Source organism: Moschus berezovskii, chromosome Y, assembly GCF_049115385.1.
Source record: "Moschus berezovskii isolate FMDL1 chromosome Y, NW_MosBer_1.0, whole genome shotgun sequence".
NCBI classification, from domain to species: domain Eukaryota; kingdom Metazoa; phylum Chordata; class Mammalia; order Artiodactyla; family Moschidae; genus Moschus; species Moschus berezovskii.
In genome coordinates, this window is record NC_142489.1 from 72,998,661 (window position 1) to 73,070,749 (window position 72,089).

Genomic DNA, 72,089 nt, shown 5'->3' on the forward strand with positions numbered 1-72,089 from the left:
GCTCTAAATCCAACACTTTATTTCCTTTCATGTTCTAATCAGTCCCTTCTTAAGATTGAAAAGTATGAAAACCGAGAGAGAGAAATAGGAGATTCTAGACTTCCTCGTGTTCCAAGAGTAATATTTATCAGAGAAAATAGAAAAGACAGAAACAAAGGAAAATAATCAAACGATATAGAATAATAATGTTTTAGCCATTAAGCAAAGTCAAGGATCTTTAGTTCATCCTCAAGGGCCGTAAATAACATTCTGAGCAATATCCTGTGAACAGTTTTACAGATACTAAAAATCCCTGCAGATGCTGATTGCAGCCATGAAATTAAAAGACGCTTACTCTTTGGAAGGAAAGTTATGAACAAACTTGATAGTACATTAAAAAGCAGAGACATTACTTTGCTAACCAAGATCTGTTTAGTCAAGGCTATGGTTTTTCCCGTGGTAATGTACAGATGTGAGAGTTGGACTGTGAAGAAAGCTGATCGCCAAAGAATTGATGCTTTTGAAATTTCGTGTTGGAGAAGACTCTTGAGAGTCCCTTGTACTGCAAGGAGATCCAACCAGTCCATTCTAAAGGAGATCAACCCTGGTTGTTCATTAGAAGGACTGATGCTAAAGCTGAAACTGCAATACTTGGCCACCTCATGCGACAAGTTGACTCACTGGAAAAGTCTCTGATACTGGGAAATGTTAGGGGCTGGAGGAGAAGGGGACGACCGAGAATGAGATGGCTGGATTGCATCACCAACTCTGTGGACATGAATTTGAGTGTACTCCGGGGGTTGGTGATGGGCAGGGAGGCCTGGCGTGCTGTGATTCATGGGGTCGCGGAGAGTCGGACACGACTGAGCGCCTGAACTGAACTGAACTGAAATATATATATATATATATATATCTACTATATATATATATATGTATGTATGTATGTATATGTATAAACTGTATCAGTTCAGTTCAGGCGCTCAGTCATGTCTGACTCTTTGCGACACCATGAACCACAGCACACCAGGCCTCCTTGTCCATCACCAGCTCCCGGAGTTCACCCAAACCCATGTGCATTGAGTTAGTGATACGATCCAACCATCTTATACTCTGTCATCCCCTTCTCCTACTCTCAATCTTTCCCAGCATCAGAGTCTTTTCAAATCAGCTAGCTCTTCATATCATGTGGTCAATGTATTGGAGTTTCAGCTTCATCATCAGTCCTTCCAATGAACACCCAGGACTGATCTCCTTTAGGAAGGACTGGTTGGATCTCCTTGCAGTCCAAGGGACTCTCAAGTGTTTTCTCCAACACCACAGTTCAAAAGCATCAGTTCTTCTGCACTCAACTTTCCTTATAATCCAACTCTCACATCCATACATGATCACTGGAAAACCATAGCCTTGACTAATGGACTTTTTTTTTTAGCAAAGTAATGTCTCTGCTTTTTAATATGCTGTGTAGTTTAGTCATAACATCCTTCCAAGGAGTAAGTGTCTTTTAATTTCACAGCTGCAATCACCATCCGCAGTGATTTTGGAGCCTAGAAAATTAAAATCAGCCACTATTTCCACTGTTTTCCCATCTATTTGCCTTGAAGTGATGGAACTGGATTCCTTGATCTTAGTTTTCTGAATGTTGAGCTTTAAACTTTAAGTTGGCTTAAAAAGTGGATGACCATTATATCTACTACTGTGGGCAGGAATCCCTTAGATGAAATGGAGTAGCCATCATGGTCAACAAAAGAGTCCGAAATGCAGTACTTGAATGCAATCTTAAAAACGACAGAATGATTTCTGTATGTTTCCAAGGCAAACCATTCAGTATTACAGTAATCCAGGCCTATGTCCCAACCAGTAATGCTGAAGAAGCCGAAGTTAATTGGTTCTATGAAGAACTACAACACCTTTTAGAACTAACACTCAAAAAAGATGTCCTTTTCTTTATAGGGGATTGGAATGCAAAAGTAGGAAGTCAAGAAACACCTGGAGTAACAGGCAAATTTGGCCTTGGAGCACGGAATGAAGCAGGGCAAAGGCTAATAAAGTTTTGTCAAGAGAGTGCACTGGTCACAGCAAACAACCTCTTCCAACAACACAACACAAGACTCTACACATGGACATCACCAGATGGTCAACACCGAAATCAGATTGATTATATTATTTTCAATCAAAGATGGAGAAGATGTATACAGTTAGTGAAAACAAGACCAGGAGCTGACTGTGGCTCAGATCATGAACTCCGTATTGCCAAATTCAGACTTAAAATGAAGAAAGTAGGGAAAACCACTAGACCATTCAGATATGACCTCAATCAAATCCCTTATGATAATACAGTGGAAGTGAGAAATAGATTTAAGGGACTAGATCTGATTGATAGACTGCCTGATGAACTCTGGACGGAGGTTCGTGACATTGTACAGGAGACAGGGACCAAGACCATCCCCATGGAAAAGAAATGCAAAAGAGCGAATTGGCTGTCTGAGGAGGCCTTACAAATAGCTGTGAAAAGAAGAGAGGGGAAAAGCAAAGGAGAAAAGGAAGGATATAAGCATCTGAATGCAGAGTTCCAAAGAAGAGCAAGGAGAGATAAGAAAGACTTCCTCAGTGATCAATGCAAAGAAATAGAGAAAAACAACAGAATAGGAAAAACAAGAGACCTCTTCAAGAAAATTAGAAATTCCAAGGGAACATTTCATGCAAAGATGGGCTCGATAATGGACAGAAATGTTATGGACATAACGGAAGCAGAAGTTATTAAGAAGAGGTGGCAGGAATACACAGAAGAACTGTACAAAAAAGATCTTCATGACCAAGATAGTCACGATAACGTGATCACTGACCTAGAGCCAGACATCTTGGAATGTGAAGTCAAGTGGGCCTTAGAAAGCATCACTACGAACAAAGCTAGTGGAGGTGATGGAATTCTAGTTGAGCTATTTTAAGTCTTGAAAGATGATGCTGTTAAAGTGCTACACTCAATATGCCAGCAGATATGGAAAACTCAGCAGTGGCCACGGGACTGGAAGAGGTCAGTCTTCATTCCAATCCCCAAGAAAGAGAATGCCAAAGAATGGTCAAACTACCACACAATTGCACTCATCTCACACGCTAGTAAAGTCATGCTCAAAATTCTCCAAGCCAGGCTTCAGCAATATATGATCCGTGAACTCCCAGATGTTCAAGTAGGTTTTAGAAATGGCAGAGGCACCAGAGATCATATTGCCAACATCCGCTGGATCATGGAGAAAGCAAGAGAGTTCCAGAAAAACATCTATTTCTGCTTCATTGACTATGCCAAATCCTTTGACTGTGTGGATCACAATAAACTGTGGAACATTCTGAAAGAGATGGGAATCCCAGACCACCTGACCTGCCTCTTGAGAAACTTGTATGCAGGTCAGGAAGCAACAGTTAGAAATGGACATGGAACAACAGACTGGTTCCAAATAGGAAAAGGTGTACGTCAAGGTTGTATATAGTCACCTTGCTTATTTAACTTATATGCAGAGTACATCATGAGGAACGCTGGCCTGGAAGAAGCACAAGCTGGAATCAAGATTGCCGGGAGAAATATCGATAACCTCAGATATGCAGATGACACTACCCTTATGGCAGAAAGTGAAGAGGAACTCAAAAGCCTCTTGATGAAAGTGAAAGGGGAGAGTGAAAAGGTTGGCTTGAAGCTCCACATTCAGAAAACAAAGATCATGGCAACCGGTCCTAACATTTCATGGGAAATAGATGGAAAAACAGTGGAAACACTGTCAGACTTTATTTTTTTGGGCTCCAAAATCACTGCAGATGCTGATTGCAGCCATGAAATTAAAAGACGCTTGCTCCTTGGAAGGAAAGTTATGACCAACCTTGATAGTATCTTAAAAAGCAGAGACATTACTTTGCCAACCAAGGTCCGTCTAGTCAAGGCAATGGTTTTTCCCGTGGTCATGTATGGATGTGAGAGTTGGACTGTGTAGAAAGCTGATCGCCGAAGATTCGATGCCTTTGAACTGTGGTGTTGGAGAAGACTCTTGAGAGTCCCTTATACTGCAAGGAGATCCAACGAGTCCATTCTGAAGGAGATCAATCCTGGATGTTCATTGGAGGGACTGATACTAAAGCTGAAACTGCAATACTTTGGCCACCTCATGCGACGAGTTGACTCACTGCAAAAGACTCTGATGCTGGGCAAGTTTGGGGGCGGGAGGAGAAGGATGTGATGGACAGGGAGGCCTGGCGTGCTGTGATTCATGGGGTCGCGGAGAGTCGGACACAACTGAGCGACTGAACTTAACTGAACTGATACTGATTTTTTACTGAGCATATCATTCGTTGTAAATGAAAGAAGCAGGTGTACAATACATGTACACACACATATATATTATATTATACTATTATATCATATATAATATATATTAATGATATATAATATGTACATTATTAGCATAATTTTTTACATATATTATAGTGCATATTGTATTGTAATGTGTGTACATATATATATATATATTTAAGCAACCCTTATTTAGTGATATTTCATGTGTTAAGTCACTACACTCCTGTCTGACACTCTGCATCACACAGACTGTTTCCCATCATGTATTCTCAATCCACTGAATTCTCAAGGTGAGGAAATAGGACATGGTTTTCACGCTTAGTTCCAGGATATCTTCCCAACACTTTGATCGAACCTGCATCTCTTATGACTTCTGCGTTAGAAGGCAGGATACTTACTACTAGTGCAACCTTGACAGCCATATATATATATAGCTAAACATATACATGCATATGTATATGTGGAAAGTTTACGTATATTATCTTGCTGTATATAGGTAGCAGTATATATTCTAAAGGAGATCAATCCTGGGTGTTCATTGGAAGGACTGATGCTAAAACTGAAACTCCAATACTTTGGCCACCTCATGCGATGAGCTGACTCACTGGAAAAGAGTCTGATGTTAGGAGGGATTGGGAGTGGGAGGAGACGGGGACGACAGAGAATGAGATGGCAGGATGGCATCACTGACTCGATGGACATGAGTTTGAGGGAACTCCGGCAGTTGGAGATGGACAAAGAGACCTGGCATGCTGTGATTCATGGGATCGAAAAGAGTCAGACACAACTGAGTGAATGAACAGAACTAAACTGATGGGTTTTGCAGGAGGTATACAATGTCCTTGCAATTGAGGACTTGCATCAAGAGAGTTGGATTGTGAAGAATGCTGATCGCCGAAGAATTGATGCTTTTGAATTGTGGTGTTGGAGAAGACACTTGAGAGCCCCTTGGACTGCTAGGAGATCCAACCAGTCCATTCTAAAGGAGATCAATCTGGGTATTCATAGGAAGGACTGATGCTAAAGCTGAAACTCTAATATTTTGGTCACCTCATGCAACGAGTTGACTCACTGGAAAAGACTCTGATGCTGGGAGAGATTGGGGGCAGGAGGAAACGAGGGCGACAGAGAATGAGATGGCTGGATGGCCTCACCAACTCGATGGACATGAGTTTGAGTGAACTCCGGGAGTTGGTGATGAACACGGAGGCCTGGCATGCTGTGATTCATGTTGTCGCAAAGAGTTGGACATGAGTGAGCGACTGAATTGAACTGAAATGTATTGAAATGATCAAGTCCTTAGTTACTGCAGCTGCCACCAGTGTTGCCTGAAGGACTGATTCCAGACTGAAAGAATAGATACTAGCCCTAGTTAAGGTGTTTATCAAAGGAATTATTTCAAGGAGACCAGATTTTTGCATATTTGCATAAGTAAAAAATATCTCAATCCATCCACTTGTGGTGTCCAGTGTTTCTTCATTAACCATAATATTTGGACATTCTCCATACCTGATCATTGTACCAAAACTTTGGTAAAACCTGGCTCCATCTATCCTTGTTCAGAGCAGTCTTTTTGCAATACTTGAGAAGTTATTCCTCATGATGAAATCCTTCTTAGGATGAAAGTCCTGCTGAAGAAAGCATAATTCTCCACTTTTAGGCTATGCATTTTTCCCAGTCAGTAGCACAAAATCTCGGAGCACACACAAGCCACTCCAGCATTCTTGCCTAGAAGATCCCATGGATGGAGAAGCCTGGTAGGCCGCAGCCCATGGGGTCGCTAAGGGTCAGATACGACTGAACAACTTCCCTTTCACTTTTCACTTTCACACATTGGTGAAGGAAATGACAACCCACTCCAGTGTTCTTGCCTGGAGAATCCCAGGGACAGGGGAGCCTGGTCGGCTTCTGTCTATGGGGTCACACAGAGTCGGACACGACTGAAGTGACTTAGCAGCAGCAGAAGCACACATTCTAGTATTGCTATATAAGGGATTCTTGTGCAGCACCTCAGTTTTAACCTATGCTTACTAATTCCTACTTACCATAGTTCTGAAACTCAAAGGTCTGCTATTACTTATTAAAACTTAAGGGGATTCATGGATTCATAAAATGGTGACATCATATTATGAAAACATATCACATTTGTTTGCTTTATTTTAGGAACCCCTTCTTTACGTTTATGACAAATTAGTGAAGTGAAGGGACACTTAAGTGTAGAGTCTGAACTTATTCTGGCTAACTTCAGTTCAGTTCAGTTCAGTTCAGTCGCTCAGTTGTGTCCGACTCTCCGCGACCCCATGAATCACAGCACGCCAGGCCTCCCTGTCCATCACCAACTCCCGGAGTACACTCAAACTCATGTCCACAGAGTTGGTGATGCCATCCAGCCATCTCATTCTCTGTCGTCCCCTTCTCCTCCAGCCCCCAACCTTTCCCAGCATCAGAGTCTTTTCCAGTGAGTCAACTCGTCCCATGAGGTGGCCAAATATTGCAGTTTCAGCTTTAGCATCAGTCCCTCCAATGAACATCCAGGATTGATCTCCTTTAGAATGGACTGGTTGGATCTACTTGCAGTATAAGGGACTCTCAAGAGTCTTCTCCAACACCACAGTTCAAAAGCATCGATTCTTCGGCAATCAGCCTTCTTCACAGTCCAAATTTCACATCCATACATGACCACGGGAAAAACCATTGCCTTGACTAGACAGACCTTGGTTAACTTAGTTCTGCATTTTAAGTTTGTTTGTTTGTTTTTGCTAAGTCTATATATACTAAAGCAGTCTTGGATACATATTTTACTTGACATGCCCTGGATACTTTATTTGTCACTTTCAAAAGTTGGTCAAGGACTGATTTTCTTTCTTCAATTGAAACAAACTGATTAAAATTTGGAGCATAATTAACTTACAATGTTGTGTAAATTTCTGCGGCCCAGTGAAATAAATCAGTTATTAGTAAATATAGTTGAGCCTCCCTTTTGAGCGGTCCTCCCATCTCCCTCTTTTACCTCCTCTCCTACCCCACAACCCACTCCACTAGAACTCTCCATAGCACTAGTTATCTACTATGTACTTGGTATTTTACATAGGTCTGTGCAATTTGTCAATGCATTCCATTCTCTCCTTCCCACACTGTGTCCACAAGTCTGTTTTCTAGGACTGCATCTCTTCCTACCCTTCAAATGGGTTCTTCAGTACCTGTTTTCTAAATTCCACTTATATATATATTAATATGCAATATTGGTCTTTCTGTTTTTTAATTCCTTCACTGTGTAATAGGCTCTTGATTCATCTGCAACCCTTCAAATAATCCAACTTTCTCCCTTTTTATGGGTGAGTAATTTTCCATCCTATATATGGACTATAGCTTTTTTATCCATTCTTCGTTTGATGGACACTGAGGTTGCTTCCCTTTATTGGCTACTCTAAATGGTTTTACAATGGTTACTGGCATACACATGTATTTTTTGGTTTAAGGTTTCCTTTTAGTGTATGGAAAACAGTGTGATTATTGGGTTATAGGCAGGGGGTTTCTCCTTTCTCCACACCTTCTCCTTCATATATTCGTATACAATCATATAAATATATATATACACGTATATATTTACTTCTTTATTTCGTTGCAACAAATTTCAATCGCTGCATGTGGAGTCTAATTCCAGGACCAAGGCTTAAACCTGGGACCTCTGCATTGGGATCATGGTGTCTTAGCCCCTGGACTAGCAGGGCTGTTACAAATTTTTTTTTTTTTAATGGTGGCCATTTGGAATGATGCAAGGTGATATATCGTTGTAGTTTTGATTTGTGTGGTTTTGTTATTTGCGGTAGTTTTTACTATGTTCAATTGTTGGAGAGTTTCTATCACAAATGATTGTTGGAATATATGAAAGATTTTTCAGCATCTATTGAGGTGATCATATGGTTTCAATCCTTCAATAGGGGATTGGAATGCAAAAGTAGGAAGTCAAGATACATTTGGAGTAACAGATATATTTGGCTTTGGAATAAAGAATGAAACAGGGCAATGGCCAATAGAGTTTGGCCAAGAGAATGCATTGGTCATAGCAAACAGGCAAACAGCTTCTTCCAACATCACAAGAGAAGACTCTACACATGGACATCACCAGACAGTCAGCACTGAAATCAGATTGATTATATTCTTTGCAGCCAATGATGGAGAAGGTCTATACAGTCAGCATAAACAAGACCAGGAGCTGACTGTGGCACAGATCTTGAAATACTTATTGACAAATTCAGACTTAAATTGAAGAAAGTAGGGAAAACCTCTCGGCCATTCAGGTATGACCTAAATCACCTCCGTTATGTTTATACAGTGGAATTGAGAAATAGATTTAAGGGACTAGATCTGATAGAATGTCGGATGAACTATCCTCATGGAAAAGAAATGCAAAGAAAGCAAAATGGTTGTCTGATGAGGCCTTACAAATAGCTGTGAAAAGAAGAGAAGCAAAAAGCAAAACAGAAAATGAAAGATATAAGCATCTGAATACACAGTTCCAGACAATAGCAAGGAGAGATAAGAAAGCCTTCCTCAGCGACCAATGTAAAGAAAGAGAGGAAAACAATAGAATGGGAAAGACTAGAAATCTTTTCAAGCAAATTAGATAACCCATGGGAAGATTTCATGCAAAGATGGGGTCAATAATGGACAGAAATTGTATGGTCCTAACAGAAGCAGATGATATTATGAAGAGGTGGCAAGAATACACAAAACTGTATGAAAAAAGTCTTTATGACCCCGATAATTACGATGGTGTGATCACTCACCTAGAGCCAGACATCCTGGAATGTGAAGTCAAGTGGGTCTTAGAAAGGATCACTATGAACAAAGCTAGCTGAGGTGATGAATTCCAGTTAAGCTATTGCAAATAATGCAATTTGATGTTTTAAAAGTGCTGCACTCCATATGCCAGGAAACTTGGAAAACTCAACAGTGGCCACAGGACTGGAAAAAGTCAGTTTTCATCCCAATCCCAAAGAAAGGCAATGCCAAAGAATGCTCAAACAACCTCACAATTGTACGAAACTCCCACGCTAGTAAAGTAATCCTCAAAATTCTCCAAGCCAGGCTTCAGCAAAATGTAAACTGTGAACTTCCAGATGAGCAAGCTGCTTATAAAAGGGCAGAGGAACCAGAGATCAAATTTCCAACATCAGCTGGATCATCAAAGGAGCAAGGGAGTTCCAGAAAAATATCTGTTTCTGATTTATTGACTATGCCAAAGCCTTTGACTGTGTGGATCACAATATACTGTGGAACATTCTGAAAGAAATTGGAATACCAGACCTGTCTCTTGAAAAATCTATATGCAAGTCAAGAAGAAACAGTCAGAACTGGACATGGAAGAATAGACTGGTTCCAAATAAGAAAAGGAGTATGTCAAGGCTGTATATTGTCACCCTGCTTATTTAACTTATATGATGAACACGTATGAGAAATGCCGGGCTGTAAGAAGCACAAGCTGGAATCAAGATTGCCAGGAGAAATATCAATAATCTCAAATATGCAGATGACAGCACCCTTATGGCAGAATGTGAAGAAGAACTAAAAAGCCTCTTGATGCAAGTGAAAGAGGAGAATGAGAATGTTGGCTTAAAGCTCAACATTCAGAAAGAAAATATCACAGTATCTGGTCCCATCACTCCGTGGGAAATAGATGGGGAAATAGTGGAAACTGTGTCAGGCTTTATTTTTTGGGGCTCCATAATCACTGAAGATTGTGATTGCAGTCATGAAATTAAAAGACGCTTACTTCTTGGAAGGAAAATTTTAACCAACGTAGATATCATATTAAAAAGCAGAGACATTACTTTGCCAGCCAAGGTCCGTCTAGTCAAGGCTATGCTTTTTCCTGTGGTCATGTATGGATGTGAGAGTTGGACTGTGAAGAAAACTGATCGCCGGAGAATTGATGATTTTGAACTGTGGTGTTGGAGACACCTCCTGAGAGTCCCTTGGAGTGCAAGGAGATCCATCCAGTCCATTCTAAAGATCAGTACTGGATGTTCATTGGAAGGACTGATGCTGAAGCTGAAACTCCAATACTTTGGCCACCTGCTGGGAAGAGTTGACTCTTAGAAAAATACCCTGATACTGTGAGGGATTGGGGTCCAGGGGATAAGGGGAGACAGAGAATGAGATGGCTGGATGGCATCATCAACTCCATGGACATGAGTTGGTTGAACTCCGAGCATTGTGACGAACAGGGTAGCCTAGTGGGCTCTCATTCATAGCGTCGCAAGGAGTCGGATATGACTGAGAGACTGAAGTGAACTGAACTGACCCATTGATATGAAGCTTCTGAAGATGTTTCTGTATCTGTATATACCCTCACTTAGTAATTCTGTTCAGTCTTTTTAAGGTATTGGTGGATTTTTTTGCTTGTATTTTGCTAAGGATATTTGCCTCTGTTCATCTATGTGATATAGGTCTAACTTTCCTTTTCTCTGTTATGTTGGTGTTGGCGTTGGAGTGATGGTGACCTTGTAGGAGAGTTTGTGGGGGTTTCTTCCACTCTAGAATTTTAGAAGTGTTTCAGAAGTCCATGTGTTGGCAGTTTTCTGACTGGTTTGTAAAATTTCCATGTGAAGCCATCTGCCTTAATTTTATCAATTGGAAAATTTTTATCACAGTTTCAATATTAGTGCTTACCATTGTTTGGTTAATATTCTCTGTTTCTTCTTCGTTGAATTTCTGAGCATTTATCCATGGATTCAAGACCCTGAATTTTATTGACTTACAGGTGTTTGCTGTAGTCTCTTACGATTCTTTGTTATTTCTGTGGTATCTGTTATAATATCATCCTTTGTCATGTCAAATTTGATTGATTTAAGTGTTTGTCTCTTTTTTTCTTGATGAGTCTGGACCATGATTTATCTATTTTGTCTATCCTCTCCAAGAGACCCCTTTTAAAGATATTGATTTTGGCTTTTTTTTTTTTTTTCATCATGTATTTTCTTTAATTTCTGCTCTGATTTTTTTTTTTTTTTTTTATCATTTTTGTCCCTTGTATTCACTTTGGGAAATTTTGTCTGCTTTTTCTTCTTTCTCTAAATGCTTTAGATTTAATATTATGTTAATTACTTGAGATGTGTAGTATTTATCAACTTCACTCTCTTACTGCTTAAGCATGCTCCACAACTGTTAGATAATCATGCTTTTAATATTATTTTCTTCTAAATTTTTTTTTAAATTTTCTCTCTGATTTCATCAGTGATCTCTTGGCCATGTAGAGGTGTATTTGTTACATGGATTCGTGATTTTTACAGTGTCTGTCCCCATATCTGGTATGTAAAACATAGCATTGTGGGTTTAAAAAAAAATGATACAATTACCATTACCTTCAAATTACTGAGGCTTGATTTGAGAGTCAGTTTGTGATATATCCTGGAGATATTTCATTTTCACTTTAGAAAAATGCATATTTTTCTCTGTTTGGTTGAAATGTCCGATATGTATCATTTAACTTTGTCAGGTCTCTTGCCATTGAACGGTTGTGTTTCTTTTTAAATTTCATTTTTTTAATTGGAGGATAATTACTTCCTAAAGTTGTGTTGACTTCAACAGTACAACAGTGTGTATTAGCCTATAGGAGACCAATGTCCATTTTTATTAATGTCCGTTGTTAATTATTTTTTGTTACTTATTCGTTTTTCTAGGCCCTTCAAAAATGTTTCTCATCTTTTCTCCATTCTATCTCAGGAATGCTTTTCTCACCTTTACTATCGTTACTTCCAAGTATTTTGTAGGGAGCCTGCCCATTTTTTCTTTCATTGTGTTTTGAATTTTTGCCACATTCCTTTGCCCACAACATATTTATCTGTCTTCATATTTCCCTACTTTCTGTGTTAATGGTCATTTCTTCTCAGACTGCTGGGTTATAGTTATTGCTCCTCGTCTTCACTCCAAGTCGATAAAGTTGGTTGAGTGCCTATTTTGGACTTTGCAGTGGGAGAGATTGGAAACTATGTTCTTGAGTCTGCAGCTGAGATTTCTTTCACTAATGGTGTGACCATGTCTGTTCATGTCATTTGCAGGTGTCTATGGGATTAGTGTTCATTGGAAGGACTGATGCTAAAGCTGAAACTGCAATACTTTGGCCACCTCATGCGACGAGTTGACACACTGGAAAAGACTCTGATGCTAGGAAAGGTTGGGGGCGGGAGGAGAAGGGGACGACAGAGAATGAGATGGCTGGATGGCATCACCGACTCTGTGGACATGAGTTTGAGTGAACTCCGGGAGTTGGTGATGGACAGGGAGGCCTGCCTTGCTGTGATTCATGGGGTCGCGGAGAGTCGGACACGACTGAGCGACTGAATGGAACTGTACTGATGGGATTAGTCTGACATTAGCCAGTGTATCTGCTAATGATTTGGTTTGTATTTCTGTCTTGCTTGTTTTGTGGTGTGAGGCATCAGCCCTGGGTTGCACAGGTCGTTGGTTGGAGTGCATCTTAGATCAAGAAAGAGGCCTTCATGGAGACTGTCACCAGTTAATTTTCACTGTAGACAGGAATTCCCTGGTATACCATGATCCTGTTTTCCATGATGACACCTGAGAAGATCAGACCCATCTTATGCTCAGAGAAACACTATATCATAGGAAGAGATTGAGGAGATTTAAAAAAGTAACACAGGTAAATGGCAAAAAGAAAAAAAAATAAATAAAAGGAGCACAAGCAATAAACACAACAGAAAAAACAACAGATTCATAAAGGGAACCAATCGAAAAAATCTCAAGCCAAAAAAACAACACCAGAGCAGAATGTCAACTGAAGAATAAAGAAAGCAAATCTGACAAGATCAGATAAAGCCCCCACAGAATAACAGAAAATCACAGTTAATGTAGAAATGCATACCTTTTAAAAAGGAAGAGATGCAACAGCAACTAAAGGCATAGAAAATAGGTAGCCAAAGTAAAAGTTGAAACAGCTATACAAGAAATAAAAAATATGGTTGAAATAATCTTAAAAGGCCAAAGCAATGTGTAATAACAAAGAAGGCTACAACTGGGCAAAATAGTGCACCAACAACTCAACAATGCAATGCATCAAAAGAATAATGCATATTTCCTAGTGTCTCATCTGTCAGTGTCCTAGTCCCCAAGATGAGTCAGAGGACAACTATACCTCTTTAGGAAGCTGTCCAACGATGGAGGAAACTGGACTCTGGATCTCTCCAAGGAGTGCTCATACTTAAAACTGCTATAATTCCTGTGCGTTCTTACAGCTGCCTGAGCCTGGTCATTTTCTTTTGCTTGAGCTCTTATCATCTTTTGATCTATTCTGTAGATACAGGGTCTATGTGATTAATAGTGTGTATTTAATCTGTGGCATGCTCAACCGGTTGGAAGATTTTCAGTCCTCTTCCTTAATGTCTCTGTCCCTGGGTCTCAGATGTAATTTTCATCTTTCCTTCACCTATGGTCACCAAAGAAGTCTTCCCCGAGACACTTGTGGAGCACTGGGGTCTGCCTTGGTGAGCACAGGAGTGGTACAGCTGTTTGGAATGCTGGAACCCTGGTGGTGCCAATTATGAATAGGAGTCAGCAGCCATGGGCATAAGAGATTTGGAATGAGTGATACTTCTGGCTGGTCTTTCTCTATTGCCTTGCAGTCGGTGTTAACGGGTAGGAAGAGGAGGGGCTACAAAAGTGTCTCTACCTCCGGAGTGTGATCAGCAGTAAGGTCCTGCCTCTTTGGCAGTTTGGGAATACTCAAAATGCATTCCCTGCTACATATCTACTCGTACCTGCTCCATTAGGCCATCTCTACATAGTCAACAGCAGTCCTCTCCCAGGATGGCTCTCTAAATCCAGTGTTCCAGCTGCCAGACCCCATGCACACTGGTTGAGCTGCATTGTAGTTTGGGCCTATAGGGCCATGACACACATTGTCTGTGTGACTCTTGCTCTATACAATTTATATTTCATTAGCTGTTCCTCCTTGCTTCCTTTCAGCCAAAGTAATGTACACTTTAATGAAGCGTCTTGCCTCGTTCTGGAAATCTCTTCCCTGCTTCTCCATCTCCCACCCCAAGGCGCAGGTTTTGTCTTGCTTCCTCTTACCTTCCTTCTTCCATCTTATTTCCTTTCCACCCCGGTATGTCTGAAACTCACAAGGGACACTCTGGTGACCCGGGTCTTCTGCTAGTATTTATCGGATGCACTGGGAGAACTGTTGTCAGTGTAGAAGTAGTATTTGTGATCCATTCTTTGAGAGAGTTGCATTTCACGTCCACCTAAATTTTTATCTTCTTCGAACTTCTGTTTTTCCTGGCAAGCTCTATTTTTTTTTTTTATCCTTGAAAGCAAAACATGAAACATTAGTTAACGTGAATTACTCTGTTTGGTGGGAGTTTGCATGCATACACACATAACTGGTACTACTTTGACTTCCAAATGCAATCAAGTGCATTTCATTGTTGTTACTGCTTTTCTTTCCCCCTTAGAAATTTCTCTTAATGAAGAATTTTCATCAGCATGAAGAAATTCAGAACTTTCCACTTAAAATATAATAGCATAATTGAGCTCAAAAAGTCAGCACTTGAATATATCTAGCTTTTTTTTTTTTTTTTTAACATTTCTGACATTTTCCCACAGCACTGATGTCTAATTTTGGATCTCAAAGCTTAACTCCATTCAGTGGGTGTCAAAGGTCAGAGACTGCCATGACCATAACTTAAATCTTGTAAAATAAGAATGCAAACACAAGAAATTTCCAGTTCCTACTTGAATACTTGCAAAAGAGAGAAAACCACAATAGCAACAATGATCAAAATATAAAATTAAAATACAAAACAAACGAAACAAAATGTGTAGTTAGTGCTTTAATCATAAGAGGTACACATTAATTGATGTTTGGATCATAGAAAAAGAAAGGAGATACCATACAATCATTTATATCTGCTTAATTGTCTCTGTTCATAACTAGGACACTGTGAATCACACTCAAACTAAAACAAAGGGAAAATAATTGTGGAAAATTCCTAGCGATAAGAATACCAGAACTTCTAACCTGTCTCCTGGGAAATGTGCGTGCTAGTAAAGGTGCAACAGTTAGAACTGGACAGGGGACAATAAACTGGCTCAAAATCGGGAAAGGACTATGTCAAAGCTATGGATTGTTAGCCTACTTATTTAACTTCTGTTTCTGATAACATCATAAAAAATAAAATCCTAGATGAAGCTCAAGCTGGAAACAAAATTTATGTGGGAGATACGAATAACCTTAGTTATCCCAGTGACAACACACAAATGACAGAAGAACAATAGGAACCAAGGAGCCTCTTGATGAAGGTATTTTCTGTTTCAAGCATAGACATCTGAAACGAGATAGTCCTACATAAAAGGTGAAATTCTAAGTTTCACATATGAAAATCTAGATGCAGGTTTCAGTAGGTGAAATACAGAATTCTCTATTATTCACATATACAAATCTGGGGACAGTTTTTCCTATTTGAATCATGGAATTCTCTATACATCACACATGAAAGTATGGACACAGAATTTTCTGCATAAAATCTGGAATTTTTCAGGTTAGAGCTGTGAAAATCTGGATGCAGATTCTTTTAAAGGAGATATGAAAATGTACATTCCACATATCAAAGCATGGTCACAGGTTTTCTAACATGAAATATGAGATTATTTTCATATTTCTCATTTGAAAATCTTTGTGTTGTCTTTCCTTCATGAAATACTGAATACTGTCTATTTAATATGTGAAAAACTTGCACTAATTTTCCTACTAGACATATAGAATTTGTCCACAGATTTTCATGCTTGAGCTATGAAATTGTCTGTATTTCCATCAAGAAATTTTGAATGAAGGTCTTCTGATAGGAGATTTGGAATTCTGTATATTTCATATTTGAAAATCTGGGGAGAAAGGTTCTCATATGAAATCTCAATTATTCACGTATGAAAATATTTCCCAGATTTGTAAACTTAAAATAGAGGATTTTCAATGATTCAGAAATTAAGACCTGTGCTAAACAGTCAAACATTGAACAGCTATATTTCATGTATTTCTCTAATACCATAAAGAGTTCTCTGTATTTCTTAGATGAAAGCCTGGGTGAATATTTCCCTACATGAAACAGGGAATTAATATATTTTACACATGTAAAATCAAAGCCCTTATGATTATACAGTGGAAGTTGTAAACAGAATCCGCGGATTATATCTGATCGAGTGCCTGAATACCTATGGGTGGAGATTTGTGGCATTGTACAGGAAGCAGTGATCAAGACCATCCCCATGAAAAAGAAATGCGAAAAGCAAAGTGACGTGGCCTTACAAAGAGCTGAGAAGAGGGGGCAAGCTAAACGAAAAGAAGAAAAGGAAAACTGTATACATTTGAATGCCGAGTCCCAAAGAATAGCAAAGAGAGATAAAACTTTCCTCAGTTATTAATGCCAATAAATAGAGGAAATAAAGAGAATGGGAAAGACTTCAGATCCCTCCTATAAATCAGAGATACCAAGTGAAAATTGCATTCAAAGAGGAGCACATTAAAGGACAGAAATGGTACAGATGTAACAGAAGCAGAAGCTATTTAGAAGAGGTGGCAAGAATACACAGATGAATGATACACAGAAGTTCTTCATGACCCAGTTAAGCACAATGCTGTGATCACTCACCTAGAGTCAGATATCATGGAATGTGAAGTCACGTGGGATTTAGGAAGCATAACTACAAGCAAAGCTCGTGGAAGTGATGGAATTCAGTTTAGATATTTCAAATTCTAAAAGATAATACTAGGAATGTACTGCCATCCATATGCTAGTAAATTTGGAAGACTCAATTGTGGCCAGAGTACTGGAAAAGGTCAGTTGTCATTCCAACTGCAAAAACGGCAATCCAAAGAATGTTCATGCTACGGCTTAGTTGTACATATTTCACACGCTCGCAAAGTACTGCTCAAAATTCCCCAACCAGGCTTCAACAGAATGTGAACCATGAGCTTCCACATGTTCAACCTGGATTTAAAAAGGACAGACGAACCCGAGATCAAACTGCAAACACCTGTTGGGGAAGGGAAAAAGCAAGAAAACACCAGGAAAGCACCTACTCCTATTTGACGATGCCAAAGATTTTGATTGGGTAGATCATAGCAAAATGGGAAATTCGACAAAAGATGGCACTACTAGACCATGTTATATACCTCCTGAGTAAACTGTATGGAGGTCTAGAAGCAACAGTTAGAACAGGACATGGAAGAACAGAATGGTTAGGAGTTGGGAAAGAGCACGTCAAAGCTGTATATTGTCACCCTCTTTATTGAATTTACATGTAGAATTAATCATACAAAAGGCCACGTTGGATGAAACAGTGTTTGCAATCAAGGTTTCTGGAGAAATATCAGTAACCTCAGATATGCAGATGACACGATTGACATGGCAGAACTTCAAAAGAACTAAAGAGTCTCTTGAGGAAAGTGAAAGAGAATGAAAAAGATGACTTAAAACACCACATCCAAAATGAGAATCATGGCATCTGGTCTCATTACTTCATGTCATAAAGATGGGGAAAGAATGGAAACAGTGAGAAACTTTATTCGGGGAGGGGGCTCCAAAATTACTGCAGATGGTGACTCTGGTCAGGAAATCAAAATACACTTTCTCCTTAGAAGAAAGGTTATGACCAGGCTAGAGAGCATATTATAAAGCAGACAAAGGTCGATCTAGTCAAATCTACGTACAGAGTCAAGTAGAAGTGAGAACAGGACTAGAAAGAAATTTGACCTCCGAAGAATCAATGCTATTGAAATGTGGTGTTGGAGAAAACTCTTGAGAGTCCCTTTGACTGCAAGGAGATCAAAGAAGTCAATTCTAAGGGAAATCAGTCCTGAATATCGATTGGAAGGTCTGATTCTGAAACTGGAACTTGAATATGTTGGCCACCTGATGTGAAGGACTGACTCACTGGAAAAGATCCTGATGCTGAGAAAGATTGAAAGCTGGAGGAGAGAGCGAAGACAGAAGATGAAATGCTCGTATGGAATCACTGACTCGATGGCATGGGTTTGAGCAGGCTCTATGAGTTGCTGATGAACGGGGAAGCTTGGCAGGCTACAATCCATGGGGTCAAAAAGAGTCGGACAGGACTGAGTGACTTAACAGAATTCACCGTACTTACTTAGGTTCTCAGGGAAAGGAAAGTGATAAAGAACACTCTTACCCATCAACTGATAATCCTCAAAGATTCCTAATGCTCCCTAAGTGTTTTCACTGTTTCCTCAGAGATTCAGCTGGGATGAACATTCTACTAAATGGGTAAGATCTCCTACGAAACAATGGAAGGGGCATAATTTAGAGAAAGGGATAGAAGAAAGTAAGAACATCAGGAAGGCAGCATGACCTGGTCAACAACATACAGAACTCTCCTTTAATCCTTCCCACTGATTTCCTTCTAAATCCCGAGGATAAGACCTGACCAATCATGAGGACTGGTCGTTGCAAAGGGCAATGACCAAGGCATTGCTGCCTATTGATTTAGTGATGACACAAAGCAAGCACATCATGGTAATCACACCTCCGTTAACCAAGACAATAGGCGGCAGTAGCCTTTGGGGAGATTAGAGGATCACAAGGTCTCCCACGATGTGTTGGAGCCACCTGGGCCTTTCCCACAGAGAGTTTTCCAGGTGTGTTGAAGTCCCTTTTTAAAAGTTCTCATCTATGCCCCCAGTATTACTACCAGTCCTCTGGATTTGTGAGAACCCCAAAAGACCACGATTCTAGTTTGCAAAGTGCGCAACTGATGAAAATAAATAAATAAATAATACCAGTCCAAACTGAAGGGCCTATGAATAATCACATATTCCTCGGCTCTAAGAAGGGCCATTAGAGCAGCAAAACCACAGCTCCAGGCAAGTTCTTTGTTAACACCTGCAGCCCTTCAAGGCACATACCCCAGTTATTGATAAAGAGTGTAGATTGTAAGTCCTCTACCAACTTGAGAAATTGGGTCAACCAGACCTCTGAACCCCCCGTCTTAGCTAAGCCTAAAGGAGAGATTGTGTGCATATCAGGCCAAGGTATGTTCAACTGGGAATATTTGAAGGGAACAGTTCCAGGTATAGGAGACTATAGAGAAGGCTTGCACCCAAATGAAGTCATATAGAAATCCTTTTGTACAGTTTCACAGAGAAAATGTTCATCTCCCAGATGACCCAGTTGATAGGATTCAAGTCACTAATAACATTCAACGTAGCCACATGTCAGTGCAGATTCCCACTATGTAACTTCAGAAGTTTCTGTACTGGCCTGTCTGCAGCCTCTGGTTTCCATTCCTAAATTATGTTCATTCAATCAGCAGAGAGTTTGAAATACAGACAATGGGTAGTCACCCCTGGACGATGAAGAAGACTGTAAGAACAAAGAATCTTTCCTGGGCAAGGGACAAAATACACTACTGGTTGGTGATAAGATGGGGGAAGTTGGAGAGGAGATTTAAGGGCAGATTTCAGAGTTAGCATCTGGCCTTTTGGGCGGTGGCAGCTGCGCCAGACTTGGCTTCAGGCCTTTGGGAGATATTTACAAAGGTAATAAATTAATGTTGTCTCTGTTCTCAAAGAGCTTTTATAATCTTAAACCTCAGCCTATGATACTATACCAAGTACAATGCCATAGCTTAGAAATGAAGGAGATAGTAATTTAGGGGAGGTTCTGGGAGACTTGCAGGGGATGTGTTCTATCAGACATTTTCTAACACTTAGTATAATTAATAAGGCTCGAGCCAGGACTCAATTTTATGCATATAGACTGTTCTCTTAGGCATATTTCAATTTTGAGATCATATACCCTCATATCAGGGATTTCACTTTCTTGGTGAGTACTTCTCGACTCATAAAAATGGAAGATAGCAATAGCTTGGAAGTCACATCTTTGTATTAGAACTTTTCTATCAATTTTCCAACTCTAACAATTGTGCTGGGTAACTTCCTGCCACTTCTAAATATGGCCAACTTTAGAGTACCTCCTCCTCCTGTACCTGAGGCACTGCAATAAGTGTAAAAACAGACAACCTACAAAAGAACATTTACAGCTCATAAGTATTTGCTAATTTTCTCTTCAGTTGAAGTGTCCATAGGTGTGAGTGGGATATAAAAGCCCCCATTATAATTGTGATACTGTTAATTTCCCCTTTTCTACTTGATTGCATTTACCTTACATATTGAGGGTTTGCTAAATAGCACAATGGTCTAGTTACACCTAATTGCTATATATAGGCATTACACTCATTAGTAATGGATACACCTTTCCTCAAGTGCACATGGAACAGCCTCCTGGAAAGATCAAATCCCCGTCCATAAACCTAGCATTGTTAAATTCAAACCAAAAAAAAAAAGAAAGAAAGAAATGAAAAGTGAAAGAATTTCAAGCATCTATTCCAATCACAATGAAGTAAAAATAGGTGTCAAACACAGAAGAAAAATTAAATAAATCTCCAAGCATATGGAGGCTAAATAACAGACATCTGAATAAGCAACAGATCACAGAAAAAATCAAAAAGGAAATCAAATTTAAATTCAATCAAAGGAAAATAAAAACACATGTACACCAAGGGCAGATTAATGTTAAGGTATGGCAAAATCAATACAATAATGTAAACTAATTAACTTCCGTAAAATAAATAAAATTACAAAAAGAAAATTAAAACACCACAACCCAAAACTTTGGGTTTCAGTAACAAGCAATGTTAAGAAGGAGTTTCATAGCATATAAATCTGCCTCAAGGAAGAAGATAAACACCAAAGAAAGAGGCTACCTTTACATCTAAAGCAAACACAAAAAGAAGAACACCAGTAGAATGAATAGAATCATAAAAATCAGAGCAGAAATAAGTGAAAAAGAAACAATAGTGACTATGGCAAAGCTCAATAAAATGAAAATCTGGTTCTTTTAGAATATAAATCAAAGACAAAACATTAGCCACAGTGATCAAGGAAAAAGAAAAAAAAAGAGGGGGTGCTGGGGTGGTGGAGAAGAATCCAAATAATAAAATTGCAGATGAAAATAGAGTAATCACAACAGAAACACAGACATATCAAAGGTCATAAGAGATTATTGTGAGAAATTATATGTCACATAAATGGACAACGTTGAAGAAATGGAAAAAAAAAATCTTAGAAAGAATAACTGTCCATAAATGGACGAGCAAGTAGAAAATCTTATAGATGAAACAGAATCACGGAAATAAAACTTGTAATCAAGAATCTTTCAACGATCAAAAGACCAGGACCAGACGGTTTCACAGGTGAATCCTACTTTTTTTTTTTTTAATTTACCAAAAAATGGTTTATGGAAGAACAAAGCCTTAACCAACTCAAACTCTTCCAGAAAATTGCAGAGGCTGATAAGCTCCCCCAACTCATTCTCCGAGGCCACCATCACCCTAATACCGAAACCAGACAAAGATGCAAAAAAGAAAGAAAACTACAGGCTAATGTCACTAAACATATTGGTAAACATAGGTGCAGAAATTTTCCTGCAACTTCTAGCAAACAGAATCCAAAAACATATCAAAAAGGTCATACATCATTACCTTAGAAGCATGTGGGCATCATCCCAGGGATGCAAGGATTCCTTAATATTTGCAAATCAATCTGATACATCATATTAAATTGAAAGATTAAAAACAATATAATTATCTCAATAGATGCAGAGAAAGTCTTTCACAAAAGTCAACACTTCCTTATGATCAGTTCAGTTCAGTCGCTCAGTCGTGTCCGACTCTCCGCGACCCCATGAATTACAGCACGCCAGGCCACCCTGTCCATCAACAACTCCCGAAGTACACTCAAACTCATGTCCAATAGTCGGTGATGCCATCCAGCCATCCCATTCTCCGTCGTCCCCTTCTCCTCCCGCCCCCAACCTTTGCCAGCATCAGAGTCTTTTCCAGTGAGTCAACTCGCCGCATGAGGTGGCCAAAGTATTGCAGTTTCAGCTTTAGCATCAGTCCCTCCAATGAACATCCAGGATTGATCTCCTTTAGAATGGACTGGTTGGATAACTCTCCACAAAGCAAGTGCAAGAGGAACATATCTCAACACAATAAAAGCTATATATGAGAAACCACGACAAACAGTATCTTCAATGGTGAAAAATTGAAAGGATTTCCTATAAAATCAGGAGCAAGCCAAGGGTGCTCACTCTCACCACAACAATTCAACATTGATTTGGAAGTCCTCTCACCTCAACAATTCAACATTGATTTGGAAGTCCTAGACACAACAGTCAGAGAAGAAAATGAAATAAAAAGTAATCCAGGTTGGTTAAAAAAAAAAAAAAGTAACTCTCACTATTTGCAGACGACATGATCCTCTACATAGAAAGCCCTAAAGACACCACAAGAATATTACTAGAGCTAATTGATGAATATCAAAATGTTGCAGGTTATAAATTATTACCCAGAAGCCCCTTGCACTGCTATACATGAACAATGAGAAAATAGAAAGAGAATAAATCCTCTTCAGCGTTGTAATGAAAAGAATAGCATACTTAGCGGTAAATTTACATAAAGAAACAAAAAAACTTATACGCATATAAAGAAAACTATAAAACAATGATGAAAGAAAGATGAGACAGATAGAGAATTATATAAGGTTGATGGACTTGAAGAAATAATATAGTGAAAATGAATACACAAACCGAAGCAATCTATAGGTTCAATGCAACTCTTATCAAGTAAACAATAGTATTCTTCACAAAACTAGAACAAATATTTTCACAGTATTTACATTTTCACAGTAAATATAGAAACACAGGGAAACCTCTAAAAGCAGAAGCAATCCTGAGAAAGAAGAATGAAATGGAGTAATCAACTTCCCTGACTTCAGACTATACTACAAAATTACAGTTATCAAGACAGTAGCACAAAGACAGAGATCTAGATCAGTGGAAAAAAATAGAAAGCCTAGATATAAGTCCACACATCCATGGGCATCTTAATTTTGACAAAGGAGGAAATAATATACAATTGAGAAATTATAATCTCTTTAACAAGTGGTGCTGAGGGAAAAGGCATCAACCAGTTGTAAAAGAATGAAACCATAACCCTTCCTAACAACATATGCAAAACTAAACTCAAAATGGATTAAAGATCTAAACATAAGACTAGAAACTATAAAACTCTTAGAGGAAAATGTAGGCAGGACACACTTTGACGTAAATCACAGCAAGATGCTCTCTGACCCACCTCCCAGAGAAACGGAAATAAAACTCAAACAAACATATGTGACCTAATTGAAGTTAAAAGCTTTTGTACAATGAAGGAACCTAAAAGAAATGTGAAAAGGCACCCTTTGAAAGGGAGAAAATAACAGTAAATGAAGCCAAGCTCCTGAGAAGTGTTGAAGATAAAGAAAGACCATGGAAAAGTAGACCATTAGATGTCTGATTGATATAATAGTGTGAAAGAAGCTCTGATGAGAAATTGGCAATCCTTGTACATATCTTATTTGTTGTAGATATCAAGAAATCCATTTTTCTCCCACTGAGGTCTCATCAAGTCTCTCCCCTCATCACATACACTGCTTACAGGTGATGAACCAGCTTCCTCTGATATTTAAACTGCAAGTTTCAACTTCTTCCTTACTTGACTGACAGGATTACTTATGACTTCGTTTGATATCCGCTTTTACTATAGTGATCAGTAGGAGACTATAAGCAATGTGAAAAAGCACCCTATGAAACAGAGAAAATAACAGGAAACGAAGTCACTGACAAATAATTAATCCTTACACTACAAAAGCAACTCATGAAGCTCAATGCCTAAATAACAAATGACTGAAAAAAGAAATGGGTCAATAAAGCATAAATACATGTTTTTTTGAAACTATCTTGTTTTATCCATGAAACAGGGGACACTGGCAATTTGATCTCTGGTCCCTCTGCCTTTTCTAAAATCAGCTTAAACATCTGGGACTTCACGGTTCACGTATTGCTGAAGAGTGGCTTGGAGTATTTTGAGCATGATTTTACTAGCATGTGAGATGAGTGCAATTGCGCGGTTGTTTGAGCATTCTTTGCCATTGCCTTTCTTTGGGACTGGAATGAAAACGGACCTTTGCCAGTCCTGTGGCCACTGTTGAGTTTTCCAAATTTGCTGGCATATTGAGGGCAGCACTGTCACAGCATCATTTTTCAGGATTTGAAACAGCTTAACTGGAATTCCATCACCTCCACTAGCTTTGTTCCTAGTGGTGCTTTCTAAGGCCCATTTGACTTCACAGTACAAGATGTCTGGCTCTAGATGAGTGATCACACCATCATGATTATCTTTGTCGGGAAGATCTTTTTTTTGGACAGTTCTGTGTTCTTGCCACTTCTCCATTTCTCCTGCTTCTATTAAGAACCCATACCATACCATTTCTGTCCTTTATCGAGTCCATCTTTGCATGAAATGTTCCATTGGTATCTCTAATTTTCTTGAAGATATCTCTAGTCTCTCCTATTCTGTTGTTTTTCTCTATTTCTTTGCATTGGTCGCTGAGCAAGGCTTTCTTATCTCTCCTTGCTATTCTTTGGAAATCTGCATTCAGATGCTTATATGTTTCCTTTTCTCCTTTGCTCTTCACTTCTCCTCTTTTCACAGCTATTTGTAAGGCCTCACCAGACAGTGATTTAGCTTTTCTGCATTTCTTTTCAGCGGAGATGATCTTGATCCCTCTCTTCTGTACAATGTCACGAACTTCCATCTATAGTTCGTCAGGCTCTCTATCAATCAGATCTAGTCCCTTAAATCTATTTTTCACTTCATCTGTATAATCATAAGGGATTTGACTTAGGTCATATCTGAATGGTCTAGTGGTTTTCCCTATTTTCTTCAATTTAAGTCTGAATTTGTCAATAAGGCATTCATGATCTGAGCCACAGTCAGCTCCTGGTCTTGTTTTTGCTAACTGTATAAAGCTTCTCCATCTTTTGCTACAAAGAATATAATCAATCTGATTTCAGTGTTCACCATCTGGTGATGTCCACGTGTAGAGTCTTCTCTTATGTTGTTGAAAGAGGGTTTTTGCTATGACCAGTGCGTTCTCTTGGCAAAACTGCACGACAGACCATGCAGAAGTGATGCCGGCTGTGCGATGGACCACGCAGAAGCATGGCCAAGAGGAACTACCCCTCGCCCGAGCTCTGGGTTGTGGCTGAGAGGAGCAACCCCATGTCCAAGTGGTGGCGATTGCACAGGCGTAGGAGGGCCGAGACGAGCTATTCCATGTTCAAGGTCAGGAGGTGCGGTAGTTAAGAGATACCCCTTGTCCAAGGTAAGGAGCAGTGGCTGTGCTTTGCTGGAGCGACTGTAAAGAGATACCCCACATCCAAGGTAAGAGAAACCGAAGTACGATGGTAGGTAATGCGAGAGGGCATCAGCAGGCAGACACACTGAAAATATAATCATGAAAACCTGTCGATATGATCACACAGACTACAGCCTTGTCTAACTCAGTATGGTTCACTGCAGAAGGGAATGGCAAACCACTTCAGTATACTTGCCTTGAGAACCCCATGAACAGTATGAAAAGGCACAATGACAGGATACTGAATGAGGAATTCCCCAGGTTGGTAGGTGCCCAATATACTCCTGGAGATCAGTGGAGAAATAAATCCAGAAAGACTGAAAGGATGAAGCCAAAGCAAATACAAAGCCATCTTGTGGATGTGACTAGGGATAGAAGCAAGATCCAGTGCTGTAAAGAGCAATGTTGCTTAGGTACCTGGAATGTTAGGTCCATGAATCATGGCAAATTGGAAGTGTTCAAACAGGAGATGGCAAGTGTGAACATCGACATTCTGGGAATCAGTGAACTCAAATGGACTAAAATGGGTGAATTTAACTCAGATGACCATTATATCTACTACTGTGGGTTAGGAATCCCTTAAAAGAAATGAAGTATCATGGTCAACAAAAGAGTCTGAAATGCAATACTTGGATGCAATCTCATAAACGACAGAATGATCTCTGTTTCCAAGGCAAAGCATTCAATATTAGAGTAATCCAAGCCTATGCCCCAACCAGTAACACTGAAAAAGCCAAAGTTGAACGGTTCTATGAAGACTTACAAGACCTTTTAGAACACCCCCAAAAAAAGATGTCCTTTTCATTAGAGGTGACTGGAATGCAAAAGTAGGAAGTCAAGAAACACTTGGAGTAACAGGCAAATCTGTCATTCAGGTACACTTAAACTCCTTGCTTTATTATTTTCCTATTCAGGGTCTTGTCAATGTTGCTTTTGCCAGAAGTGTACTTCCCTTCTTTCCGAATGTCTCCTACTGCCGAATGTCTCCTACTGAAACCTCGTCATTACTTGAAGGCCTAGATCAGACTCATTTTAATCTTCAAAAGCTCCCAGTGACACCAAGAATCTTCCACAAATATATCAGTATCTATAGTCTGTCCAAAGTCTATTCATTAATATGAATTCTTCATATTCAATACCACCATTTCTTACTCTATCTTCTCTTTAGACTAAGGTTTAAATAGTATAAATTGTGCTTTAGCACATCTATACATATAGCTTATAGATTCCTAACATAGTTAAACACAGACACTTTCTGATGAATAGCCATAGATAGGGCCTTGCCATTGCCTTCTCCACAAGCATGACAGATAACTTTAATATTGCTCATCGTTAAGACATTCATCGAAGAGATTCACAGCTAGAATTTTGTATCTCTAGAATAATATATAAAAGAAATTTATCTGTCAAAACTGATCATGATCAGAAACAGTTGCACTAGAGCTACTGTTGCTAAGTCACTTTAGTCGTGTCCGACTCTGTGTGACCCCATAGATTGCAAACTACCAGGCAACTCCACCCCAGGGATTTTCCAGGCAAGAACACTGGAACATTTCCTTTTCCAATGTATAAAAGTGAAGAGCGAAATGGAACTCGCTCAGTCATGTCGACTCTTCACGACCGCATGGGTTACAGACTACCAGGCACCTCTGTCGATGGGATTTTCCAGGCAAGAGTACTGCAGTGGGTTGTCATTGCCTTCTCCGACTGCTGATGAGAACAATACAATGGAAATATGGAAAATGATGATACTGATAATAGTGGCTTGCACAGAGTATCAGGTTGCTTGGTGTAGTCCCTTGTCCAACCTTAGGGAAATGTGAGAATAACAGTAGGTTGAGAATGTACTACAATTTCATCAAGTGGAGAGTTCCTGAGGAAACCTCGTACTAATAACTTTCTGGACTTGAACAAACAACTTCCCTTATATGTCTATGTCTTCTAAATACTTAAGATATTTTCAGATTAGCAGCCGCTAAACTCTAAATTTTAACAATTTCTTCCTCAGATTATGTCGCATAGAGTAGATAAAATGTAAACTGTTTGAGGTGGAACTGTGGAATGAATGTGGGCCTGCAAAGCTCTGTCTTCTAATTTTTATTTTTCTCATAATCTTCATAATCAAACCATTTCCTTGGAACTGTTAAGCTCTTTCATATTTAGGTATTTTCAATACCAACCACTTGGTTATTTTGCTCCTTAGTAGGCTTTCTTCCCATATGTAGTGGTCCAAAGATCAGAAGTAGCCTCTATTTCAGAGGTACAGTAAGTAAAAAGACCAATTTTTAAAGAGAGATGAAGCGTGGCAAGCTGGGGAGACTGTGTCCAGACTATCTGTCTTTTACAGTGCCCCACCCAGGTCTCTTTCATTAGGCACCCTTCAAGATCTACAAGCCCTGGCTGCTAATCTCTTTAAAAAGTTCCCTAGTCTGAAAATAATTTCCTTTGGTCACATGAAAGCCTCCTCGTGTGAGAGGAGAAGATCCCATTTCCATGGGTAAAACTTAAACAGTGAGTGACTTGGAAACAAATGGCTTAATTCAAAGTGAGAAAAAATTTTGAAAAATTTATATACAAAGTGTTGCAATTTGTTCTACACTTAATATTAGATTCTGTACTCCTTCTGATATATCTTTGTTCCCTCTTTCCATTTCTCCTTGAAATCCTCAGCAATAAGTCACTTGAAGAGCAATTATGGACTCTGATTTAAGGGATACTGATGAAAACATTCCCACTACAGAAGAGCAAATACCAATCACCAAGAAAAGGAAAGTGAAAGATATTTTTACTCTAACCACAATTTCTCTAAAGTAGAAATGCCCCTGTCTGTTGTTATTTAGTACTCCTGATGTATAATTCTGAATTTTGTTTTGTTTGTTTGCTTTTATATGTTCTAATCCTTTTTTATATGCAGTTTTATTTTCTCTTTTTTTTTTTTTTTACTTTAAAGTAGTGTATTGGTTTTGCTAGGTATTGACATGAATCTCCCATGTGTGTACATGTGTTCCCCACCCTTAAACTCCCTCCTACCTCCCTTCCCATCCCATCCCTCTGGGTCACCTCAGTGCACCAGCCCTGAGCACCCAGTATCATGCATCGAACATTGACTGGAAATTTCTTTCACATGTGATAATTTACATGTTTCAATGTCATTCTCCCATATCATCTCTCCCTCGTCCTCTCCCACAGTGTCCTAAGACTGTTTTTTACATCTGTGTCTCTTTTGCTGTCTCGCATACAGGGTTACCATTACCAATTTTCTAAAGTCCACAAATATACATTAGTATACGCTATTGGTGTTTTTCTTTCTGGCTTCACTCTCTAAGTAAGGCTCTGGTTTCACCCACACTTTAGAACTGATTTTAATGGCTGAGTAATATTCTACTACTGGAACAATAGACTGGTCCCAAATACGAAAAAGAGTACATCAAGGCTATATATTGTCAGCCTGCTCATTTAAGTTCTTCAGAGTACATCATGAGAAACCCTGGTCGGAAAGCACAATCTTGGATCACGATTCCCGGTAGAAATATCAATAACCTCAGATATGCAGATGACATCACGCTTATGGCAGAAAGTAAAGAGGAACTAAAAAGCCTCTTGATGCAAGTGAAAGAGGAGAGTGAAAAAATTGGCTTAAAGCTCAACATTCAAATAACTAAGATCATGGCATCTGGTCCCATCACTTCATGGGAAATAGATGGGGAAAAAGTGGAAACAGTGTCAGACTTTATTTTTTTGGTTTCCAAAATCACTGTAGATGGTGATTGTAGCATGAAATTAAGACTCTTACTCCTTGAAAGGAAAGTGATGATCATCCTAGACAGCATATAAAAAAACAGAGACATTAATTTGACAACAAATGTCCGTCCAGTCAAAGCTCTGGTTTTATCAGTGGTCAGGTATGGATGTGAGAGTTGAACTTGAAGAAAGCTGAACACCAAAGAATCGATGCTTTTGAACTGTGTAGTTGGAGAAGATTCTTGAGAGTCCCGTGGATTGCAAGGAGATGCAACCAGTCCATCCTAAAGGAGATCAGTTCTGAGTGTTTATTGAAAGGACTGATGCTGAATCTGGGTCAATATTTTGGGTACGTCCTGTGAAGAGTTGGCTTATTGCAAAACACCCTGATGCTAGGAGAGATTGGGGGTAGGAGGAGAAGGGGATGACAGAGGATGAGATGGATGGATGGCATCACCGACTCGATGGACATGAGTTTGTGTAAACTCTGGGAGTTGGTGATGGACAGGGATGCCTGGCGTGCTGAGACTCATGGGGTGCTCGAGTTGGACACTACTGAGCGACTGAACTGAACTGAAGTGAATATTCCAGTGTGTATATTCATCACAGCTTTCTTATCCATTCGTCTTCAACGAATGAACATCTAGGTTGCTTGCATACCCTGTCTATGATAAACGGTGATGCAATGGAGATTGGGGTACACCTGTCTCTTTCAATTCTGGTTTCCTTGGTGTGTATGCCAGGCAGTGTAATCTGGGTCAAATGGCAGTTCAATTGCAGTTTTATTTTTTAAGGAATCTCCACACTGTTCTCCATAGTTGCTGTTCTAGCTTGATTTCCACCAACAGTGTAAGAGGCTTCCCTTTTCTCTGCAACCTCACCAGAATTTATTGCTTGTAGACTTTTGGATAGAACTCAATTTGACTGGTATGGAATGGTACCTTATTGTGGTTTTGATTTGCATCTCTGATAATGAGCATCATCATATGTTTGTTAGCCATCTGTTTGTCTTCTTTGGAGAAAAGTCATCTCAGTTCTTTGGCCCAATTTCTGATTGGGTCATTTATTTTTCTGGAATTGAGCTGTAGGAGTTGCTTGTATATGTTTCAGATTAATTTGTTGTCCATTGTTTCGTCTGCCATTTGCCTTAATCATCATTTCAAAATATGCTTTTCAAAGAAGCTGATGATATTTTTTGGCTGATCTAGGGATGAATAGACAGATTTGGAAGTTTTAACTTGCAAACAATATACTCCTTTCTTGGAGATAATTTTCTTTTCAAATCTAGAATTTATTAAGATTTATATGTTTAAGTTTTGTTTCTTATTTGTTTCATTATTTAGGCTGTATTTTTCAAATAGAGGCCTCTAATCCTGAACAGCGGTGAGTAAATCATAAACAGAAATAGTCATATGATTTGATTGTTTATTTCAACTGGAGAACATATCATATCAAAGAACATCAAACAGGTCAATATGGAATAGTCATCACATAAGAATGTATAAAACAAAGAAAAAAAAACTTCATTAGTAATTTAAAAGAATGTCTTATATACATTAACAGCAAAGAAAAATCAAGGGAAATAGAAAATTAGCATATACACACAATGTGAGACCGAGATGAACAGAATAGAATGAAACATCAGTGTGTCAGGAAAATATCAGGATGCTGGTGGTTAGGAAACCACTGAAACATGTGGAGTTTAAAATCACACAAATGTTGGGCCATGTGGGTAGCAATAAAAACAGCAAAATGTGGCTGAATCTTAACATGATAAGGAGCCGATATAACATAAGTAGAATCTAGATAGGGTGAGGTGGGATAGCAAATGAAGTAGTAAAAAAAAAAAAAAGCTACTCCTGTCAAGAACAGAAGGAGAACATTTGTTGTTATTCAGTCATTAAGTCAGCTCTGGCTCTTTGTCACCCCATGGACTTTAGCCTGCCAGATTTCCCTTCACTATCTACCACAATTTGTTCAGATTTTCGCCCATAGAATCAGTGATGCTATCTAACCATCCCATCACTGGCTACCCAATTCTCCTTTACCTTCAATCATTCCCAGTGTCAGGACACTATCTAATGGGTCAGCTCTTTATATCATGTGGCCAAAGGAAGAAAAACAAACAAACACACAAACCGAAAGATACCTAAGTATTCCAAGAAGAGGTGTTGAATCTGTTTAGGATATAGATTCAGAAAAAGCTTTTGACAAAATTTAACACCTAGGTATGATTAAACCTGTAGAGGAGGAGGGAATAAAGGGAATCTTCTTTAACATAATAAAGGCCATTTATGGATAAACTCACCACAAACAGTGTTCTCTATAGTAAAATTCTGAAACCATGACCCCTAATTCATGAATACAAGAAAGATGCTTCTTATTCACCATGGTTACTCAACACAGTCTTGGGACACCTAGCTAATGCAATCAGAGAATAGGAAGAAGCAGGAAAAAAAGTTTCAAATGAAAAGAAAAATAAGAGGTAAAACTGTCACTTTTTGCAGATGATATGATACTATGCACAGAGAATCCTACCATAAAACCAGATAATTACTAGTAGTACTCCATGAATTCAGGAAAGTCTCTGGATATAAAATTAACACACAGCAATCTCTAGCATTCCTATAAACTGAAATCAAAAACAAATTAAGAAAGGAATCCCAGTCACCGAATAAAATTCCCGAAAGTAAACCTGGGAAAAAATTTGTGTGCTGAATTAAATAAGACATGGAGGAAATAAATCAAGGGTGAAAAAATAAATGGATAAATATAGCATTCTCTTTGACTTGGAGAATCAATACTTTAAAAAATGGCTGTGCGACAAAAAGCAATTTACATATTCAAAACAATTGCTTTGAAATTGCCAATGACATTTTTCACAGAACTAGATAATTTTTTTTTTTTACAACTTGTTGGGAAATGTAAAAGACCTTGAATAGCCATGCTATCATGAGAAAAATAAACAGAACTGGAGGAATCAGGTTTCCTGCTTTCAGTCTGTAATTCAAAGTTGTAGTCATCCACACAGCATGAAACTTGCAAAAAAAAAGAAAAAAGGAATACAGCCCAATGGAACATGGAACAGATAGAAGACCCTGAAATAATCTCTTGTCCAAATGCTTACCTAATCTATGACAAAGGAGGCAACAATGTACAATGGAGATAATATATTATCCTTTATAGGTGCTGCTGGAAAATTTTGAGAGATAAAGATGAAAGTGCAATTAGGACGCTCCCTTTTGTTGTTTAGTGGGAAGTCATATCTGACTCCTTGTGATGTCATGGACTGCATCAGGCAAGCCTCAATAGGCACTACCATCTCCCGGAGCTGACCCAAGTTCATATCTATTGCATTGGCAGTTATGCCATCCAACACACTCATTCTTGTCACACCCTTCTCCTTCTACCTTCAGTACTTCTCATTATCAGGGTCTTTTCCAATGAGTTGGCTCTTTGCATTAGATAGACAAAGTATTAGAGCTTCAGCTTCACTAGCAGTTCATCCAACGGTTATTTTGGGCTGATTTCCTTGACGATTGACTAATTTGATCCCCTTGCTGTCCAAGGAACTCTCAAAAATCTTCTCCAAAACCACAATTCAAAAGCATCAATTCTTCAGGATTCTGCCACTTTTGTGGTCCTGCTCAATCAACTCTATGTGAATACCGCAAAGACCACAGACTTGACTATACCAAAGTTTGTGAGCGAACTGGTATCTTATCTTTTTCACACATGTCTCGATTTCTCACAGCTTTTCTGACAAGAAATATTTGTTTTCTAATTTGATGGCCAAAGTCACCATCTGGAGTGATTTTAGAGCCCCAAAAGATAAAATACGTCAATGACTTCCATTTTTCCCCTTCTATTTGCCATGGAGTTATAGGACCGGGTGCCATGATCTTAGTTTTCAGAATGTTTAGCTTTAAGCCAACTTTTTCACTCTCCTCTTTCACTTTCATCAAGAGGCTCTTTTACTTCTTCTTCACTTTCTGTCAAAAGGGTGGTGTCATGTACATATCTGAGGTTAGTGAAATATGTCCCAGCAATCTTGCTTGCATCTTGTGCTTCCTCTAACCCAGCATTTCACATGATGTACTCTGCCTATAAGTTAAATAAGTAGGGTGACAACATACAGCCTTGATGTACCCCGTTTCCTATTTGGAAGCAGACTGTTGTTCATGTCCGTTCTAACATGTTGCTTCCTGACCCTCATACAGATTTCTCAAGGGGCACATCAGGTGCCCTCGTATTCCCATTCCCTTTGGAATTTTCTATAGTTTATTGTGATCCACGCAGTCAGAAGCTTTGGTATAGTCAATAAAGAAGAAATAGATGTTTCTATGGAAGTCTCTTTCTTTTTTGATGAACAAGCAGATATTAGCAATTTGATCTCTGGTTCCTCTACCTCTTCTAAAACCAGCTTGAACATCTAGAAGTTCATGGTTTACATATTGCTGAAGCTTGGCTAAGAGAATTTTAAACATTGCTTTACTAGCATGTGAGATGGGTGTATTTGCGTGGTAGTTTCTGCATTCTTTGGCACTGCCTTTCTTTGGAACTGAAATGAATGTTGACCATTTCCATTCCTGTCACCACTGCTGAGTTTCCAAATTTGCTGAGAGTGATCAACGAAATTTAGTACTTCTATGACTTCTAAAATCCAGCAAATGGTGACCATTTCAACTCTTATTCCTCTGATGTGTCTGACCCAGCTTAAACATCTGGAGTTCCTCAGTTCATGGAATGATGAAGAGAAGCTTAGTGGATTTTGAGCATAACTTTACCTGCTTGGAAGACAAGTGAAGTTGTGCAGTGTTTTTTTTATCATTCGTTAGTACTGTCTTTCTTGCGGACTGGGGTAAGAATTTCCTTTTTCTAGTTCTGTGACCACTGCTAAGTTTTCCACATTTGCTGACATATTGAATGTCACACTCTCATAGCATCAATATTTGGAATTTTATGCAGCACTGACAGAATTCCATCACCTTCGTTAGCTTTGTTGACAGCAATGCTTTGTAAGGCCCACTTGACTTCACATTCAAGAATGGCTGGCTCTGTGAGACTCATCACAGTGTCCTGGTTATCTGGGGTAGTAAGATCTTTTTGTCCTAAAATTCTTTGCATTCTTTCCGTCTTGTCTTGATCTCTTTTCTTTCTTTTAGGCCTTTCAACTTTCTGTCCTTTACTGAGCCCACCTGTGGATGAAATGTTGCATTTATATAGTCAGATTTTTTAAGAGATTTTTTTAGTCTTTCCGCTTCTATTGATTTCTTATATATCTTTGCATTGTGTACTGCAGGAGTGCTTTACATCTCCTTTCTCTTCTCTGGAAATCTGAACTTTGTTTGGGTACCTTTGCCTTTTCCACTTGCTTTCTGCTGCTCTTCTTTCCTCAGCTATTTGTACATCCTCCTCCATGCTTTTCTTTTTCTTTGGCATTGTTTCACTCACTGTTTGCTGTACAATATTTTGCACCTCCTTCCCTAGTTTTTGAGGTGCTCTGTTTACTAGATATAAACCCTGGAATCTCTTTGCCACCTGCACTGCATATTCATAGAGGATTTGATTTTCTAGTCCCTGGCAGGCCTAGTAGTTATGCACCTGACCTTCTGAATTTGGCAGATTGTTACTGATGATCTGATCCATAGTGGGCTCCAGATTTTTTTTTTTCCCCTGACCTTATACACTTCTCCCTCTGATTATATAGTAAGGCTGATACCATTAGGAACCATTTGCTGATGTCCATGTGTAAAGCCATCTTGTGTGGTTGTCAAAGGATCTTTGCTTTGATCACTACATTTTCTTGACAGTTTGATTAGTCTTTGTTCTGCTTCATCTTTTATTCCAAGGCCAAACTTGCCTGCTATTCCAGGTATTTCTTGACTTTGTCCTTTTGCATTCTAATCCCTTATGATGATAAGGACATCTTTCACTTGCTGTTAATTCAAGGAGGTGTTCTTGGTCTTCACAGAACTGATGACTCTGAACTTCTTCAGGATCAGAATTCAGGGCAGAGACTAGCATTACTGTGATTTTGAATGGTTTGCCTTGGAAATGAACTAAGGTCATTCTGTCATTTTTGAGGTTGCACCCAAGTAGTGCATAGTGAAGTGATTCTAAAATTATAGCAGACTGGGGAAGTAGAATCATAGGACAAATTAGAACATTGTCTTAGAGTATAAAAACTTGATTATTGCCTAAAAAATACCCAACGTGGAATCTGGGGAGAATAGAAGAATTTCTATGTGAGGAAGAAGACTCAGGGTGTGAGAGTTTAGCAAGATGAGGACAAAGAGCTTCTTTTTTATCCATTTCTGGAATCAATTTTAGGAGTATCTCTTTAAGAAGCTTGCTATGGCATTCAATAAGCAAAGTCCTTTGCATTGAAAATATGAAAGAATTTTTTGTTGAAGTGTCCGCTGTTGAGTTTTCTGAGAGTTGGAGTGGTTTCACTGACCAGAGTCAGTGATATCTATTGATTCCAAGGAACCAAGAATAAATTAATTAAGGGAAGCAATTACCTGTCTTTAGTAGGAATCTTGTGTGAGTATTAGTGATTGTGGCAGCAGCATGTGTGAGCCCCCAGGAGAAAGGAGCAGTGAGCAGGTGAAATCAATTTACCGCGGGGAGGGGGGTGGGGCAGGGGGCGGGCGTTAGCCACAGCATAGGAATCTGTGAATATGCATATATTTTTGAGAACCCGTTTTGTTGTGGCATCCCTAAGGACTAGGTGAACAGATGCAATTTCAGACAATTGGGTGAGACTGGAGTACTATTCTTAACGAGAGAAGCCTGAGGGCTGGAAGAATGGAGCAAACCTCCAGCGACATTGCATTGTTTATAATGAGGGTGTTGCTACTCATAAATGACACTAATACTTTTCATTCTAAAGTTGCTAGCCACAGATGGCTCCACAAAATGCAAGAAGAGTGGGTAGTGTGGATACTGGCATCACTGCCCGAAAGGTGTCATTTAAGGGTCTGTGCATGGATGAAAACACATCCTGTGGAAATTTGGAAAGGCTTTTAAAATGAGATGAGTTTTGTGGTTCAGCCACCAAATAATGTCCTTGGGGTGATTCTTTGATACCCCTCCCCCCCATAGATAGCAGCATTATTTGGCATTGACTCTCTTTGGGATTGGAATGAAAACTGACTTTTTACAGTCCTGTGGCCATGGCTGGGTTTTCCATATCTGCTGTCATACTGAATGTAGAACTTTCACAGCATCATCTTTCAGGATTTGAAATAGCTCAACTGGAATTCCATCGCATCCACTAGCTTTGATCATAGTGATGCTTACTGAGACCCACTTTGACTTCAATTTCCAATATCTTTTTGTACAGTTCTTCTGTGTATTCTTGCCACCTCTTCTTATTATCTTCTGCTTCTGATGGGTCTCTACCATTTCTGTCTTTTATTTAGCCCATCTTTGCATGAAATATTTCCTTGGATTCTCTAATTTGCTTGAAGAGATCTCTAGTCTTCCCCATTCTAATATTTACCTCTCCTTCTTTGCATTGATCGCTGAGGAAGGCAATCTTATTTCTCCCAGCAATTCTTTGCAACTCTGCATTCAAATGGGTATACATTTCCTTTTCACCTTTGCTTTTTACTTCCCGTCTTTTCAGAACTATTTGTAAACGCTCCCCACATGCATTTAAATTTTTGAAATTTCTTTATCTTGGGGATGGTGTTGATCTCTGTCCTGTACAATGTCACGAACCTACATTCATAGTTCATCAGGCTCTCTGCCTTCCAGAACTAGTCTATTAAATCTTGGCTTGGGTATCAGGATTCTACAAAGGATGGTTTTGGTTTATTCTCCCGCTGCACCTGGCCCCACAAGGTTAGGGTGACAAAATAAACAGGGATGTTTCCTCACCTGGAGAAGGAAATGAAAAATGCCATGGCTAGTAGAAGGAAAGAAATTATAAAAATTAGGAGAGAAGCAAATTCAAAAGAAACAAATGAGAACATAGCAGAAATCAACAAATATAAAAGCTGATTCAATGAGACGAAAAATAAAATTGAAAAAAAAATATTATCCACAGTCATCAAGAAACAAAGGAAGAAAAATCAATCAACAAAATTAGAAATGAAACTGGAGAAACTACAGCAAACAATACAGAAATACAAAGGATCATAAGAGACTACTATCAGTAACTATATGCCAATAAAAAGTACAACTGTGAAGAAATGAACAAACTCTTAGTGCAGTATAACTTTCCAAAACTGAAGCAGGAGGAAATAGAAACACTTAACAGACATGTCACAAGCACAGAAATATAAACTGTAGTCATAATTCTTCCAGCAAACAAAAGCCCAGAATCAGGTGGCTAAAGAGCTGAATTCTTAAAAAAAAAAAAAATTGACAAGAGCTAGCAGTTATTTTTCATTGACTATGCCAAAGCCTTTGACTCTGTGGATCACAACAAACTGTGGAAAATTCTGAAAGAGATGGGAATACCAGACCACGTGACCTGCCTCTTGAGAAATCGGTATGCAGGTCAGGAAGCAACAGTTAGAATTGGACATGGAAAAATAGACTGGTTCCAAATAGGAAAAGGAGTACGTCAAGGTTGTATATTGTCACCTTGCTTATCGACGTAATATGCAGAGTACATTCTGAGGAACACTAAGCTGGAAGAAGCACAAACTGAAACCAAGATTGCCGGGAGAAATATCAACAACCTCAGATGTGCAGATGACACCACACTTATGGCAGAAAGTGAAGAGGAACTCCAAAGCCTCTTGATGAAAGTGAAAGAAGAGAGTGAAAAAGTCGACTTGAACCTCAACATTCAGAAAACGAAGATCATGGCATCTTGTTCCATCACTTCATGGGAAACAGATGGGGAAACAGTGGAAACAGTGTCGGACTTCATTTTTTGGGCTTCAAAATCACTGCGGATGCTGATTGCGGTCATAAAATTAAAAAATGTTTACTCCTTGGGAGCAAAGTTATGATGTACCTAGATAGCATATTAAAAAGCAGGGAGAGTACTTTGCCATCCAAGGTCTGTCTAGTCAAGGCTATGCTTTCTCCAGTTGTCATGTATGGATGTGAGAATTAGACTGTGAAGAAAGCTGATCGCTGAAGAATTGATGCTTTTGAACTGTGGGGTTGGAGACGACTCTTGAGAGTCCCTTGGAGTGTAAGGAGATCCAACTAGTCCATTCTAAAGGAGATCAGTCCTGGGTGTGCTTTGGAAGGATTGATCTTAAAGCTGAAACTCTAGTACTTTGGCCACCTCATGCGAAGAGTTGACTCACTGGAAAATACTCTGATGCTGGGAGGGATTGGGGGCCAAGGAAAAGGGGATGACAAAGAATGAGATTGCTGAATGGCATCACCCACTTAATGGAGGTGAGTTTGAGTGAACTCCGAGAGTTGGTGATGGACAGGGAGGCCTGGCGTGCTGTGATTCATTGGGTCCCAAAGAGTCGAACACGACTGAGCGAATGAACTGAACTGAACACTTATTCTACTCAAATTCTTCAGGAAATTTGCAGAGTTAGTGAAATTTCCAAACTGATTCTATGAGGCCACTGTCACCCTGACCCCAAAACCAGACAAATACGCCACAAGAAAAGAAAACTACACTCCAATAACACTGATGGACATAGATGCAAAAATCCTTAACAAAATCCTAACAAACAGAATCCAACAGCAATTTAAAAAGATCATACATCATGACCAAGTGGGCTTTATCTCACGGATCCAAGGATTCTTTAATATCTGCAAGTCAATCAACGTAATACACCACGTTAACAAATTGAATGATAAAATGCGTATGATTATCTCAATAGATATAGAGGTCTTCGACAAAATTCAACATTCATTTATGAGAAAAAAAAAAAAAACTCCAGAAAGAAGGAATAGAAGGAACATACCTCAACATAATAAAAGTTATATATGACAAACAAACAACAAAGATGATCCTCAATGGTGAAAAATTGAAAGTAATCCTCCTAAAGTCAGGAAGAAGACAAGAATGCCCACTCTCACCGCTACTATTAAACACAGATTTAGAAGTTTTAACCAGGCAATCAGAGAGGAAAAGGAAATAAATGGAATCTCTATTGGAAAAGAAGAAATAAAACTGTGAGTCTTGGCCGATATCATGATCCTCTACATAGAAAACACTAAAGACTCCACCAGAAAATGACTAGTGCTGATAGTCCCTTGGACAGTAAGGAGATCCAACCATCCATTCTAAAGGAGATCAATCCTGGGTGTTCATTGGAAGGACTGATGCTAAAGCTGAAATTCCAATACTTTGGCCAACGCATGCGACCAGTTAACTCAAGGGAAAAGACTCTGATGCTGGGAAGAATTGGGAGCGGAAGGAGAAGGGAAGGACAGAGAATGAGATGGATGGATGGCATCACCGACTCGATGGACATGAGTTTGAGTGAACTCCGGGAGTTGGTGTTGGACAGGGAGGCCTGGAGTGCTGTGATTCACGGGGACCCAAGGAGTCAGACACGAGTGAGCGACTGAACTGAACTGAACTAAACTGAAGCAATAAATATAGTAAAGTTGCAGGATGTAAAATTAACACCTAGAAATTCCGTGCATACCTATTTACTAACATTAGAAAACAGAAAGACAAATTTAGGAAACATTCTCATTCACCATTGAAATCAAAAGAATAAAATACTCAGAAATAAATCTACCTAAAGAAACAGAAGACATATATATATATATATATATATATATATATATATAACTAAAAAAAAAAAAAACCCACTGATGAAAGAAATCAAAGAGGACATAAATAGATGGAGAAATATAACATGTTTATGGATTGGAAGTATCAAAATAGTGAAAATGAGTATACCACCTAAAGCAATCTATAGATTCAATGCAATCCCTATCAAGCTACCAAAGGTATTTTTCATAGAACTATAAACAAATAATGTCACAATTTGTATGGAAATACCAAAAACCTCGAATAACCAAGGCAATCTTGAGAAGGAAGAATGGACCTGGAGGAATGAACCTGCTTGACTTCAGGCTATACTACAAAGCTGTAATCATCAACACATTATGGTACTGGCACAAAGATAAAATATAGATCATTGGAACAAATAGAAAGCCCAGGAATGAAGCCACACACCTATGGACAACTTCTCTTTGAAAAGGGAGGCAAGTATCTACAATGGAAAAAAAAAAAAAAAAGGTCTCTTAAACAAGTGGCGCTAGGAAATCTGGTCATCCAAGTGTAAAAGAATGACACCAGCAAAGAGGTAACACCTCATCCTGGTAAGAATGGATGCTACCTTAAAGTCTACACAAAAGGAATTCTGGAGTGGTGTGGAGAAAGGAGAACCCTCTTACACTGTTGGTGGATTAGCAAACTAGTATAGGCATTATGGAGAACATTGTGGAGATTAGGTAAAAAATTGGGAACAGTACTGCCATATGACCTAACGATCCCACTGCCTGACATACACACCAAGGAAACCAGAACTGAAAGAGACACATGTACCCCAATGGTCATCACAGCACTGTTTATAATTGCCAGGAAATGGAAGCAACCTAGATGTCCACTGGCAGAAGAATGGATAAGAAATCTTTGGTACATATACACAAAGGAATATTATTCAGTCATTAAAAAGATTTAATTTGAATCAGTTCTAATGAGGTAGATGAAACTGAAGCCTATTACAGAAATAGAAGTAAATCAGAACAAAAAACACCACTACGCTACACTAATGCATATAACGAAATTTCAAAATATGATATCAATGACACTATAGATGAGACGGCAATAGAGACACAAATGTATAGAACAGTCTTTAGGACTCTGTGGGAGAAGGTGAGAGTGGGTTTATTTGAGAGAATATCATTGAAACATGTATATGATCATATGTGAAAATGATCACCAGTTCGTGTTCGATACATGAGACAAGGTGCTCAGGGCTGGTGCACTGGAATGACCTGGAGGTTTGGAATGGGAGTGGGGTGGAAGGAATGTCCACATGAAGAACAATTGTAAACACATGGCTGATTCATGTCAATGTATGGAAAACCCACTCAATACTACAATTAGCCCCCAATTAAATAAATAAGTTTTTTAAAATGTACCAAAAAAAAAAAAAAAAGCCTGTTGGTCTTCACCAGTGATCCAGTGGCTTAAGAATTTGCCTGTCAATGTAGGGGACATGGGTTTGATCCTTGGTCTGAGGAGACCACACATACTAGCAAAGTAGATAAACCTGTGTGCCCCCAAGTGCTGAACCTGAGAGCCCTAGAGCTTGTGCGCCAGAACAGAAGACACTGCCATGAGAAGCAAGCTCATTGCAATGAAGAGTAGTCCCCAATTGCTGCAAGTAGAGAAACTTTTTGAACAGCAATGAAGACTCAGTGCAGCCGTAAATAAATAAATAAATACTAAAAATTACGAATAAATGAAATCTAGATACATAAATTTCTTCCATGTAATACGAAATTTTTGTATTTATTGATTGTCCAGGTGTTGATTTACCACTTGAAATATGGAATTCCTGTATTTCAGATATGAAAATCAAGGGCAATATTTTCAAACAAAATATTAATTGTCTATATTTCATGTATAAGTATCTTGGTGTATATTTTCGTATATGATTCTCTAAATTTCACATATGAAAATCTAGGTGTCAGTTCTATTTGAAAGTTGGAATTCTCTACAATTCACATTTGAAATGCAGGATGGTTATATTTCCTACTGCTAATGTGGTATTCCCTAATTTTGTATGAAAATCTTGGTGTAGATTTTTGTAAATGAAGAATGCAAGTTTCTTTATTTCAATTCTTTATCATCAAAGCTACCAGGGAACTTTAATAGATTTAGAAAAACCTCCAAGATTTTATAAAATTAACACCAAAAAGGGATGTCCATTTCATCATAGCTAACTGTGACGTTAAAACAGGAAGTCAAGCGATACGTGGAGTAACAGACAAGTTTGGACTTGGGGTACAAAGTGATGCCGAACAAAGGCTAAAGGCAGAATTTTGCAAATAGAAAGGTTAAAAATGAAAGCAGTAACAGACAGTGAATAGGCTCCAAAATGACTGGGGACAGATTACAGCCCTGAAAATATAGGACACTTGCTCCCAGGATGAAAAGCTATGACAAACCTAAACACAATGTACTGAGAAGCAGAGACATCGCTTTGTCAACAAAGGTCCATATAGGCAAAACTAGGTTGTTTCCCAGTGGATATGTATGTTTGCCTTTCATGTGTGGCCCTACACAGCATGTCTTAGTTTCACTGAGTTAGACAAGGTGGTGGTCCATGTGATGGATTTGTTAGCTTCCTATGATGGTGGTTTCAGTCTTTCTGCCCTCAAATGCCCTCTCTCTGCACCTACCATCTTACTGGGGTTTCTTTTCCTTTGGACGGGGAGTATCTCTTCCCTGCTCCTACATCAAAACACAACCTCTGCTCCTTACATTGGGTGTGGGATATCTCCTCTTGACTGCTGGCTGCTCCGGTGCCACACAGCCACAACTCGCTGCTCCAACAAATTTGGAAAACTTCGCAATGGCCAAGGAATGGAAAAGGTCAGTTTTCATTCCAATCGCAAAGAAAAGCATTGCCAAAGAATACTCAGATTACTAAACAAAGAGCTTCATCTCACGTGCTGGTAAAATAATGCTCAAAATTCTCCAAGGCAGGCTTCAACAATATGTGAACCATGAACTTCCAGATATTCAAGCTGGTTTCTGAAAAGGGCAAAGGAATAAGAGATCAAAGTGTAAACATCCACTGGATCTCTGAAAATACAAGAGAGTTCCAGAAAACATCTATTTCTGCTTTATTGACTATGCCAAAGCCTTTGACTCTCTGGATCACAGTAAATTGTGGAAAATTTTTCAGGAGACGGTAATATCTCGATTCAACAAACATGAGTCTGTGCAAAGTGTTGGAGACACGGAAGGTCAGGGAACCCTGGAGTACTGCTGTCCACGGTGTTGCAGAGTTGGATATGACAGATCAACTGAAAAATAGCAACAACTCGGTTTCATATTTGTCAAAAAGGAGGAGATTTTCGAACCTGAAATATGGAATTCTGTATATGCCTTTAGAAAAATTACATGCTTCTTTATGAATGATGGACGTCTCTCTATTTCTTTTATGAAAGTCTGGTTGGATATTTTACTTCTTAAACTATGAGGGATTCAATTACTCAGGCACCCAAATTTTACCGAAAATATGTTTACATATAATATGGAGTATTTCCATTTCAAATGTGAAAGTCAGAGTATGCTTGTCCTTATGTGATGTATTTCACATATGATTGTGGGCACACTGTCGAATTTTTTGTTTCTTGTGTTGAAGTTTGACAGCAGACAGTCCTTCAGCAAAGAGGAAATTCTCAGTTTCACATATGAAAATCTAGGTGCAGATTTTAAGACATGAATTATGAAAGTCTCTATAATTCATATTTGAAAATCTGGGGACCAAGTTTCCAACATGAGAATTATTGGTGTATCACATATGAAGATTTTGTTGAATGAAATATCCAATTTTTAATATTACAGTTATGAAATTCTGAATGCAGAGTTCTATTCAGGGAATATGAAAGTCTCTATTTCACTTCTTAAATTACCGTCACCGATTTTCAACTTGAGTAGTGGAATTTTTTATATTTATCATTTGAAAATCTGTGTGCTAACATTCCTTCAAGAAATAAGGAATACTGTGTGTTAAGATCAGGCATCTATTTCCCTACAATAAATATGGAATTTTATGTATCATATAGAAAAATCGCTTGAGCGATGAATTTCTTTTTATTTCAGCAAAGAAAATTTGAAGAAAGACCTTCTTCCGTGAAATATGGAATACTGTATATTTTGCATTTGAAAAACTTGGGACAAGAATCAAATATGGAATATGAATTCTCAGTTATTCACATAAGAAAATTTGTGTCAGATTTTCATACATAATTTTTGCAATATTCCATGATTCGTTTAGATCTGTGCCAAACAGGCAATGTACATGTATCTTGTTTCTTGTAAGAAAATGTGGCCACATAATTCCCTACTTAAATTTACTATTCTCTTTGATAGTATTTTAAAAAGCAGAGACATTACTTTGCCAACCAAGGTCCGTCTAGTCAAGGCAATGGTTTTTCCCGTGGTCATGTATGGATGTGAGAGTTGGACTGTGAAGAAAGCTGATCGCCGAAGAATCGATGCTTTTGAACTGTGGTGTTGGAGAAGACTCTTGAGAGTCCCTTATACTGCAAGGAGATCCAACCAGTCCATTCTAGAAGAGATCAATCCTGGATGTTCATTGGAGGGACTGATGCTAAAGCTGAAGCTGCAATACTTTGGCCACCTCATGCGACGAGTTGGCTCACTGGAAAAGACTCTGATGCTGGGCAAGGTTGGGGGCGGGAGGAGAAGGGGACGACGGAGAATGAGATGGCTGGATGGCATCACCGACTCTGTGGACATGAGTTTGAGTGTACTCCGGGAGTTGGTGATGGACAGGGAGGCCTGGCGTGCTGTGATTCATGGGGTCGCGGAGAGTCGGACACGACTGGCCGACTGAACTGAACTGATATTAAATATTGAAAGGCTGGGTGAAGATATCGCTACATGATATATGAAAAAAATCTATATTTACTTTTGAAAATCTGGGTGCCAATATTTCTACAGGAAACAGGTAAATCACTAGAGTAAAATTTGGATTTCTAAGTTGCGATGTTTCCACATGAAATATAAGATCTGCATATTTCACATATGGAAATCTGGATGCCATTTTTACCTCCATGAAACATGGAGTTCACTTATGAATTTCTGAATACAGATTTTACTACATGATGCTCTGAAATTCTGTAAATATGTCATTAGAAAATCTGTGTGTCCGTTTCCTACATTAAATATGAAATTCTCAGTATTTCCAAGACCTAAACCTGAGCAAAGTTTTTGTTACATGAAATATGTAATTGTTTTTATTTCCCTTTTAAAAATCTGGTTTTAGACTTTCCAGCATGATAGACAGAATATGTGGAACTCATGCATAAAATGTGGGTACTAGAAAATCTTACATAAATTAAGGAATGCACGTTATTTCATGTGTAAAAATCAAGGCACATATTTTCTTGCATGAAGTACGGTATTCTCAAGTGAAAGCTAAGGTTTAATAGAAAACAAAATTCTGTAAAATAATTATCCCTAAGTTAAAAATAAATAAACTAAGAAAACTGCCCAAAGCATGGTATTCTGTATTTTATATTTCATCATCTAGATGTAGATGTTTCTAACTGAAGTAGGGAATACTGTATAGCTCACATATTTAAATTTGTAAGCAGGGTCTCTGATATGAGGTAATGAATTCTCTATATTTGACGTATGAAAAACTGCTGAGGAATTTTGGACATGGAAAGGTGGGATTTTTGTTCTTTCACACGTGAAAACCAGGATACATACTGTCTCAGAAGCGATGAACTGTACTTATTTCAGATATGAAAATTTAGTGTAGTAATTTTACATGAAATTTGCATCTAGTTAAAGATGTTTTTTATCCAGAAATTATGTATGGATGTGAGAGTTGGACTATAAAGAAAGCTAAGCAGGAAAATTAATGCTTTTGAACTGTGATGTTGGAGAAGTCTCTTGAGAGTCTCTTGGATGGCTAGGAGAAATCCAACCAGACTATCCTAAAGGATATCAGTCCTGAATATTCCTTGCAAGGACTGGGGCTAAAGGTGAACTCCAATACTTTGTCCAGCTGATGTGAAGAACTGACTCATTGGAAAAGACCCTGATGCTGTGAAAGGTACAATGTGGGAGGAGGAGGGGCAACAGATTATAACTGGAGAGCATACCGAATCATTGGACATGAGTTTGAGTAAACTCAGTGAGTTAGTGAAGGATAAGGAGTACTGACATGTTGTAGTTTATAAGGATGCAAAGATTTGAGCATGACTGAGACACAAAACTGAACTCAACTGAACATGGACCTGTCCATCTGAATAAGAACCAGTTTTCCCCTCAGTTAGTCTCTCCCATCAGGAAGCTTCCACAAGCCTCTTATCTTTATTTATCAGAGGGAATACAGAATGAAAATCATAACCACAGAAAACTGACCAAACTGATCACCTGGTCCATAGCCTTGTCTAACTCAATGAAATTATGAGCCAGGCATATAGGGCCACCCAAGATGGATGGGTCATAATGAAGGGTTCTGACAAAATATGGTCCTTGGAGAAGGGAATGGAAAACCGCTTCAGTATTTTGGTCTTGAGAAACCCATGAGCAGCATGTAATCCAAAATATAGCATACAGAAAGAGGAACTCCCAAGGTGGGTCTTTTACAAATATGCTATGACAGATCAGTGGAGAGGAAATGACAGAAAGAATGAAGGCATGGAGCCAGAGTAAAAACAGAACCCAGTTGCAGATGTGACTGGTGATGAAATGAATTCTGATGCTGTAAGAGTAATATTACATAGGAACCTGGAATGTTAGGTCCACAGCTTTGTGAAGACCTACAGGAACTTCTAGAACTGACACCCATAAAAGATATCCCTTTTATCATAGGGGAATGCAATGCAAAAGTAGGAAACCTAGAGATACCTGGTGTAACAGGCAAATTTGACTTTGGAGGACAAAGTATAGCCAGTCCAAAGAAACAGAACTTTGCCAAGGGAACACATTGCTCACAGAAAGCACTCATTTTCAGCAACACAAGTCAAGACTCTATACATGGACATAACCGGATGGTCATAACTGAAACCAGATTGATTCTTTTCCTTGCAGCCAAAGATGGAGAAACTATATACAGTCAGCAAAAATAAGACTGGTATCTATTGTGGCTCAGATCATGAACTCCTTATTGCCAAATTCAGATTTAAATTTAAAATAGTAGGGAAACGACTAGACTATTCAGGTAGGACCTAAATCATATCCCTTATGATTAGACAGGGAAAGTGACAAATAGATCCAAGGGATTAGATCTGATAGAGTTCCTGAATGCCTACAGACAGAGGTTTGTGAAATTGTACAAAAGGCAGTGATTAAGACCATCCTCAAGAAAAAGAAATGCAAGAAGGCAAAATGGGTGTCTGGATATAACTTACAAATTACTGAGAAATGAACAGAAGCTAAAACAAAGGAGAAAAGAACAGATATATTCGTGTGTGCAGAGTTCCAAAGAAGAGGAAGGAGAGATAAGAAAGTCTACCTCAGTGAAAGATGCAAAGAAATAGAGGGGAAAATTGGAATGGAAAAGACGAGATCTCTTCAAGATAATTAAAGATACAAAAGGAACATTTCATGCCAAGATGGTCAAAATAAAGAACAGACATGGTATGGACCTAATAGAAGCAGAATATATCAAAAAGAGGTGTCAAGAATACACAGAAAAACTATACAAACAGGATCTTCAATACAAAGATAACCTCGATGGTGAGATCATTCACCTATACTCAGACACCTTGGAATATGTAGTCAAGTAAGATTGCAGCCATGAAATTAAAAGACACTTACTCCTTGGAAGGAAAGTTATGACCAACCTTGATAGTATATTAAAAAGCAGAGACATTACTTTGTCAACAAAGGTCTGTCTAGTCAAAGCTATGGTTTTTCCCGTGGTTATGAATGGATGTGGGAGTTGGACAGTGAAGAAAGCTGATCGCCGAAGAATTGATGCTTTTGAACTGTGGTACTGGAGAAGACTCTTGAGAGTCCCTTGTACTGCAAGGAGATCCAAAAAGTCCATTCTAAGGGAGATCAATCCTGGGTGTTCATTGGAAGGACTGATGATACAGCTGATACTGCAATATTTTGGCCATCTCATGGGACGAGTTGACTCACTCGAAAAGACTCTGATGTTAGGAAAGGTTGGGGGCTGGAGGAGAAGAGGACTACAGAGAATGAGATGGTTGGATGGCATTGCTGACTCTTTGGACATGAGTTTGAGTGAACTCCGGGAGTTGGTGATGGTTAGGGAGGCCTGAAGTGCTGTGATTCATGGGGTCGCAGAGAGTCAGACACGACTGAGCGACTGAAGTGAACTGAACTGAACTGAATTCTTATGAAGCATCATATGGAGAAAACTAGTGGAACTGATGGAATTCCAGTTAAGTTATTTCACAGGCTAAAAGATGATTCTGTGAAAGTGCTACTCTCAATATGCCGGCAAATTTGAAAAACTCAGCAATTGCCCCAAGACTGGAAAAGTTCAGTTTTCAGTCCAATCCCAAAGAATGTTCACATTACCACACATTTGCCCCCATGTCAAATGGTAGAAAAGTAATGTTCAAAATTCTCCCTTCCAGATTCAACAGTACATGAACAACGAACTTCAACATGTTCAAGCTGGATTTAGACAAGGGTAGGAAAAGAAAGATCAAATTGCCAACATCCATGGGAATCATCAGAAAAGCAAGAGATCTCCAAAAACAAGAAAAACAGAAACCTCTACTTCTGCTTCATTGTAATGCCAAAGCCTGTGACTGTGTGGATCACAACAAATTGTTAACTAATAATGATAATAATAAAATGGTGGGAAAACAAGACCACCTGACCTATCTCTTGAGAAATCTATATCTAGGAAAAGAAGCAATAGAATATGAAACGACAGGTTGCTTCCAAATCAGGAAAAGATTGTTCCAAGGCTGCATATTGCCACCCTGCTTAATTAACTTCTATATAGTGTAAAAGTTGCGAAATGCCAATCTGGATGATTCACAAGCTTGAATTAATACTGCTGGAAGAAATACAAATAACCTCTATGAAGTAGATTCACTTCAGTTCAGTTCAGTCACTCAGTCTTGTCCAACTCTCCGCAACCTCATGAATCACAGCACACCAGGCCTCCCTGTCCATCACCAACTCCCGGAGTTCACTCAAACTCATGTACAGAGAGTAGGTGATGCCATCCAGCCATCTGATTCTCTGTAGTCCCCTTCTCCTCCATCCCCCAACCTTTCCCAGCATCAGAGTCTTTTCCAGTGAGTCAACTCATCTCATGAGGTGCCAAAGTATTGCAGTTTCAGCTTTAGAATCAGTCCCTTCAATGACCACCAAGGATTGATCTCTTCTAGAATGGACTTGTTGGGTCTCCTTGAAGTAAAAGGGACTCTCAAGAATCTTCTCCAACACCACAGTTCAAAAGCATCAATTCTTCGGTGATCAGCTTTCTTCACAGTCCAACACTCACATCCATACATGACCACGGGAAAAACCATAGCCTTGACTAGACGGATCTTAGTTGGCAAAGTGATGTCTCTGCTTTTTAATATACTGTCAAGGTTGGTCATAACTTTCCTTCCAAGGAGTAAGAGTCTTGTAATTTCATGGCGGCTGTCAGCATCTGCAGTGATTTTGGAGCCCCAAAAAATAAAGTCTGACATTGCTTCCACTGTTTTCCCATCTATTTCACATGAAGTGATGGGACCAGATGCCATGATCTTCGTTTTCTGAATATTGAGCTGCAAGCCAACCTTTTCACTCTCCCCTTTCACTTTCATCAAGAGGATTTTGTGTTCCTCTTCACTTTCTGCCATAAGGGTGGTGTCATCTGCGTATCTCAGGTTATTGATATTTCTCCCAGCAATCTTGATTCCAGCTTGTGCTTCTTCCAGCTCAGCGTTCCTCATGATGTATTCTGCATATAAGTTAAATAAGCAGGGTGACAAGATACAGCCTTGACGTATTCCTTTTCTTTTTGGAACCAGTCTGTTGTTCCATGTCCAGTTCTGACTGTTGCTTCCTGACCTGCATACACGTTTCTCAAAAGGCAGGTCAGGTGGTCTGGTATTCCCATCTCTTTCAGAATTTTCCACAGTTTATTGTGATCCACACAGTCAAAGGCTTTGGCATAGTCAATGAAGCAGAAATAGATGTTTTTCTGGAACTCTCTTGCTTTCTCCACGATCCAGCGGATGTTAGCAATCTGATCTCTGATGCCTCTGGCTTTTCCAAAACCTGCTTGAAAACCTGTGAGTTCACGGTTCACATATTGCTGAAGCCTGGCTTGGAGAATTTTGAGCATGATTGTACTAGCTTGTGAGATGAGTGCAATTGTGCAGTCGTTTGAGCATTTTTTGACATTGCCTTTCTTTAGGATTGGAATGAAGAGTGACCTTTTCCAGTCCTGTGGCCACTGCTGAGTTTTCCAAATTTGTTGGCTTATTGAGTGCAGCCCTTTCACAGCATCATCTTTCAAGATTTGAAATAGCTCAACTGGAATTCCATCAACTCCACTAGCTTTGTTTGTAGTGATGCTCTCTAAGGCCCGCTTGACTTCACATTCTAAGATGTCTGGCTCCAGGTGAGTGATCACGCCATCGTGTTTATCTTCATTGTGAAGATATTTTTTGTACAGTTCTTCTGTGTATTCTTGCCACCTCCTCTTAATATCTTCTGCTTCTGTTAGGTCCATACCATTTCTGTCCTTTATCAAGCCCATTTTTGCATGAAACATTCCCTTGATACCTCTAATTTTGTTGAAAAGGTCTCTTGCTTTTCCTATTCTGTTGTTTTCCTCTTCCTCTCCTTTGCATTGATCACTGAGGAAGGCTTTCATATCTCTCCTTGCTATTCTTTGGAACTCTGCATTCAGATGCTTATACCTTTCCTTTGCTCCTTTGCTTTTCTTCCTTTCACTTCTCTTTTCGCTTCTCTTCCTTTCACTTCCTTTTCGCTTCTCTTCCTTTCACAGCTATTTGTGAGGCCTCCTCCGACAGGCATTTTGCTTTTTTTACATTTCTTTTCCATGGGGATGGTCCCTGTCTCCTGTACAATGTCACGAACCTACATCCATAGTTCCTCAGAAACTCTATCTATGAGATCTAGTCCCTTAAATCTATTTCTCACTTCTACTGTATAATCATAAGGGATTTGATTTTGGTCATATCTGAATGGTCTAGAGCTTTTCCCTACTTTCTTCTATTTCTGTCTGAATTTGGCAAAAAGGAGTTCATGATCTGAGCCACAGTCAGCTCCTGGTCTTGATTTGCTAACTGTATAGAGTTAGCCATCTTTGGCTGCAAAGAATATAATCAATCTGATTTCGGTGTTGACCATCTGGTGATGTCCATGTGTAGAGTCTTCTCTTGTTTTGTTGGAAGAGGGTGTTTGCTACGACCAGTGCGTTCTCTTGACAAAATCTATTAGCCTTTGCCCTGCTTCATTCTGTGCTCCAAGGCCAAATTTGCCTGTTACTCCAGGTGTTTCTTGACTTCCTACTTTTGCATTCCAGTCCCCTATAATGAAAAGGACATCTTTTTTGGTTGTTAGTTCTAAAAGGTCTTGTAGGTCTTCATAGAACCGTTCAACTTCGTCTTCTTCACCGTTTCTGATTGGGGCATAGGCCTGGATTACTCTAATATTGAATGGTTTGCCTTGGAAACGAACAGAAATTGTTCTGTCGTTTTTAAGATTGCATCCAAGTACTGCATTTCGGACTCTTTTGTTGACCATGATGGCTACTCCATTTCTTCTAAGGGATTCCTGCCCACAGTAGTAGATTTAATGGTCATCTGAGTTAAATTCACCCATTCCAGTCCATTTTAATTCACTGATTCCTAGAATGTCTATGTTCACTCTTTCCATCTCCTGTTTGACCACTTCCAATATGCCTTGATTCATGGACCTAACATTCCAGGTTCCGATGCAATATTGCTCTGACAGCATCGGACCTTGCTTCTATCACTGGTCACATCCACAACTGGGTGTTGGTTTTGCTTTTGCTCCATCCCTTCATTCCTTCTAGCGTTACTTCCCCACTGATCTCCAGTAGCATACTGGGCACCTACCAACCTGGGGATTTCCTCATTCAGTATATCATATTATTTTGCCCTTTGATACTGTTCATGGGTTTCTCAAGGCAAGTATACTGAAGTGGTTTGCCATTCCCTTCTCCAGTGGACCACATTCAGCTATGGTCCATGTGATCAGATTGACTAGTTTCTGTGATTATGATTTCAGTGTGTCTGCCCTCTGATGTCCCCTCAAAATACCTACCTGGTGGTGCAGACTCAAGACACGCCGGCCCCGGAGCAACCGACCACGCAAAGAGACATGGCCCTGAGTAGCTACCCCATGCCTGAGGCCAGGGCTGGTGTCTGAGAGGAGCTTACCCATGTCCAATAGGCGGTGGCTGGGCGGGAACAGGAGGGCCGAGAGGAGCTACTCCACGTTCAGGGTCAGGAGGGGCAGCCTTGAGGGGATACCCTTTGTCCAAGGTAAGGTGCAGCGGCTGCACTTTCTTGGAGAAGCAGAATGTGGGGAAATGGGAACCAGCTCCCCCGACAGGTCTCTTACACTGAAAACTTCTGGGACGTGGCTTGCCGTTCAATTCCTGTCCCTACCGCCTCCTGCTTGGGCCTCCTCTTCTGGAGAGCGACCGTGTCCCTGGAAGGCAGAGCTGGGGGAAGAGATAGAAGCAGGAGCTAGAGGCCAGGTCTCCACCTGGCTCCCTTCTTGCTGCATCTTAAACGATGGCCACAAATACGAAGCGGGCTCACCAGGTGGAGAATCAAATGCGGCCAGGGACCAGTTTTGAAGGTGCAGCCGAAATAATGTCACCAGCCTACTAGGGGCAGGCACCGTGCGGAGGCGGGTTTCGGGGAGCACTCTGTCTTCAGGTCCTGTGGTCGCCACTCCTCGCCGGCCCTTAGACGTGGGGCCACTCCTTGAGCATGGCCTTCCCTGGGCCGGGCAGGCTAAGGCAACCGGGGTCCCCATGCTCTGGCCTCGGCCCGCCCTGGGCTTGGTGCAGGGGGCTCCTCGCCCCGGCGGCGACCCTAGCCTACCGGGCCTCGTGCTCACCAACCCCCCGAATGTCGGACCAAGGATGCCCCGACCCGCGTGCAGCCGGCAGCCGAAACCACCGCCCCCTCTGGGAGCCGGGCCGCGTGCTTACACCACAAATAAGATGCATTTTTATGTGAAAAAATATAATTTTTAGGTTCACTTAGAATATATTTTTTAATAAGTTAAAACTCTGTTGGCACACTGTTAAATGCAGAACCTCCTTTTTAAGAGAACTGCCATATTATATCGACGTTTCATATTCTTGGTCTCAGCTTTCAGGTCTCCACAATATACCAAGTAGTGGATGCTGTCCAAGAGTGCCCTGTGTACCTAGACATCTGCATTGCCGCCAGGGGTGGGGAAGATTCCAGAAGCCTGTCCCCTGGCAGGCTTCTGAGCTTGTAATCATATTGAATGTACAGAGTGAGATGAAATCAAAACCGTATTTTTGTACAGTTTTGAATTTTCTACTTCGAACCGATCACCTCCTGGCCTCACAGAGAGCTTACAGAGTGCAAATCTGTCTTTACTTGGCTTGGTTATTGCAGTATTTTTGCAAGTGTGGGGCCCACTATTTTTGGTCTGTAGTTTCAAATATATATGTAAACTGAGCAATCTGTAACGGGCTGAATGAAACTAAGATTTTTTAACTCTTTCAAAAAAGAATAAGGGTGTGGCCCCATGGGGTGGGGTATCTATAGGGTTGCTCAGGGCCTCTTGAGCAGCACCTGGTATACTGCAAGTATCACATTCATGACCTCAAAAGGTGCCACAGCAAGATGCAGAAGTAGGGCAATTTCAGCAGAAGTAACCAGACCTCCCCAAACCATGCCCATAAGCAGATCTCCTGATGCAGCAAGAGCAGCTTCTCAAGGCCGCCTCCAGAGCACTAGTTGTTGGTAAGGGGCATGAGGCCAAGATTAGCCTGCTGTTTGCTGCCAGCCTGATGTTCCGAAGTTCCCCTCTCAGAGCCTGGACCCCAAAACAACATGGACCCGGCCTGGCAGGCATCAACATGGACTCGGCCAGTCAGTGCCCAAGTGCCCCATCAAGAGCAGGAGTGGGGTGGACGGCTTCCAGGATGAAAGCCCTGAGAAGTCAGACACTGTGGAGCAGGGACGGGAGAACTCCCCAGCCCTGGAGGCATCGTTCCAGAATCTAGTAGGGGCCCTCCTGGGTCCAGGGGCTGAGCAGGCGCAGATGGGGCATCAGCCCCTGATACACCGGCTTGTGCCAAAGGTGTCCGGCCCTTGAATTTGGGCATGACTATGGGGCTGACGGTGAACAGGAAAGGCAACTCCCTGTTCATGGACACGTTGATGGCCATCGGGACCACCACCCTGCAGACGTTTGTCAAGGGAGTAACAGCCGGCAAAAGGAAGTTCATCAAGGACAGGGGAGACGAGCCCTTTGACAAGAGACTGTGCTTCAGCATGAAGCAGACTGAGAGCCCCTACATGTACCAAGATATCATGGTCTGGAAGCAGGACAGCTTCACCCACATCGTGCTGTACATATTGTCACCGTGCTTATTTAAATTGTATGTAATAATCACTTCAGTCATTCAGTCGTGTCAGACTATTTGTGACCCCATGAACTGCAGAACGCCAGACCTGCTTGTCCGTTATCAACCCCTTGAGTATACCCAAACTCATGTCCATTGAATCGGTGATACTCTCCAACCACCTCATTCTCTGTCATCCCTTTCTCTTCCTACCCTCAATCTTTCACAGCGTGAGGATCTTTTCCATTGAGTCAGTTGTTTGCATCGGGTGGCCAAAGTATTGGAGTTTCAACTTCAACATCAGTCATTCCAATGAACATCCAGGACTGATCTCCTTTAGGATTGGCTGGTTGGATATCCTTGCAGTCCAATGGACACTCAAGAGTCTTCTCCAACACCACGGTTCAAAAGCATCAATTCTTGGCACTCAGTTTTCTTTATAGTCCGAATAACACATCCATACGTGACTAGTGGAAAAACAATAGCTTGACTAAACAGTTTATTGGTAAATCAGGTGTCTGCTTTTTATTTATGCTGTCTAGGTTGATCATAGCTTTCCTTCCAAAGAGTAAGCATTTTTCATTTCATTGCTACAATCACCATCTGCAGTGATTTTGGAGCCTCCCCGTGGGCGGGGGGGGGAAATATATATATATATATACACATATATTGGCAGCCACTCTTTCCCCACCTATTTGCCAGAAGTGATGGGACTCGAGGCCATAATCTGAGTTGATAAAAGTTGAAATTTAAGCCAAAGTTTTCATTCTCCTCATTATGTTAATCAAGAAACTCTTTAGTTGTTCTTCACTTTCTGTCATAATTGTGGTGTCACCTGCATATCTGGGTTGTTGATATTTCTCCCAGCAATCTTGATTCCAGTTTGTGCTTCCTTCAGCCCAGCGTTTCTCATGATGTATTCTGCATAAAAGTTCAATAAGGAGGGTGAAAATACAGCCTTGACATATTCATTTTCCTATTTGGAACCAAGATGTTGTTCCATGTCCAGTAATATCTATTGATTCCTGACCTGCAAACAAGTTTCTCAAGGGACAAGTTAGGTGGTCTGGTATTCTGATCTCTTTCAGAATTTTCCATAATTTATTGAGATCCACACAGGCAAAGGTTTTTGCATAGGAAATAAAGAAGAAAGAAATGTTTTTCTGGAACTCTCTTGCTTTTTCGATGATCCAGCAGATGTTAGCTGTTCGATCTCTGGTTCCTCTCCCTTTTCTAAAACCACCTTGAACTTCTGGAAGAACACGGTTCATGCATTTTTGAATCCTGGCTTGGAGAATATTGAACATTATTTTCTAGCGTGTGAGATGAGTGGAATTGTGCGGTAGTTTGGAGCATTCTTTGGCATTGCCTTTCTTTGGGATTGGAATGAAAGCTGATCATGTCCAATCCTGTGGTCACTGCTGAGTTTTCCCAGTTTGCTGACATGTGGAGTGCAACATTTCACAGCATCATCTCTTAGGATTTGAAATACCTGAACTGAAATTCTGTCACTTCCACTGGCTTTGTTCATAGTGATACTTCCTAAAGCCTACTTGAATTCCCATTCCAGGATGTCTGGCCATAGGTGAGCATAAGTGATCACATCATTGTGAATTTTGAGTGAACTCTGGAAGTTTGTGATGGACAAGGAGGCCTGGGGTGCTGTGATTCATGGGGTCGCGGAGAGTCGGACACGACTGAGCGACTGAATTGAACTGAACTGAAAGATCTTTTCTGAACAGTTCTAAGTATTTGTTGCAGCTCTTCTTAATATTTTCTGCTTCATTAGGTCCATACCATTTTGGTTCTTTATTGAGCCCTTCTTTGCGTGTAATAGTCCCTTGGTATCTCAAATTTACTTAAAGGGGCTCTCGTCTTTCTCATTCTATTTTTCTTATCTATTTCTTTACATTGATCACTCAGGAAGGCTTTCTTAACTCTCCTTGCTATTCTTTGCACCTCAGCAATCAAATGGATAAATCTTTCCATTTCTCCTTTGCTTTTGGCTTCTCTTTTTTTTCCATAGAACATTGTAAGGTTTTCTCAGACAGCTGTTTTGCTTTTTTGCTTTTCCTTTTCTTGGGGATGGTCTTGGTTCCTGTCTCCTGTAGAATATCACAAACCTCCATCCAGAGTTCATATGTAGTGTACAACATGCTAAATGCCAGACTTTAAGAAGCACAGGCATGAATAAAGATTGCTGCAAGAAATATCAACAGCCTCAAATGAAATCACTCTTATGGCAAAAATTAAGTAGATATAAAGAACCTTTTGAAGAAAAATTAAAGAGGAGAGTGAAAATTTTGAATTAATATTCAACATTCAGAAAACTAAGATCATGACATATGGTCCCATCCCTGTTTAAAATATGGGTGGAGAAACAGTGGAAATACTGATAGACTTTATTTTGGGGGGCTCCAAAATAATTGAAGATTGTGACTGCAGCTATAAAATTAAAAACACTTGGTACTTGGATTAATAGCTATGAACTACCTAGACAGCCTATTGAAAAGCAGAGACATTGCTTTGCCAGCGAAAGTCCACCTGGTCAAAGTGATGGTTTCTCCTGCAGTAATGTACGGATGTGAAATTTAAACTGTAAAGACAGCTGAGCATGGAAGAATTGATGCCTTTAAAATGAGGCATTGGTGAAGACCCTTGAGAGTCTCTTGGACTGCAAGGAGGCCAAAGGAAATCAGTCCTGAATATACATTGGAAGCACCGATGCTGAAGCACAAACTCCAATAATCCGGACCCATGATGCAAAGAACTGACTCTTTGGAAAAGACCCTGATGCTGGGAAATATTGAAGGCAATAAGGGAAGAGAATGACAGAAGATGAGGTGGTTAGATGGCGTCACCGACTTGATGGACATGAGTTTGAGTAATCTCTGGGAGTTGGTGATTGACAGGGAAACAAGACAAGCTGCAGTTCATGGGGTCGCAAAAGTTGAACACGACTAAGAGACTTGACTAAATTGAACTTAAATGGAGAATTACCTACATTTTTTACGTGCAAATATGGTGATACTTGTTTTACTCCATGATATACTGCATTTTTTTCTTCATTTTAAGAAAATCTGGAAGTTGTTTTTTTTGCTTTTTGTTTGTTTTGTTTTTAATGTGAAATGTAGACTAGTCTACACCTCATACATGAATCTGTGTGGTGGTTCTCTACTATTAAGTGTGAAGTTCTAGAAATTTCACACATGAAAATCTTAGCACTGCTTTTTGAAGACATGGAAAACCAGTATGAAATTGGAACTATTTCTACTGCACAAGTGAAAATATGGGCACCACTGCTTCTTCATGAAGTAGAAAGATAGTTTTATTTCTGAAAACATATCCCCAAAGAAAGAATGGATTCCATGAAGTGGGAAATGGCTTGTATTTACTGTATCAAAATATGGGGGGGAAGACTCCGTCATGGAATTTGGACATCTGTACACTTCATATTTGAGTTCAGAATGGATATTTTCCTATAAAAAATAAGGAAATCTCCATATTTCATATGAAGCATTGGTTCTTCAGTTGCAGAAACTCCTATGTGCCCTGTTTGCCTATGTTTCAATGTACCTTGCACATTTGTGTGTGTCTAGCCACGTAGGCTTGTTTCCTGTGTTTGTGTGTTTTCCTGTGTGGATGTGCATCCAATCACAGCTGACACAGAGATGAAAATCACAGACCACGCGATATGGAGCAAGCGGAAAGAGGCACCAGACATCCACAGACTGGGAGAGACTGGTCCATGCATCTCTGAGATGGTCCTTCCTGCTTAAGACAGGACTGAGGAAAAGATGACCAGTTACAACTCAGTACTGTGCGTTCACAAATCTGGGTTTACATCAAGAGACATGAAGAATCTCATAGTTTCTGCTGTGGTCATGTGTATTTGTAGCAGGAAGAGGATGTGGAACACTTGAAGAGTCAACCAGTATAACTCCAGTGGTGTGGGGCTTTGAAATTATAGCCTGTGGACCCTTCAGTCTGGGGAAAGAGGGCTGGCCCTTGGAAATGGTGAACACGGCTATAACTGGAAATAAGAGTATAAAGAGGTGAAGGTCCTTCAGAAAAGAGTAGAAACTGAAAGAAGGAGAAACAGAAAGAAAACCTACTGCACTGTAAAAAATTTCCAAATTATAGGAAGGCCCTGGGAGAGTGCTGCCTCGGATCAGCCAATCACGTAGCACACTCTCTCTTTATGAGTGATCAACAATAGCATCATGTGAGACGAATGACATGTAAAGGTAAAATCCTTAATTGTGAAACCACACACATCCAAGAAAACACAGGGTGACCTTGGCCATGTCCAGGTACTTCCTGCCTATCTGAAAGCTCAGAAAGGTGAAGAAAGTGCAGATGTGGGATGGAGACATTTCCCCCTTTGGTACTGTGTGCCCGTGAGGGACCGAAGATGGGAAAGTAGAACAGTGTGAAACCAATTTTCCCTGTGAGAAGTCCAAAATTACAGTTTGTTTCTGAAGGACCTTTGAAGGAGAATGTTGGATCCCACAAACAACAACAACAACAACAGATGTCCAAGGGCAAAGGAAAACTAGCAAGAATGTAGGAGCAGTGAATTTGCATTTAGAATCAATAAATACCAGTGATGCCTCAAGTGCTCAATAAAACACTTTGTGCACCTATACGCAGAGACCACACAGAGACAGAGTCAGAACTGCATTTGAGTGATTGAGTGTCTCCTGAAGAGGCATGGGTCAGCAATGCCCTCACAGGGAAGAGAGGCTCTGGCTGCTACAGACATGGTCATGCAGTTTGTAACATAAACTCTCTCAGAGGAGGTCACCTTACAAGCTAACATAAAGCCGCCTAACACACAATGCACAAGTTGAAGGATGATTATTCCAAAGAAAGTTTTGTACATTTAAGGAAGTTCTAGGACTCCTACAGTTTTCTCAACCTGGGGATCTGTCAAAGGGACTGAGAACCCCAGGGAATTTAACTTTGGAGGCCAGTGGGATTTGAATATACAACTTCCACAGGAGTGAAATAGACTGTTAGAGGGCGCACACAAAACCTTGCGTGCACGAGGAGTCAAGAATAAGGAGCAATGTCCCCAAAAGAGAGTGAGCCAGACTTGCTTGTGAGTGTCCAGGAGTCTCCAGCAGAGTGTGGGATGCAGAGTAGTCACGGGAACTGAATACAAGTGTGCTTGCTCAAATCCTTTTGGAGGAGGTCCCAAGTACTTTCGTTTCCCATAAGATAGTTTGGGCTCAGTTCAAACAACGAGACCTGAACACAGCCACACCCATCAAGAGAAAATTGGATTAAAGATTCACTGAATATGGCCCCACATATCAGAGCAGGACCGAGGCTCACTCAGTCTGTTTCTCCCATCAGGATGTTTTCATAAGCCTCTTATCTTTATCCATCAGAGGGCAGAGAGAATGAAAAGCACAATCACAGAAAGCTAACCAAACTGTTCAAATGGATCACAGCCTTGTCTACCTCAATGAAACTATGAAATATGCCAGGTAGAGCCACCCAGGATGGATTGGACCTGGTGGAGAATTCTGGCAAAATGTGGTCAACTGGAGAAGGGAGTGGAAAACCACTTAAGTATCCTTGCTTAGAAAACCCAATGAACGATATGAAAAGCCAAAAAGATAGGACACTGAAAGATGAACACGCCAGGTTCGTAGGTGTCCTATCTACTTCTAGAACTCAGTGAGGAAGTAACTCCAGTGAAAATAAAGAGATGGAGCCATAGGACAAACAACACCGACTTGTGGATATGAGTGGTGATAAAGTTAAAGTTTCATGCTCTAAAGAATGATATTTCATAGGAAGCTACAAAGTTAGGTCCATGATAAAGGTAAAATTTAAGTAGTCAAACAGGAGATGACAAGTTTGAAGATCAAAGTTTCAGCAATCCATTTGTTCATGAATGGAATGGACAAATTTAATTCAAATGACCATTTTATCTTCAAAAGTGGGCAAGAATCCCTAGAGAAGAAATGGAAGAAGCTACCCTCATCAATAAAAAAGTGTAAATTGTAGTATTTGATTGCAATATAAAAATGAAATATCTCTGCTTATTTTCAAGGCTAACCATTCAGTAGTACTGTAATCCAAGTCTATGTCATGACCAGGAATGCTAAAGTGGAAGTTGAGCGGAAGGTCAGGGTGAAGCTGAGGTTGAGTAGGTCTTTGATTATCAGTAGGACATTCTAGGACTTCTACCCACAAAATAAGATGCTATTTTCCACATACAGGACTGGAATGGAAAAGTAGGAAATTAAGAACTACCTAAAGTAACAGACATGTTTGGCCTTCGGGTACAAAATAAACCAGGGCAAAACCTCACAGTTTTGCCAAGACAAGTTACTGTCATTGGATACACCCTCTTCCAACAACACGAGACATGATTCCACATATTTACATCATCAGATGAACAATACCGAAATCAAACTGATAATATACTATGAAGTTGAGGATAGTGAATCTCTTTCAGTTCAGTTCAGTTCAGTTCAGTAGCTGAGTCGTGCCCAACTTTTTGCCACCCCATGAACAAGAGGCCTCCCTGTCAATCACCAACTCCTAGAGTTACTCAAACTCATATCCATTTCGTGGGTGACGCCATCCAACCATCTCATCCTCTATCATCCCCTTCTCCTCCTACCCCCAATCCCTCCCAGCATCAGGGTATTGTCTATCGAGTCAACTCTTCGCATGAGATGGCCAAAGTATTAGAGTTTCAGTTTTAGCATCAATCCTTTCAAAGATCACAAAACACTGATGTCCTTTAGAATCATTCCTTTAGGATTGGTTGGATTTCCTCCCCAGTCCAAGGGACTCTCCAGAGTCTTCTCCAAAACCACAGTTCAAAAGCATCAATTTTTTGGCACTCAACATTCTTCACCATCTAACTCTCACATCCATACATGACCACTGGAAAAACAATAGCCTTGACTAGATGGACCTTTGTTGGCAAAGTGATGTCTTTGCTTTTTAATATAATATCTAGGTTAGTCATCACTTTCCTTCTTAGGAGTAAATGTCTTTTACTTTTATGCCCACAATCACCATCTTCAGTGATTTTGGAGCCCGCCAAAGTAAATCCTGACACTGTTTCCACTGTTTCGCCATCCAGATTCATGAAGTGATGGGTCCAGATGCCATGATCTTAGTTCTCTGAAAGTTGAACTTCAAGCCAACTTTTTCACTCTCCTCTTTCACTTTCATCTAGAGGCTTTTCAGTTCCTCTTCACCCTCTGCCATTTGGGTGGTGTCATCTTTATACCTCAGGTTATTGATATTTCTCCCAGCAATCTTGATTTCAGCTTCTCCTTCCAGCCCAGCGTTTCTCATTATGTACTCTGAATATAAGTTAAAGAAGCAGGGTGAAAATATACAGCTCTGTCACACACCTTTCCTTATTTGGAACCAGTCTGTTTTTCCATGTCCAGTTCTAACTGTTGATTCCTGACCTGTATATAGGTTTCTCAAAAGTTAGGTCAGGTGGTCTGCAATTCCCATCTCTTTCAGAATTTTCCACAATGTATTGTGATCCACACAGTCACAGGCTTTGGCATAGTCAATAATACAGAAATAGATTTGTTTTCTGGAATGCTCTTGCTTTTTTGATGATTGAGCAGATGTTGGCAATGTGATCTCTGGTTCCTCTGTCTTTTCTAAAGGAAGCTTGAACATATGGAAGTTCACAATTCACGTATTGCTGAAGTCTATACAGTCAGTCAACACAATACTGGAAGTTGACTGTGGCTCAGATCAGCAACACACGTTGAAAAAAATCATTCTTATATTGAAGAAAGTAGGGAAAACCCCTTGATCATTCAAGTATAATCTAAATAAAATATTTTTGATTGTAATTGCAAATGCAAATTGATTCAAGGAATTAGATCTGAGAGAGAAGTTTGTGCAGAAGTTTGTGACATTGTACAAAATGAAGCAATGAAGAATATCCCCAGAAGAAAGAAATGTAAAAGGAAAAATGGTTACCTGAAGAAGCCTTAAAAGCAGCTGAAGAAAAGGAAACAAAAAGAGAGAGAAAGAGAGAGAGAGAAGTGGAAGGAAAACAAGAACAGGAAAGTTACACCCACCTAAATGTAGAGTTTTGAAGAATAGTTATGGTTTATAAGAAAATCTTTCTCACTGATCTATGCCAAGAAATAAAGGAAAACAATAGAATAAGAAAGGCTAGAGATCTCCTCAAGAAAATTAAATATAGTAGGGGAACATTTTATGCAATAAAGGGCACAATAAAGGACACACATATTAGGAAAGAAAGACAAGCAGAAATATAAGAAAAGGTGGCAAAAATACACAGAAGAACTACACAAAGAAAATGTTCAATGCAGAAAAGCACGATGGTATCATCACTCACCTAGACCCAGGCATCCTAGAATGCATAGTCAAGAAGGCTTTAGGAAACATTAGTGAGAACAAATCTGGTGGAGGTGATGGCTATCCAGTTGAGATATTTCAAATCCTAAAATATGATGCTGTGAAAGTACTGCACTCAATATGAAGGCAAATTTGGAGAACACAGCAGTGGCCACAGGACTGAAAATGATCACTTTTCATCGCATTCCTTTGAACTAATACATAATTGCACTCGTTTCACATAAAGCAAAAAGAAATGCACGGAATTCTCCAAGGAAGTTTTCAACAGTATGTAAAAGAATTTCTAGAGATTCAAGCTGCATTTACAAAAGGCAGAAGAACCAGAGATCAAATTTTCCATACCCACTGTATGCTCAAAAAAGCAAGCAGTTTCCAGAAAAATATCCCCTGCTTTATTGACTATGTCAAAACATGGCTTGTTGAACGCAAAAAGTGTGGAAAATTCTTCAAGAGATGGGAATATCATACAACCTGACCTGCCTCCTGAGAAACTTCTATGAAGATAATGAAACAACAGTTATCATGGACGGGAAACAATGGACTGGTTCCAAAGTTGGGGAAAGTAGCCACTCAAGGCTGTATATTGTCACCCTGTTTAGTTTTGTAGACTGCGTCGTGTGAAATGCCAAGCTGCATGAAGAACAAGTTAGGATCCAGTTTGCCAGGGGAAATAGCAACAAACACAGATATATGACGACACCACCATTACGACACAAAGTGAAGAGAAACTAAGAAATCTCTTAATGAAAGTGAAATTGGAGAGTGAAAATTTTGGTTTCAAACTGCACATTCAATGACTGAAGTTCATGGTATCTGGTCCCAATTCTTCATGGCAAAGAGATGGGTAAACAGTGGAAACCGTGACAGGCTTTCCTATCTTGGACTTCAAAATCACTGTAGATGGTGACTGCGGCCATTAAAACTATGACATAAATAGACAGCATATTAAAAAGCAGACATATTACTTTGCTGAAAAAGGTCCATCTAGTCAAAGCTATGGGTTTCCCAGCAGTCAGGTATGGACGTGAGATTTGTACCTTAAAGCTGACTACCAAAGAACTGATATTTTGATCGATCCTATTGGAAAAGACAATTGATATTTGCACTGCATGCACAAGAAACAAGTTAATCCTAAGAGAAATTGTTAATGAGTATTCGGACAGATGCTGAAGCTGAAACTTCAGTATTTTGGCCACTTGATGTGAAGAACAGACACTGTAAAACACTCTGAAACTTGGTAAGACTGATGACAGAATGTGAATTGGACGACAAAAAATGAGAAGGTTGGATGGCGTCACTATTTTTCAAAGACTAGCAAGAGAGATATTGCATCACCACTTGATGGAGATGTATTTGAGCAAGCTCTGGGAGCTATAGATGAACAGGTAGCCTGGCCTGCTTCAGTTGATGGGGTCACAAAGTGTAAGATGAATGAGGGACAGAAATAAGTTGAACTGAATGGTGGTGGGCTGTTTGCATCAAGGGATCCTAGGATAGTGGAAGACTTTGATGCCCATGAAAGCAGTTCAGAGCCTTCAGGTTTTCAGGCTTAGGGAGAAGGGAATAGCAGTCGGCACAAAGATGTTACACTTCTTGGCCAAAAATCCTGACATAAATTCCTTTCTTTCTCTGGGATCACATCCTTGGCTGTGGATGGTAGAGAGGCAAAATGTCTCTCTGCACTTGAGAGATGGTTCTGAAAGTCTCACTGGAGGACAATCTCTGATTTTGTTACGGTAATCCTGAGTGAAATGTGTTCCATGAGACTCACAAGGAGACTGGAATTTAAGCGGGCATCTGGTTGTCCCCCAGCCAAAACTTTAGCTGAATTCATGGTTCATGAACTCCATAAGCTAAAAGCCTGGCAGGGATCCTGAGCTATAGGAAGATCTACCACAGCCTCATGAGGGTAACAGAAAGAGAGCCTTGGATTTAGAAAGTTAGGGAGGCCTGGACTGGAATCATGCCCTCTTGGGAGAGGAATGCCACTTTCTGCACAATGAAGCCATGAGTTGTGGGCCCAGGGCAGGCAGGCTCCCCAGGGTGTGATCTGTGTGGGGATTCTGTGTATGTGTGAGTAGAAGTAAACTATGGTGTTGCCAAAAATGGAAGCCACCTGACCTTTTGGGCTTCACGTTCAGTGACTTGTTTCAGCAGAGGTCCTTTGGATCCATATGTACCTTCTTCATGATATTGCTTCATACATAGTCCTGTCACATTCTCTTTGGCCTTTTGAAAGCCCCGACTTGTCCTTTCCCTGCTACCGGGAGATAACCATGGGGGAGGGGGAGTGAAAGTATCTCCAAACAGGCTCTTACACAATTAGCAGACACAGGGACACCTCTCTCAGAAGTCTTGGGCCTGAGTGGGTACTGGGCCCGCCATAATTGCATGACATTGACAAACAATGATTTTGAGAGACATTGCTGAGATGGGGTGCTTAAAGTCAGTGCAGTCCGAAGCCCCGTGTTATTCTGGTGTGGTTGCTGGAAGGAAAGTGCATGGAATGGAATCATATCAGTGTGACTGGCACTGTGAACCAGTCAATACGATGGAGGAATACAGAATAGCACCACTCATTCAGCTGTTCACCACAAGCACTTCCAGCCCACCCAACTCTGAGTAGGTCAGTCCTCCTCATGACATGTCCCAACATTTTGTAACCTTTCAGAGTAAACAGTATAGGTAGAAGAGGACACTAACTTGATTCACAAGTAAATGGAAGAAAACCACCAGAGAAAATGAGAGGTCCTTACCCAAGTCCATTATCCTGGACAAGTAAAGGTGTAGTTCTGCATCTGTGAAAATTTCCTTTTAGTGTTGGGTGTATCTGTGTCAGTATCTGCACTCACTGGCCCAAAACTGCATGTGAACTGCCAGAACTGGCCTGGCTGGCAGTTTGAAGCCAGGGAATCAAGCCCAAGGATGTCAGAGTGGCGGCAAGAGAGCACTCAGGGCCATTGAGGGAGATGCAAAGCAGCCAAGAAACAGAATGGCCCAGATTACAAAGCAAAGAGATGGGGTATGCAGAACCCCTACAAAGAGCTTTCTGTCTTTCTCAAATGCAGCAGTACTCTTTCAGCCACAGGACCAGGCACATCGTTCTTTTATGTAAGTTTTGGGACCCTGATGGCTCTGTAGCATAAGCTGATGCTGCCTGTTGAGTAGAATTGCCTAAGAAAGGCAATGCCAAAGAAGCTCAGTCTACCACTCGGTTACACTCAACTGACACATGAGTAAAGTAATGTTGAAAATTCTCCAACCAGACTTCAGCAATACATGAATCATGGACTTCCAGATGTTCAAGCTGGCTTTAGAAAAGGCAGAGGGACTAGAGATCAGATTACCAACATCCTCTGGCTCATCAAAAAAGCAAGAAAGTTCCAGAAAAACATCTATTTCTGCTTTATTGACTATGCCACAGCCTTTGAGTGCGTGGATCACAATAAATTGTGGAAAATTCTGAACGAGGTGGGAATACCAGACCACCTGACATACCTCCTGAATATCTGCCGGCAGATCAGGAAGCATCAGTGAAAACTGGACATGGAACAACAGACTGGTTCCAAGTAGGATAAGGCTGTATATTGCCACCCTGTTCATTTAACTTATATGCGGAATATATCATGAGAAACACTGGGCTGGATGAAGCACAAGCTGGAGACAAGATTGCCGAGAGAAATATCAATAATCTCAGATGTGAATATCATACCACATTTATCGCTGAAAGTGAAAAAGAACTAAAGAGCCTCTTGATGAAAGTGAAAGAGGAGAGTGAAAATTCTGGCTTAGAGTTCATCAATCAGAAAACGAAGATCATGGCCTCTTGTCCCATCACTTCATGACAAATAAATGGGGAAAGAAGCGAAAAAGCAGCTTTGGGCTCCAAATTGTTTGGGCTCCAAAATCACTGCAGATGGTGACTGCAGCCATGAAATTAAAAGACATTTCTTCCTTTGAAGGAAACATGACCAATGTAGACAGCATAGTAAAAAGCAGAGACATTACTTTGTCAACAAAGGTCCATCTAATTAAGGCTATGGTTTCTCCACTAGTCAGGTATGATTGTGAGATTTGTAATATAAAGAAAGCTGAGCACTGAAACATTGATGCTTTCCAACTGTGGTGTTGAAGAAAACCCTTGAGAATCTCTTGGACTTCAAGGAGATCCAACCAGTCCATCCTAAAAGAGAGCAGTCCTAAGTATTCTTAGTACAGACTGATGTTGAAACTCCAGTAATTTGGCCACCTTATGCAAAGAACTGACTCACTGGAGAAGACACTGATGCTGGGAAAGATTGAAGGCAGGAGGAGAATGGGATGACAGAGGATGAGATGATTTGATGGCATCACAGACTCAATGGAGATCAGTTTGAGCCCACTCCTGTAGTTGATGCTATACAGGGAGGTATGGCACACTGAAGGCCATGGGCTCATGAATAGTAGGACACGACTGAGGGCCTGAACTGAACTGAACCTCCAGAATTTGCCAGTTTCCAACATCACTCAAATCTTCACAAAATTTTTAAACATCAGTGCTTTGCAGTGAATGGCTTAGGATGATCCTTCTGCTACTCCCATCCCGACAGGGCTGAGGTGATAGGGTTAGCTGGCACGAGTTCTCATGTGGAAGCAAGAAGAAAACAGAACCACTTTGAAAGGGCCTCTGTACAGTAAATGAGCTGACTTCAATGCCTCTGCACTGATGAGTCATGTCCCATAGTGGGATGCTGACCTTGATATCCCTTAATTAGAGATTCTTCATCTGTAATTCTCTTTAGAGAGAATTCCATCTCTAAATATTGGCGTAGGGCAAAATGTTTCTACGTGAAGCACAGAACTCAGTGTTTCAAATACAAATGTATGCATGTAAATTCCCTGTATGAAATATGGAATTCACTATATTGCATACGTGAATTTCTCAACACTCAACCCTCAATTTCCAGAATGAAAATGGAAATCTCAGTTGGTCTTAGCCAAAAAGGTGCACAGTTTCGTTTTCAATTGTTTGTGAATCCATTCGGTGAGGGATAACACATTTGTTTACCAAACCTTGGAAGGAATGGCTGATGCAATATGCAGTGGGAGAGTGCATTTCCATCTCCTTTTAGAAGTTGCATATTACAGCTGTGAATATTCCCCTCTCTACATTGCCTACAGCTGTGCACTAATTAAGGCATTCCACAGAAAGGTAGATTTCATCCTGTCTCCCGTATAGTGCCTAAAGTCATAGGAATGACGTTACCAAGAGTGTTCCCAAAGTTTAGAGCACATTAAACAAGACTAATGGTTCTAATGGTGGGAATCACACACACACACACACACACACACACGCACACACACACACACACACAATGATTTCCTAATTAAGTAACAAATCTTACTGGTTGTAGTTCAGACAAAACCCTCCCAAATCAGGCAGCATATGTTACTGCAAATTAACATCTGGATAACTAATATACTTTTACACCTGTTCATTAAGCTAATTACTGAATACTGTGAATGTCACCAGAACATTATGCTTAACAACGTGTGTAGCTAACATTGTATATCTTCAATTGGATCTCAATACCTAGTCATTTAATAGATACTTTAGGAAGAACAAATAAAGTTGGCTTGGAAGATTTAGGGAGGGTTTCCCTCATTTGAAATAATCATTTAAATGTCAGAATTGAAGTATAGTTCTTACTTCATCCCTGTACTTGACAAAAGTTGTGCTGGGAGCCCTTCTGGCTAAACTTTAACCTCTGTGAATACCTTACTCAATCTCTAGTTAATCCCTTTACCCGCAAATCAGCTCAGACTTTGTAAGTAGGGACTGATCAAGTACCTACAGGCCATTGCATACACCCAGAGGAACTCCTGTTCTATCAAATTTTCTAATTCATGTCACAAATCAGTAAGTCCAGCAAGAAACCCCGAGAGCTAAGTGTGTCAAACAGGACCACTGGGAAAACATCACTGTAGGAATTACAAGGCTAAAACCCAGTGCTGCTAGGCGAATAGGGCATTTTTTTATTGAGAATAGAGTTTGGACATTCATCATATCCAGTCTTTTCTTTCTTAATGTGGTCCATTTCAGACTGGCACAAGTACTGCATACAATTCAGTTTAATGCAGAAGGCAATTAGTTATTTTGAACAAGAGGGAACAAAATAACACCCCATGAGATGTGGAAACAGGTCCTCAACTTGACAATGTAGGCTTTTTCAGTCTGGGTTTTAAGTATACTGAGCATGTCTAGAAGAAGGTCAGCATTCTAGATCCCACCAAGTACTTATTCAAATGACAGAAACTGGGAAACTCTCTTCCAATAATTTAAAAGAAACTTTCAAAAGATAGTTCTCTCTTCCAAAAAAGAAACTTCTAATCCCCTAGATATTTCTACATAATTGACCAATAATTGTCTCCAATTTAGCACATCTCTTGCCTGACTCCAAAACCTGCTTTAGTCTTTTAGTCAAAAAATGGCAACTCAGTTCCAATTGTTAAAAAAAAAAAAAGGCACAGTCATCATTGACTTTCTTCTTTCGCAGGCCACATTTCAGTCTTTGGCAAATCTAGCATTTGAACACTTCTCATCTTCTTCTCTTATACTGGAGGGTTTCAAGCCTTCATTACTGCTAACCTTCTTTATTTATTGTTTTTCCGTCATTAAGTCATGTCTGACTCTTTGTGACCCCATGGACTGCAGTACACCAGGCTTCCCTGTCCATCACCAACTCCCAGAGCTTACTCAAAATCATGTCCATCCAACCGGTGATACCATCCCACCTTCTCACCCTCTGTAATCCCCTTCTCCTCCTGCCTTCCATCTTTTCCAGCATCGGGACCTTTTCCAAGGAGTTGGCTCTTTGCTTCAGGTGGTCAAAGTATTGGAGCTTCAGATTCAGCATCAGTCCTTCCAGTGAAATTTCTGGACTGATTTCCTTTAGGATTGGCTGGTTTGATCTCCTTGCAGTCCAAGGAACTCTCAAGCGTCTACTCTACCAGCAGAATTAGAAAGCATCAGTTCTGTCACTGTATCCTGTCAATTCATTTTCTTCCACCATTCAGTACCCCTCAATGATTCTCTGTATCATTTTGAGTAAAAATAAAAGTCTTTGCAGTAGAAAAAAAAAAAAAAAAAAAAAGAAGAAGAAGAAGAAAAGGAAAAAAAAATAATGAAAATCTCTTTACTTCATGTGAAAATCTATACGCATATTTTTTACATGAAAATGAGAAATTAATGTATTTCACCTATACAAAACTGGATGTTAAATTTCCTACATGACATCTGGAATTTTGTGTATTTCACTTATTAAATGCTAGCCATCGATTTTAGTACACAAAATAAGGATTTTGATTGTTTCACATATGTAAATCTGGGCACTGATTTTCTTCCTTTAAGTATGGAATCTCTGTATTTCACATATTAAAACTCTATCGCAGATGGAATCCATGAAAAAATGAATTTCCTATATTTTATTTAGCAAAATAAGGGCCAAAATTTTCAATTGTCTGTATTTCACAAATGAAAATCTCGCTCTGATTTTCCTACATGAAATATGGATTTCTGTATTTTCTGTATTTGAAACTCTAGGCATGGTGCTTTTTTCCATGAAGTATGAAATCATTTTGTTTCACATCACCTATACAGGTGCCAAATTTCCTACTAGAAATATGGAATTACTTATTTAACATAGGCAAATCAATGTCTATATTCCTATTTGAAATATCAATTCTCTACAATTTACATATGAATATTTGGTGAAGATTTTTTTCCTACATTACATATAGAATTTTCTATACTTCACATATGAAAATCAGGATAGTTGTTTTTCCTACAAGGAATGAGGAGTTCCTTTTCTTAAGCAAGAACATATGGGTGCAGATTTTCCTGCATGAAAAATGGAAATCTCTGCTTTTCAATTCTTTACCATCTATGCTAAATGGGAACTTGAATGGTTTTAGGAAGACTTGTAAGCTCTTTCTAAAATTAAAGCTGAGAAAAGATGTCCATTTCATCTTAGGGTTCTGGAATGTAAAAACAGAGAATCAAAGGATACCTGGTGCAATGGGCAGGTTTGACCTTGGTGTATGAAATGAGGTGGGACAAAGACTAGCAATGTTTTGGCAAATAGAAAGGGTAAAATTGAAAATAGTGACAGACAGGTTTCTTTAGCTCCAAAATCACTGGGGACAGTGATCACATCCCTGAGAATAAAAGACCCCTTCTCCTGGGAAGAAAATCTATGATAAGCCTAGACATAGACACAATGTACTGAAAAGCAGAGATATCTCTTTAGCAATAAAACTCCCTTTAGTCAGGGCTATGGTTTTAGCAGAAGACATGTACGGATGTGCTAGCTTCACTATAAAGAAGGCTGAGTTACAAAGCATTGAGGCTTTGCAGCTGAGTGCTAAAGATGGCTCTTGAGAGACCCTTGTCAAGAAAGGAGTTCAACCCCACCAATCCTAAAGGAAACTAACCCTAAACATCCATTGGAAAGACTGATGTTGAAACTGAAATTCCAATACTTTGGCTACCCTGGTGTGAAGAAATAATACATGGGAAAACATTGAGGTTCTGCCTTGCCATTGAAAAGAAAAAAACATATTATCGGCTCTGATATGGGTAGATGGTGGACAGGAGGAGATTGGGGCCACAGGGGGTGAGATCGTTGGACAGCATCACTTAAGTCGATGAACATGTGTTTCACTAAAGTGTTGGAGACAGTAAAGTATACGGAGGTCGGGAGTGCTGCCATTCACGGTGTTGCAAGGTGTTGGACGTGACTGAGTGACAGAATATTACCAACAACTGTATTTCACATATATCAATGGGGATGAGATTGTTGAATTTGAAACATGGAAATCCTTTTTTGTCCATAGAAAAATTAGATATTCCTGCATGAAATATGGAATTTTCTCTACTTCATAAATGGATGTCTTGGTACAGAACTTTCCTTGTAAACTATGACGTTTCAATATTTCATGCACCAAAATCTGAATTAAAATATCTTTTTTTTTTTTTTGGTAATATATTTTTATTGGA